The sequence below is a fragment of the Humulus lupulus genome, chromosome 2 (assembly GCF_963169125.1).
Source record: "Humulus lupulus chromosome 2, drHumLupu1.1, whole genome shotgun sequence".
Lineage (NCBI taxonomy): Eukaryota > Viridiplantae > Streptophyta > Magnoliopsida > Rosales > Cannabaceae > Humulus > Humulus lupulus.
In genome coordinates this window covers 12,609,998-12,682,086 of record NC_084794.1, presented here as the reverse complement: position 1 = coordinate 12,682,086, position 72,089 = coordinate 12,609,998, and the positions used below count along the sequence as shown (strand labels likewise).

General features: G+C 38.6%; 2 protein-coding genes, 1 long non-coding RNA gene and 1 pseudogene across 3 annotated transcripts; 2 read left to right on the top strand and 2 right to left on the bottom strand.

Annotated features, from left to right (window-relative positions):
• The first annotated feature begins 40,771 nt into the window (after nt 1-40,771).
• On the top strand, nt 40,772-42,123 carry LOC133817302 (xyloglucan endotransglucosylase protein 1-like). Its single transcript, XM_062249783.1, has 3 exons — nt 40,772-41,114; nt 41,219-41,412; nt 41,516-42,123. The coding sequence occupies exons 1-3, from the start codon at nt 40,836-40,838 to the stop codon at nt 41,928-41,930; spliced, it is 888 nt and encodes a 295-aa protein (XP_062105767.1). The 5' UTR covers nt 40,772-40,835; the 3' UTR covers nt 41,931-42,123.
• A 239-nt stretch (nt 42,124-42,362) lies between these two features.
• Nucleotides 42,363-44,485, top strand: LOC133813919 (xyloglucan endotransglucosylase/hydrolase 2-like; annotated as a pseudogene).
• Nucleotides 44,486-45,268: 783 nt separating this feature from the next.
• On the bottom strand, nt 45,269-47,148 carry LOC133815839 (uncharacterized). The gene is made up of 2 exons (XR_009884858.1): nt 46,731-47,148; nt 45,269-45,553 (listed from the first exon to the last, which is right to left on the bottom strand). It is a non-coding gene; the product is annotated as an uncharacterized LOC133815839 (long non-coding RNA).
• Nucleotides 47,149-49,225: 2,077 nt separating this feature from the next.
• On the bottom strand, nt 49,226-51,046 carry LOC133817301 (uncharacterized). The gene has a single exon (XM_062249782.1). It carries the CDS (start codon nt 50,838-50,840, stop codon nt 49,479-49,481), a length of 1,362 nt encoding a protein of 453 aa, XP_062105766.1. The 5' UTR covers nt 50,841-51,046; the 3' UTR covers nt 49,226-49,478.
• Nucleotides 51,047-72,089: the final 21,043 nt, after the last annotated feature.

The following is a 72,089-nucleotide window of genomic DNA, read 5'->3' as shown; positions in this document are numbered from 1 at the left end:
GGTCTTTATAATGAGCATCTTCTACACCTTTTTGTTTGTGATTGAATCTTCTTGGTGGTGGGACACACTACAACAAAATATGCATTTAATGGCTATATGGGGGAGACATTGTAGACATTTAATGTCTCCCCCTATGAGAGACGTTGTTGAAGGAGCCATCTTAAGTGGCCCTACGATGACTCCCATTAGGAGACTTTGTAGACATTCAACATCTCCCCCTGGGAGTCATCGTAGGGAGAGAAGGGGGAGACTTTGTAGACATTCAACGTCTCCCCCTGGGAGTCATCATTGGTTTTCGTATTTAAAAAAAATAAGAATTAATTAATTAAATAGTTATTTTTAGATTATTTAATTATATATATATTGAAATTAAATTAAATATAGTAATTAAAAAATCTAAATTATATGCAAATTTAAATTGTGATTTTTCATTAATAAAACTGAAATGTGTATATAATATGTTTTAGCTACCTAAAAATACAAAAAAGTAGTATTTGTTGTTATACATAAAAATTAACAAATATTACACTAGCTAGCTAAACATATAGTAAGATAGAAAAATTAAACAATAAAAACCTATTTTTTGGGACAATGACTTACTATCGGTACCATATCGTTCGCCTACTATTGTCGCATTTCATTAATCTGTGCTGGTGTATATGTCATAGTGTTTAGCTGCAAAAAATATAAAGTACAATATATTATGCTGTTGACGTGGTTCTTCGCCAACAGGTAATTAAGAAAATAAGAGGGATTAGTGCTGAATAATGAACCGAAACAGATGAATGATCTTAAAATGGACTGATGACACGAATACATTTTTTAGGTGGTTCAAAGGTTAAAATCATTCTACTCCACCAGCCAATATTATTGCTATATTTCTGGTATTTCTTACAAGGTATTTCGTTATACAATAGAATCCAAGCCTTTGCAATTCCCAGGATCTCCATATTTATAGGAGAGGGCACCTGGGAGTTGGTAAGGGGGGTCATCCCGTGACCTTCTTACCCATCATGTCACTTCTGTGACATTCATGATTAATTCCTAAAACCTGACAAATGAAGTGTGGTCTAATCAATAGGTAAGGAGGATAATTGGCCCACGGCCCAACCCAGTCGTGGGTGCCTGAACACGCACGTTCACGCTGCGTGTCCGAGAATTCAGGGATATATCAGACACGTGATGTCTGATATACGCCCGTTTACATTGCGTGGCTGACCCTTTATAAAGGGTCACGGCTTCCAACTCCAGCCTGTGCCTCGAGCTGGATGCCTTCTTGACCTGCGGTCTTCATATTCCTGACTCGGCCCTTAAATAATCTAGATAAACCTTTGGCTACCTCGAGCTAAAGAGATAGGACCTGACAACAGCAGCTCCGGTCACGTGGTGTCTACGTGGCTGATATAATTATTCCATATCTCAGCTCGCTAATAGCCCGTGGAAAATTAAGGCGTACATTTGCCCCCCAAGCCTCTGCTCGTGGCACACGACATCATCCGGGGCCACAGTGGGGGATTTTAGGCTTATCCATGCACCCTCCATATTCCACCTATTATGCAGGCCCCGAATACGTGGATCATCGTTGGTGACGGTACGTCTTTCGAGAACCGCATTAAATGGCCTAGCCTATACTCAGCCGTCGTTTCGCCTTTCAAGTGGAGAGCCTCGAATCCCACATTAGGGCAATCCAACGACCCTCCTCACATGGACTTTCACGTATATAAAAGGGGTGGCCACCTTACGCATGGGCCACCCGTTTATTTGAAAATTTTCTAAATTTCCCATCTTTTTCTCTCTTCTCACCCTCAAAAAACCCTCTTTTTCTCCCGGTTACCGTTCCCAACATTCCAAAGGATCAGGTGCAAGGGCTCCTTTGAGGTTTTGGTACCAGTTACTCCGTCGAGGCCCCAACCCAGACGACCTCTTCATCCCCCTCATAGCAAAACACTTTGTAAGTTTTCTGACTGTGCATGCTTTAAATTTTCTTTTCACTGTAGCATAGGTGAATAGTTTTCGTAGCTGCATGCAATATTCTGTTGGTTTTTTTGTGGGTATAAAGGGTATAGGTTTTTATTTTAGGGCATCGATTGTAGAAGAAAACCATTTAGGAGCATGGCTCATAGGGTGCGCTTTCTGGGGAAATCTTCTGGGTAGGATTTTTTGGTATGCTTGTTTAAAATATCCAGCATTTTGGGTGCAAAACCGGGTAGCTTAGGGGACACGCCTCACAGGCGGTTTTGCACTTCTTGCCTATTGAAACTTTCCTTCCAAGGCAAACTCTTATCTTGACCCTCCTGACACATGAATTCCGAGTAATCGGGGATCTGTTGGGAGCACAGGCGCATGTTCATAGAACCGCGTGGTCTCACTCTCCACAGGCTGAGATTACCTCAGCCCGTGCAAAGGAAACACTTCTCTTCAGATTCTTTCTTATGTTTAGGTTGCCCTTTCTAAAATTTCTTCTTTTGTTCGCTAGGCAACCATATGGGACCCAAGAAGAATGCCCCTAAAAGGACAGCAGGCAGCTCATCCTCCCAACAATCCAAAGGAAAGGAGGTGGTGACAAACTCCCCGATCCCCACTTTCGGGTCGGCCGTGGAGCGGGAGCTCGAGGTGGCGGCCGATGCCTTCTTCGAGGCTGAGAAGATCGTCTCGAAGATCACTGACCAGGGGAAAGTGAATAAAATATTCCTTTCCCACAATATCAAGCTGGGGAGGGGCGCCCTAATCACCCGACCTCCCCTAGAAGGTGAGCGGAGCTGCGCGCCGCTCGACGAGGAATACGCGGCTTGGAGTGACGAGCACTTCAAGGCTGGGGCCTTCCTCCCACTGGACCAATACTTCGCCGACTTCCTCAACTATGTGAAGTTGGCGCCTTTCCAGCTCCCCCCCAACTCCTACCGTTTGTTGGCGGTGTTGAGATATCTGTTCCTGAAATAGGAAGGGGAGGTCCCCACTCCGGCGGATATCTTATATTTTTCCTGCCTCAAGGCCAGCCCGGAGCAGCGGGGGCGAGGCGACGGGTTCTACTACCTGACCTGCTTTCCAAACTCGGCTGTGGTCATCGAGCTGCCCAGCCACCCCAATGACTTCAAAGACCAGTTCTTTATGTCCAAGGGGTTTCGCAGCTGTGAACTTCATTACTTCAACTATCCTCGTAAGTACATTTTACCCTTAGCTCGTAAGTTAAGTATTGATTAGCTCCCCTTTATCAGTTTCTGACTTAGAATAATTTTGCAGCCATTTTTGCGAGGACAGACAAGTCTGTGATCCTCGGGAGTCAATACGAGACACTGGCGGGTCTGCCCCCCAGTGAAAAGGACTATCGCTAGCTCGTGACAGACGAGACGATGTTGGCATGCAAACTGATCTCTCAAAGCCAGACTTTGGCCCTGAGGAGACCTCGGGGGCTTCCCCCAGCTCGCGAGATGAGGCCCATCCCCGAGGAGGAGGCCGCGGGGGAAGGAGAGGACAAGGACGAGGAGGACGAGGTGCCCTTCATAAGGACGAAGAGGAGGCAGGCGCCGGAGGTCGCCCAAGGAATGGACGAGGAGAGGATCTAGTCCGGAACAGCCGCAGGTCCCTCTGGGCAAGGTAATCCTTACTTGTTCAGGGGCTTAGATAGGGCCACCGCCAATCCTCGGTTAGCTAGGTTTAATCCCAACCAGCCCGTCCAACACCATCAAAATGACCCAGACCTCGACGTAACCCTACTCTAGTGTGTCGACCGGCTCGTGCTGGATTACGAGAGTAGCCGTCCTAGGGGTACTGTAGTTGTAGACAACACCTTAGCCTTTAGGTCAGCCTTCTTTGAGGAGTATGGGACTAATCTTCAATCGTGGCCCTCTCTTCGGGAGGGTACTGTAGCTCCGGGTCTTAGGCAATATGTAGAAGAGTCTAGTCCCAAACCAGATTCGGACCCAGAACCTGTTCCAGCTCGCAAAGTCATTGTCTTAGATTCCCCCGCAGAAGCTCCGGGGCCGATGGTCGTGACCATAGATTCCTCTTCTAGCTCGGGGGTAGGATCCCTTTCAATATATATATATATATACTTGAGTTCCGCTTTCTCCCTCTTATTTTTGTTGTTCTTGTATAAATGCTTACTTGTATACTAATGTTGTCTTTGCTTTACCAGAGGAGATGTCTCAGCCCGGGAACAAAGACCTGCGAGCTATGTTCACCGGAGGGAACTCTTCTACTAGGGCCTCTGGGCCCAAAATGAAGAAGCTCCGGGTGGCGAAGAAAGCCGCTGGGACACCATCCAAGTCCCCTGCAAAGGGGAAAGACCAGACCCCAGCTGCCCAGGCCAAGGTACCTCCACCTCCTGCAGCAGTGGAGAGGATGCCCCCGCCCCCTCCACGAGCTCCCACCTTTGTTTGGGATATGGAGGCGGAGCCCGGGATTTTGGCAACCGCAGTCCCTGAGGTGCGCATTCCGGTGGATCCCCAGGCCTTGGAGAAAATTCCTGATGTCTTTCGGGGGACGGTGTACGAGACGACAACCTACACCGTCGACCACTATTACACCACCACCGAAAGAGACCTACGGGCGATCGAAACAAGGAGCCTGGAGAGCGTGATGGAGTCTTCACTGGGAATGGCTCTAACGGTAAGCTGGCTTTAGATTTTGTACTCTTTGGTTATCATGCCTCACACGTTCTCTCTTTTTTTTTTTTTTCTAAGGCAGTTGCCTCTTTGTTTTGTAGGGTGCCTTGGCTCTTCACCGGAGCATATCCAGGTCCAAGGCTCGGCTCGAGGACATGAGGGGCGAGAATCAAGCTGTTTTGGACACCCAGAAGACTACCTTGGCCGCCCTAAAGACTGCCCAAAAGCAGGAACAGGAGGCCAAGGATGCCTTGGCGGCCGCGTGGGCTGAGCTGGATGCGTCCCGCCCCAAGCTGGAAGAGGCCGAGGCTAACAAGGCCGCCCTAGACGCTGTAATGGACGAACTTGAGGAGGCCAGGGCTGCCCAGGCTGCGCTAAACTCTACAAAAACCGAGGCCGAGGAGGCTAAGGCCGCCTTGGAAAAGGAGAAGGCAGCTTCCAGCTCCGCCATGGAGGACATGCTATACAACTGCTGGGTCTTCAACTCGGACGGCGACTTCTCCTTCCTAGGAGCGGATGTCTGGGAGCCCCTCCAGGAGGGGTTTAAAGTCGTCTTTAGCGGAGGCACCCTCTGAGACCGGGGAGACCTCCATAGCGGCCGAGCAGGAGGGCGAGACGGCGACCTCGACGGAGCAGCCCGGTGGAGCCTAGGGCCTTTCTTTTTCTCTTTCAAACACATATATATATATATATATTTTGTAACTTTTGTATGAGGTTTTTCACCTCGAGACAATTGGCTTTATCAATCTTTACTTTTAATTGGTTTATATCCTTTTGCCTCTATGCACTTCGGTAATATTCTTAGTTTGTTTTTCTTTTTGTTGGTGCTATGATTGATACTCTTATATTTTTCTAGGAAAAACATATTAACCAATCTTGACTCGACTTCTAAGATAAGTCCTGGTTGCTCCCCGGACATTGTCTTGAAAACTTAGTTCGCGTTAATTCTTGATATAATATCTCGTGCTCTTTAAGAAAAAACAACGATCAATCAACTTGAATTAACTTCTAAGTTTTAGGACCTGGTTATGTCCAGGACGTTAGTTTGAAAACTTAGTTCGTGTTAATTCTTGACTAATATCTTGTGCTTTTTAAGAAAAACACCGATTAATCAATTTGAATCAACTTCTAAGTTTTGAGCCAACCTGGTTACATCCAGGATAGGTCTTAGTTCACGTTAATCCTTTATCAATATCTCGTGTTTTTTAAGAAAAACATCGATCAATCGATTTGAATCAACTTCTAAGCCTTTAAGGCGACCTGGTTATATCCAGGCACCATATGCCCCCCAAGTAACTAGGAAAGGGTCTTTCGTGGTTACTTGAGATTACATCCACAAATATACACAATAATAAACAAAGATTTAATTCTCATTGCTTAAAAAACAAAAACAAGGTGGCCTTTAAGCCTTACAAGGGTGCTACTGATAATATTTCTTCAAATGGATGGCGTTCCAAGTTCGTGGGACTGCTTCTCCATTGAGCCGAGCTAATTTGTAAGTTCCTTCCTTTATGACCTCGGTGATTTGATATGGTACTTCCCAGTTTGGTCCCAATACTCCATCTTTGGGATCCTTACCGGCTAAGAAGACTCTCCTGAGGACCAGGTCGCCAATGCTAAAGGTGCATTTTTTGACCTTTGAGTTGAAATAACGAGTGATTTTTTGCTGGTAATGCGCATACTGAAGCTGCGAATCTTCTCGTCTTTCATCAATCAGGTCGAGGGACGCGCAAAGTAGTTCGTGGCTGCAGTCCTGGTCATATGCCTGGACTTTATGCGAAGATACCTTAATCTCAACAGGGAGGACTGCCTCACTCCCAAAAGTTAGGGAGAAAGGAGTATGACATGTAGGAGTCCGATGCGAGGTCCGGTATGCCCACAGAACCTGGGGGAGCTGTTTTGGCCAGACCCCCCTTGGCTTCGTCTAGTCTCTTCTTAAGGCTCGCCTTTAGCGTCTTATTGACAACCTCGACCTGGCCATTTTCCTGGGGATAGGCCACGGATGAGAAGCTTTTCACAATTCCGTACCTTTCACAAAATTTGGTGAAGAGGTCGCTGTCGAACTGAGTCCCATTGTCTGATACGATTTTCTTTAGAAGCCCAAACCGATAGATAATGCTCTTGACCACGAAGTCAAGGAGTTTCTTGGAAGTGATTGTTGCCAAAGGTTCTGCCTCAGCCCTCTTTGTGAAGTAGTCGATAGCCACCACGGCGTAGCGAACCCCGCCCTTTCCAGTAGGGAAGGCACCAACCAAGTCAATTCCCCAGACCGCAAATGGCCATGGGGACGAGATCATCTTCAACTCGACTGGGGGAGCTCGGGCAACTATGGCGAATCGCTGGCACTTGTCACATTTCTTGACATGCGAGATCAAGTCCTTTGATAGAGTGGGCCAGTAATACCCTTGCCTTAAGATTTTGAGAGATAAGCTTTGCCCCCCAGTGTGATCCCCGCAAAAACCCTCGTGCACTTCCTGCAAGATGGCCTTTGCCTCCCCTGGCAGAACACATCGTAAGAGGGGTAGGGAATGCCCACGTTGGTACAGCACCCCATCTACCATCATATACCTTGGAGCCTGGTACAGTACCCGCCGTGTGTCATTACGCCCCTCGGGTAACTTTCCTTCGGTAAGGTACTCGAGGATGGGGGTCATCCAGGTTGGTCTGGCGTCGATCATCTTGACCTCCGCCCCGACCTCTTCTATACTTGGTTTCTCCAGGAACTCTACCGGTACTAACCCCAAAGCCTCCGTCTCCCTGGAGGTAGCGAGCTTGGCGAGGGCATCTACGTTAGCGTTCTGCTCTCGAGGTATCTGCTCGATTGAGCCTCGTTCAAATACGGACAGTTCGATTTTTACCTTGGTCAGGTAAGCAGCCATCTTGGCTCCCTGTGCTTGATATTCACCTAGCACCTGGTTTACCACGAGCTGGGAATCGCTGAAGCACTGAACAGAGCTGGCTTTCAGCTCCTGGGCTACCCTTAGCCCGGCCAACAAAGCTTCGTATTCGGCCTCGTTGTTGGAGGCCTGGAATCCGAATCTCAGCGCCGAGTGGAATCTATGCCCCTCTGGGGATATCAAAATGATTCCAGCCCCGGAGCCGTTCTCATTAGATGAGCCATTTATGAAGATCTTCCATGACGCCTGGGGCGACCCTTCCACAGGATCCTCCCTGAATCCTGTGCACTCTGCCACAAAATCGGCCAGGGCCTGACTCTTTATAGCAGTTCGGGGAGTGTACAAAATTTTGAACTGACTGAGTTCGATAGCCCATTTCAACAGGTGTCCCGATGCTTCAGGTTTTTGCAAAACCTTCCTTAAAGTTTGATTGGTCATGACGTGTATTGAGTGGGACTGAAAATATGGCATGAGCTTTCGGGAGGCCATGATAAGACAGAATGCCAATTTTTCCATCAACGGGTATCGGGATTCGGCCCCGAGAAGTCTCTTGCTGATGTAGTGGACCGATTTCTGAACTCGGTCTTCTTCACGGACCAATACGGCACTAGCTGCATCTTCTGTGACAGCTAGGTAAAGGAAAAGAGGCTCTCCTGCCTTTGGTTTGGACAATACGGGCGGCTCGGCCAAATGTGCCTTCAGGTCGAGGAAAGCACTTTCGCACTCCTCTGTCCATTCGAACCTCTTATTTCCTCGGAGCAGGTTGTAGAATGGCAAGCACTTGTAGGTGGATTTTGAAATAAACCGATTAAGGGCTGCCACCCTTCCTGTTAGGCCTTGAACGTCCTTACGCGACCTGGGTGAGGGAAGCTCGAGCAATGACCTGATCTTATCGAGGTTCGCCTCGATTCCTCTAGTGTTGATAATGAAACCCAGGAATTTTCCAGACACGACCCCGAAAGTGCACTTCTGAGGGTTAAGCCTCATGCTGTATTCTTTTAGTATCTTGAAGCATTCTTCCAGGTTGGAAACATGGTTATCGGCAGTCTTTGACTTGACCAGCATGTCATCAATGTACACTTCCATGTTCTTCCCGATCTGGTTGGCAAACATTCTATTCACTAATCTCTGGTATGTAGCACCGGCGTTTTTCAGTCTGAACGGCATGGCCTTGTAACAATATACGTTAGTTGGGGTCATGAAGCTGGTGTGCTCCTGGTCCGCCGGGTTCATGGCGATCTGATTATAGCCTGAGTACGCGTCCATAAAGGACATGAGCTCGTGCCCCGCCGTGGCGTCCACCAATTGGTCGATCCTTGGCAAGGGAAAACAATCTTTGGGACAGGCTTTATTCAGATCGGAGAAATCGATGCAGGTCCGCCATTTCCCATTGGGCTTCGAGACCAGCACAGGATTGGCGACCCAAACCGGAAACTTGGCTTCATGGATAAAGCCGCATTTCTTGAGCTGGGCTACTTCTTCTTCTAAGGCCTCAGCCCGAGTTGTTCCCAGGCACCTCTGTTTCTGGGATTTTGCAGGAACGCTCTTATCCAAATGAAGGGTGTGCATAATGACACTTGGACTGATTCCCACCATGTCCTCATGTGACCATGCGAACACATCCTGTAGGAAAAACTCATTGCAAGATCTTTATTTATTTTCATGCAATTTACATATTATCAAACAAACATGCAAATTCCTAGAACATGCTCCTATGAAATTGATACAAATACAAAGTAACGTAAAAACTTACATTATGCAGCGGAACTGGAACAACTCCATCCTTCAATCTCTCTAACCCTTGATTCCTTTCTGTAGCAGAGTATTATCAAGAGATTGAACAAGATCAGCAACACAGTCTTCCTCACCAAGTCTTTGATCAACCTAGAACTAGTGTGGGTTGGTTCTCAACACATGAGATAGAGATCTAAAAAAGAAGAAGAGAATGTGGCTAAGAAAGGATTAGAGTGTCTAGGTTTTCACTTACCCAAATCAACTGAGATTGACTTGCTTTTTAAAACCCTAGATATCATATTCCTTATATAGGCAACTTAATGAGATTTATTTAAATTAATTAAAAATAATAAACAAAAATAAAAGCCTTGGGCTGCCATAAATGGACTTGGGCCCAATCTCTTTGTTTTGAATTTAAATCCCAACTGGGCCTGAATTCAAAACCTTTTATTTTTTTAATTAATTAATTAAATCTTTATTCAAATTAACTAATTATAATTTAAAACTTGATTTAATATTATTTATTTATATTGATATCAATTTATTAATATTAATAAATTTACCCAAAAATTCTCTTTTATTCTCTAAATCTCATATCTATGTAAATTTTCCAAAATTGACCTAGTCAAATTTAAAAAATCCTAATTGATAATTAAATCAATTAATTGAGACATTCTAGATGATTTACTCAAAGGTGATGCAGGGACCATGGATCCATGAAATCAAGCTCCAACAAGTTACCGTGAATTTATTTACGAATAATTTCACTACCTTATTAATTCCTCGTGACTCCACTATAGACTCGGAATTGAACTCTTGAATTCATAGAACGTATTTTCAAAACCATAAATACGTTATCCATTGTTATAACCATTACAATTAGTCAATCCTCTATCGATGACTTACTAACGAGCTGGGTGCAAATTACCGTTTTACCCCTCATCAGTATTTTATCCTTAACTCCCACTAAGTTCCTTATAAATGATATTTCCGTGAACTTAATCACAGAAATGAGATCTCAATCATTTAACCTTTTGAACAAAGCAATTAAGGAAATCATCTTTTCACTTCTCATACAGAAGTTATAGATTTCGTATCTATGAATAATACTCCCACTCAATTACACTAATAAATCTCCAAGATGTAAGTATGGGCTAGACCGTAGGGTAAGCTGGTAACGAACAAGTCAAAAGATTTAAATAATATAATTAGCAAAATATTATCACTCAGAATTAAGATCGACTTAACATATGGTCAACGTTGTGACATTGATTAGATTTGATAACAACGATACTTATTTATCAATCAATAATCAATATCGATCCTAGTCCGATGTAACTAAATACATCTGATCTTATCTACTTGGTCGATGCCTTGGCCAAGACATCACACCCTGAATGTGTAAGTAGATCATATCGTAGATTGCCTAATCAGTGAAAATCCAATGCACTGATTTAATCTTAGGACTCGTTCTTTTGAACATATAATTACAACTATAATCCATTGTGACCTAGTCACTATAATTGTAACTATCCATATGTTTGGGATTTTATAAATGTTTGTATTATTTCAATAATCATGTAATAAAACAAGCAAGCAACACGGTTGTCAAACTAAATGATTTCTACTACTTTTATTGATAATATGAAATCGTGCTACATGTCCGACATGGTTTTATAAGGGCATAAAACCCAACAAACTCCCACTTGCCCTTTTAAAAGAAATGGGACATGTTTCTGAAAACCATGCATTCTACATGCTTCACAATTATGTTTTCTGCTTATATCTTTATAAAGGGATATGAAAGATTGCCTTCCAATGCTATCTTCATCACCTTCACTTCACACCTTCGCCACACATCCTCGATAATGTGGTACTTTCTCTCTATATGCTTTGCTCTTTTGTAGCTTCGAGGTTCTTTCAAATTCGCTATTGCCTCATTACTGTCACTAGACAAAATGAGTGGTTTATCCATTTCTGGAATAACACCGAGATCCATATAGAACTTTCTTAGCCAGACTATTTCCTTAGCCTCCATAGACGCAACTATGTACTCAGCCTCCACAGTGGATTCTAAAATGTTCAAGTAGTGTATGATGGTCATGAGACTTCATTCCAACTAAATTCAAAATTTTCATATCTATCAGAGAAGAAATATTTGAAGAATAACCTTCCAGTACTTTCACATTCGACAAAGAATGACATACAATTTGTTTTTCTTCTTTAGACAGGGTATAACACGCAGGTGGTAAATAGGTTCGTCTCTCACCAACCTCTGGTTGTAACTTACTGCGTATACCCATTACTTTTAAATCCAACCGAGCTTTAATTCCATCCTTACTCCAACCAAGAATATTCAGTAATGTACTAATTAAGCTATCCGACACATTTTTCTCAATGTGCATCACATCCAAGTTATGTTGCAAAACCAAATGCTCCCAGTATTCAAGCTAAAAAAAATAGATTTCTTCTTCCAACAACCTGTCGCACCATCTACAACCTCCTTTGTTTTTTCATGTCTAACATTTTTTCTCTTATTTGTATAATTTGTAGCTTACCGAACTTGCATTGGACTTTGTTCAACTTTGTTAACAATTGTCCTCCAACTAAAGGTGGTGGAGCCTTTCCAAATTCAGGTTTACCATTGAAGGCATATGTCCAACTTCGAAATTTATGTTCTTCGGATAAGAACTTTCAGTGTCCCATTTAACAAATCTTTCTAGAATGTTTTAAATATTCAAAATGAGTCCCCTCTTCACAAATGGGACATGTCTTGTACCCTTTCACACTAAATCCTGAAACATTACCTAAGGCTAGAAAATCATTAATAATCTACAACAACACTGCTTTAAGATTAAAATTTTCTTTCTTATAAACAACGTAAGCATTAACCCCCTCATACCACAATGTGCTCAAATCATCAATTAAAGGAGCTAGGTATACATCAATATCATTTCCAGGATGTTTAGGACCAGATATCAACAAGGTCAACATTCTAAATTTCCTCTTCATACACAATCATGGCAGTAGATTATAGTTGACTAGCATTACAAGCCAACAACTATATTTACTACTAAGAGAAGTGTGTGGATTAATTCTGTCAGCAGAAAGACCCAAACAAATATTCCTCGGTTCATTGCCAAATTCAGGCCATTTAACATCTACTATTTTCCATCCTTTACTCTATCTTTGGCATGCAAAATTAAATTTTTAGCATGATCATCATTTCGGTACAACCGAATCAAATGAGGTATCGGTGGTAGATACCATAAAACCTTTGCAGGGACACCTTTTCTAACTGCATCTGAATTCTTTTCTTTTTCCATCTAGACTCATCATATGTCGAACATGCATTTGCATCAACAAATCTCTTTCAATATAAGATGCAATCGTTAGGACAAGCATGTAAATTTTCATATTGCATGCCTAACGAACGGAATGTCTTCTTTGCTTCATAAAATGAAGACGACATTTCATTACCTCCTGGTAATAATTCTCCTAAAAATGTTAACAACTCTGTCATTCCCTTATCACTCCACCCATGTTTGACTTTTAAGTTATACAACCTAAGCAGTGCTGATAATTTAGTGAACCTTGTACAATTAGGGAAAATAGGTTTCTCAGCATCTTCTAAGATTGACTGAAATTTAATTGGATCCACATGTGATTCATATTGTGTATCATCAATCATTTCTGCAATATCCTCAACTTCATAATCCACATCAAAATACTTATTATTCTTAGATGGTCCCTCATCAGTGACTTTCATTCTTTTTCCGTGCAAAAACTATATTTTATAACTTTTGTCTATTCCATTCCTAAATAAGTGATTTTTTATTTTAAAAATTGGCATCCTGACAACGTAACCATACTTAACACAAGGACAAGGAATACTATTAGGAGATTGGGTATTTCTTGCACAAAATTGCAAGAAAAACTCAACTCCATTCCTATATTTCACGGATAACCTCTCCGCTAACATCCTATCTCTATCCATTGTCAAACTTCACACACAAAAAAAAAAAAAAAGCAAAAACATTAACAATTAGGTCCATGGATTACCTAGTTGACAAGTAAATAAATGAAACTATATGTCCAAAAAGAATTTGGCAGCATTTCCCCTATTTCTATCACATTTCCCAAATTTAAAACGTGCATGTATACAACAAATGATATACACAAAAATATTCAACAAATCAATCAAACATGCATAATTCTCATATTACTAAATCTTAAAAAAAAATTGGGCAGCATTTCACCTATTTCTATCACATTTTCCAAAATTTAAATTAACATATATTCATCACATAAACACAACAAACTAATTAATCAATCAAACATGCATAATTATTGTCTTATATTACCGCAACACACAGTCTCAGAAACTATTTCCACTATTTTATAATTCATACATTTCACTAAGTTCAATATCTTAATTATACATTAAGGTTTAAAATATTACCTCTAATATAAAATCCTCCAAAGTTTGATCTCGCCAACAAAGTTGTCAACAAAATACCTATTCAAATATAACAATAAAAAAATAATAAAAAAGTTGACAAAATATAAAGAAAAATATATTAAAGCTATATTCTAACTAAATAAACAATAAAGTGCTTAAAGAAAATAAATAATTTGTTATACGTACTCATTTAAATACTTAAACCCAAAATAAAATATATTTTTTTGAAAAAGTTAACAAATCACATAAAGAAAAATCTATTATAAATAACCTAACTAAATCAATAATAAAATATAACTTAAAGAAAACAAACAATTTAATCTATACATATTTAAACAATTAAACCCAAAATTTAAAAAGCTAACAAAAATTTACTCAAAATATACAAACTAAATAATTAATAAAGTGGAACTTATACAAAATATATACATTAATATATATACTCATTTACATAAGTAAATTCGAAATTAAATTAAAATTTTTAAAAAAAAATTGAAAAAGTTAACAAAAAATAAATAAATTATAATAAAAAAATCTAAAAAAATAAAATATTAAAATGCAAAGTTTAAACCTAAAACAATTACATAATCATTGATATAAAACTACCCAAAAATTAAAACATCTTAAATATAGTCAATTTATAAAAAAAAAAAATATCACAAAAATTAAATTTAAATCATAAAAATTAATAAAATTGCATTTACTTGTGGTAATTGAGCAATGTGGGTTCTTGAAGTTAAAAACCCCAAAAAACTAAGAAAGTTTATGGGTTTTCAAACAATAATCTTCAAAAATACAAAATCTATAAAAAAATTTTTTTTAAATTATGTATAAGATTTATAAACATATATATATATCATTTTTACATTAAAATTGAAAGAAAAGAGAGAGAGAGAGAGAGAGAGAGAGAGAGAGAGAGAGAAAAACTCACCAAAATGAGGGAAAATGTACCGCTGGAATTTCTTCAAAATCGCTCTTCAGTTTTTTCTGAAAGTTAGGTTAATGGCTGGGCTCGGGGACGAAGAGGGGTTATATTGTTAACGGGCCAATTGAGTTAGTGGCCCGCTGACGGTAACGACCCGTTTGCGTCAGTGCCCCACTGACGCAAATGGTCTCGTTAGCAGCGTCACGGTGCACTAACGCAAACGATCTCGTTTAATGTCGTCAGTATACGTACTGACGCAAATGCCCCCACATTTGATTGACACAATTGTCCTTTTTTGTAGTAGTGGAGGTATAGTAAGTTACATTTTAAATAATACATTTCAAAAAGTTAAGGATTCAATGTATAAAATGAAAAAAAAAATGTCAAAACTTTATTAGAAGTGAACAACCCATAATATGACCTTCAAGTGTTTTTTTTTGGTAAGTATTGTTAAATACCTTTATGGATCTTGTGTTGTGCAAAAGTTATGGATTGGATCATCTGTTGTGTTAAATGATAATTCGGACTTTGGGTTTTGCAAAATAGATCAAAATAGTACATTGGACCAAATTTTGGTTGATAAGGACACCGTTGGTTTCCTTTTGCTACACCAAGATACAACTCCAGATCCAAGCTTGAATACATATCCAGTTGTTGATCGATGAGTATCGTGATCTCCAGCATAATCAGCATCACAGTATCCAACTATCTTAACCGCATCACCTTTCTTATAAAAGAGATCGTAGTTAATGGTATCTTTGACATACCTCAACATTCGTCACACTGCTTCCAAATGAGTTTTCTTTGGGTGTTGCATATACCGACTTGCTAGGCCAATTGCATACGAGATGTCTGGTCGAGTCAATGTTAGATAAATTAGACTACCAACTCGCTATCGGTACATTGCTCCATATTGAAAGTCATTCCTTTCACGTGTGCATAACTTGATATTATCTTCCATAGGTGTTGAGATGGGCTTGCACTCGAGCATTCCAAACCTTTGCAATAAATCTCTTGCATACTTTTTTTGATAGAGAAATAAACCTTCCTTAGTTTGATCAACTTCTAATCCAAGGAAGTGTTTCAATTCTCTAAGTTCCTTCATCTAAAAGCAAACTGACAGGTTCTCCTTTGTTTGACATATTTCTGCTTCATCATCGCCAGTGATGATGAGGTCATCAACATATACCACAACAACTGCTATCTTTGCTTCCTTTACTTTAACGAATAAGCTTGAATCTGCATGTGCCATGACAAATCCACTCTCCACTAAGAACTCAACAATCTTGTCATACCATGCTCTTGGAGCTTTCTTCAATCCATATAGTGCAATTTTCAGTTTACAAACATAATTAGAATGAACTTTATCCTCAAATCCTCTTGGTTTTACCATGTATATTTCTCGATCTAGCTCTCCTTGTAGATAGGCGTTCTTCACATCCATCTTCCATAGTCTCCAGTCTTTACATGCTGCAAGCGCCAGTAGGACTCGTACTGTTGCAATCTTGTCAACTAGGCTGAACGCCTCATCATAGTCTAGCCCATACTGTTGAGAGAGTCCTCGATTTACTAATCGAGCTTTATATCTCTCAATCGAGCCATCAGGATGAGTTTTTACCTTGTATACCCATTTCCAGAATATGGGTTTTACTTCCTTTGGCTTTGGCACCAGTTCCCAAGTTTGATTTTTCTCTAGAGTGCTTATCTCTTCTTTCATGGCTTCAATCCACTTGATATTCTAGGATGCCTCTTTGTATGTATTTGGCTCTCTGAATTTTTCTTCATCAGCTACAACAGCATTGGCATACTTGGGATTTGACTTACATGCTATTGCTGATCTCCAAGGTTGTGGGCTTACTGTTTTAGTTTATCACTTGCTTCGTCTGCTGCTCTTTGATGCACTCCTGTTTGCTAGGGACTTTATGTTGCCTCTTCGTTGTCTTCCTCACTTTGTTCTTCTTCATCCATTTTTGGAGTCGAATGTAACTTAACAATTTGCTCCCCCATCCTCTTTTTCAAATTGTCTTCTATTTCTTTTGCAAATCAACTTCGAATTAACCTTATCAAATTTCTAGCTAGAGGCTCACACTTAGCTATCTATCAAGCATCTCAACCTAGTACTACTATGTGCATAAACTTAAAAGACAAAATTCACATAAGTAAGAATTTAGCACTTACAATACAGTGAGTTGAGCTCGTCTCTTGGCGATGAACTTTACATGTTAGGGCTTATCACATACTCTTTAGGACCGTATTTCTCTGATATCACATTATAACGCCCCAATTTCCCTAGACATTACTTATAAAAGTCTGTTTTAAATCGATAAACATTTATGACAGAAAAACTTATTTATTGAAATAAAACTAGGCATGAGATCTCATTATTTAAAATAAAATGCTTAACACTTAACTAAAAATCATAATGACATTAATAAACCATTTCAAGTCCAAAACCAAAACTAAAACGTTACAATCTGAAAATATTTTTAAGACTCTAAAATATCGCCCACAGCTAACATGTAAGATCCATGCCTTGAGCCCGCACCACTCACTGCTTTGTCTTGCCTTTACCTGCACTCAAAGTACCTGTGAGCTAACGCCCAGTAAGAAGAGTTATGTAAGACATAACCCCTCCCCCCCCCCAAACCAGATAACATAAGCATAAATAACAATTTCACAATTAACCAAATGCGATGATCAACTCACATCCATGTTGATCATACATGAAATATAATTTGCACTGCCATGTGCTATACTCACACTTGGAATTTCTACGGGGCATCTCATTACCATGAATTGTACTCACCCATGATAAAACATGCAAGTGTTATGCTCACACAAGCAGCAGTTACATAGAACACGCCTATAATCTATCATTCAAACATGTCAACTATCTATTTGTCCTAGCACATTTCTCATGCTAACAACACTATCATAAAATAGCCAACCACATAACATAAGTGCATAAAATAACAAACCATAACAAGGTTGTATGTTTAAACATACACCATGTGTGGAGATGTCCACTATTCTTACCTCAGTTAATGCGAATCCCATTTTTCTCTCTAGAACCCCTTTGTTGAATTTCCTTGTTGAGGACAAAACCCTAGACACTCAACAGTACAACGGCATATTCAAAAGTCAATCCAACACACAAATCACAATTTCCACACAGAAGCCTACTGTGAAAATTCTACACCAAAATACACAGTGCAAAACAAATTCCACTTTGCATGGCATACTAACTCTATTTATTTTTTTATTAAAACTCATATCATTGACTTGCATACCCACACATAAACATATTTCACATAACGCATGTATTCATGCAAACACTCTTTATGAGAAAATTTACGAAAGTACCCTTATAGCCTAAAATTAGCCATTTATGTCAAATAATTTAAATCAAATAATTATGCATGGAAAAAATTCTATCTTTTCCAAGCAAGCTTGATTTTGACAAAAAAATTTGTGGTACTAAACCACACACGATCTCTCAAAGAAAATTAATAAACGACTCTAAGGAAACTCTCTCAATGACAATCTCAAGAAATATTTTCTGATGTGGAAGATCAGTCAAAGCTGCAACCACAGAGCATACTATGAATTTCAAAATATCTCACAACCTTAGCTCTTGATACCACTTGTTGAACACCACAACACGTGAAAAATGTAATTACTTTATTATTTCAAAAGTAATTATACCAAGACTTGGGTACAATATTTGATCACAATACACTTTAAACACTTACACACTTTATTTTGGAGCACTCACTAATAACTTCTCTCGCACTCTTTTTAGGCAACACTTATATAGTACTCACTTAGACTCACACTTTTGGGACACTTTTTAAATACACTTTGCTACAAACTTGGGCACACTTGCAGGGACCCAATGTCCCTATTTATAGTGCTCTAAAGTCAGTTGCCACAACCGACTTATTTTAGCTAGAATATTCTAGCTTAAACCATTAGGTGTAGCTTTGTAAAACTAGAGGATTCTAATGGGCTTGGGCCCATTCCTAGATTATGTAAGTGAATCTCTAGAAAACTCTAGAGAACTAAAGTCGGTGTTCACTCTTTAACATTCCATTGTATGGAATCCCCAACGCTTTATGTAAGCAAAGCAACTTCTATTAGTACGTATAGTAATGTTGTTGCTTCCTTTGCTGACTCAATATTACATATATTTGACTAACTTTTCTTTTGATTTTCTCATCAGATTCTTGGTGGGTAACATTAATTCCCATAAGATTGTTCAAACATTTGAATCAAAAGACCCCAAAAGCCAACCAATGAGAATTTACTCAAGCTTGTGGGATGCAAAGACGATTGGGGACTAGAGGAAGGCTGGTCAAAACTGACTGGACTCAAAATCATTTTACTGCTTCTTACGGGAACTTCAAGGTCAATGCTCGCATATGCTCGCCATCCTCGTCTTGCAACATCATTTCTATTACTACTAGATTCTTACCGCCGTACAGTAGAAGGCATTGTAGCTATATGTTAGATTTTACTTTTGAAAAAATTTATGAGCAAAATATGTAGAAGAAAAGTATTTTTCTAAAAGTTTACAATATATTTTTTTTATATTTTTTCCTTTTTAATATTTTTATGATTGTTCTAAATTTTATAAAATTATATTATGTTGTCCGTGTTTTTTTATACGACAATGTGATCTTAATGGCCAATGTTGTTTAATCCTCGGGACATGAAACTCAAGAAGTTGAGGGGTCATTTCCTTTTGATAGGAGAGCCTGCTCAGGGGTTTACTTACGAAGCAAATTCTCGAAGATCCCCTAACGGGAAGTAGTCTTGCTGGCGACTCTGTCGACCCGATATGGGTCCTTGAGACATGATCTTCTCATTAAGCCTCAATTGCCCCCAAAGCTGCATGATCGTGGAAATACATGCAATAATCCTCTGGCATTACTAGAATGTACTTTTCCAATAAGGTCATAGACCGAATAACCTCAGAGTGGGCCCCTTAGCAAGCAAATAGTAGGGATGGAAACGAATAGGATATGGGTATGGTATGCCTACCATGACACTACCCAATCAAAAAAGCTCTACACATACTGTAACGTCTCAAATTTGCTTATAATGTTTATTACCTTGATTAGGGTGTCGGGAGGGTATAAATGTATATTATATGTATTTTTTGATTATATGTATATGGTTATGTGAATTATATGAGTGGTATTATGATATGCTTGTTATTTCATGTTTAAGTGTATTAAATATACGTGTGAGCCCATTTCTTATTAAAAGGGCATTTTCGTAATTTTGACCCACTAAGGGTATATTCGTAATTATATATGCTTTATGATTGAGACCACATACTTATGTGGATATATTTGTGTTATTCGGCATGAGGTGATCCTAGTGAGCAATTTAGCAGAAAAGTCACAACGAGGTCAAATACCCGGCTCGGGGTGAGCTTAGGGGTACTTTGGTAATTTGGTACATTACCGGGATTTATTGGCTAATTTGATGAGTATTTGGGTGTAATGGATTTAATTGGGAAATTATGGTGTAATTTGAGATTAATGGGAAATTAGGACAAAATGACTATATTGCCCTTAGGCTCAACTTTGGAGATAAGTTTATGGTAGGGGTATAACGCCCTACTACCCAAGGACCATTACGTTGTGCATTTTAAATAGTGTTGTTGACCCTTGTTTTGGTCAACTGACACGGAGTCAAATGCTTGATGTGATAGAAGGTATTGAAATAGATCTAATGGAAAGAACACTAAACGACATATCATTTATAGTGGTTCGGCCCCACGAATTGGTAATGACCTACATCCACTTAAGCTATTATTGATATTGATTCTCAAAGGAGTGATCAAAGAACTAGGGTTCTCCGAGTTTCACAAGCCTTAGAGGGATGAATAATACAATCGAAAGGTAATAACTATAATTCTCTTGTAAAGCATAAACTCAAATCAGCCAAAAGGTCAAAAGTCCCTCCCTTGAGCTATTTCTTCTCTATTTATAGGCTCAAGGAGGATTACATTAATTAGTTACAGTTATTCTTTCATAAATAATCGGATACTCAGGAATTATGGGAGATAATCTCAGATATGATTACACAATATCTTCTCAAAATATACGGAGTATACGACCAAGCTGGTCGTATATAAAATCCAAATGTTATGCTAGGGGAATCTTCTTGGTCGATGGTCGAACAAAACCTCTGCCAGGTGTCAGCCACGTGTTGAAAATGTCTACCATGTCATCCACGCCTATTTTTTGGATAACATTTTCCCCCCAAGTTTATTTATTGCAACCAGCAATAAGTAAACTTAGGAAAACAACCTTTCATATGCCCCACGAAATCTGTCAGAGCCCTCGTGCGTTTTTTAAAACCGTGACCTAATCACATCTAATCAAGCCTTTCCAGTTTTCAAGAAACCACTCCGACGGCTGTTACACTCCCCCATGCTTCGAAAAAAAGGGAATTCATGATTACTACTTTTTGTCACACCTCGGTTTCTATAAGTAACCCTCTCATTCACCTTTTAACCTTTTACTCGCCATTTCCTGCCAAGAACTCTCAAGAACTCCATCCCAGAGCTCAGAACTTCGAAGGTCTCCCGTCACTTTGCTTAAGGGTTCTTTGTTTGCAAACCCAAAGTCGTCCTGTTTCAGAATCTCCAACCTTCATCCAGGTAAATTTCTTCGTCTTTTAAACTCTTTGAGATGCCATGCATATTACTTTTGAGTTTTGAGACTTTTTGTGTTCTCAAGTAGATGTTTGTGAAGATTTTGCATATACCATTTGATGCCTGATATGGTAGTGTACTTTTGCTCTATATAAGTTAGGAATCAGTTTGATAGTCAGGATCATAGGTTTAGGGCGTAAAATCGACGTAAAAACTCAATTTTTAGGCTAGTTGAAAAACTGGGTTTTTCCCGCCCTTGTGGAGTTGAAAAAGCTTCTTTTCAAAAAACTTTGTACTTTCACTTTTTGATCCGTTTTTCAAACTGCTAGCAAAAAACTTAGTGTTTCGGTTAGAATGTTGCTAGTCAATAGACGCGAGAAACGTTATTCCAACTTTCAACATAAGCTCCTAGACTGTGCATCTTATCTCCTCCTTTGTCTGTTTGCAGTTCATATGCAAGACCCGTGGGGAGGATAAAGACCCATCGATGATGATCTCTTTGTTCAACTGCTTGAAGACGAAGAACAGCCTTCGACCTTGATATTAGATATTCCTTTTTCTCGTGTTAACCTAAACACTTCCCCAGTTTTGACTCAAAACATGGCTCGTACCAAAACCAAAGCTCGAAAAAGAAAATCTCCCAACACTTCTCATCAGCCTACTGCTGATGCTTCCTCGACCAGTGGTCGAGACGAAAATGTCCCCGATCCAAATGTGCAAAGGCATGCCCGCCCTCGACACGCTACTCAGCCGAACGTCGAGTGGCATGTAGTTTCTGAAAGTATGGTGACGATTAGAATGAGTGCCAACTACTTAAACAAATACAATCTGACAGGGGTGACCCTATTCAAACCTAACCCAGACCAAAGGGCCAATCTGCCTGGAGGTGCCTACAGTACCTGGTCGTGGTTTCATGTTGAGGTAGGAGCCATTTTGCCTCTTCATGCATTCTTTCAGGGGGTGGCCAATTATTTTGGAGTTGCCCCCTTCCAAATTACCCCAAACGGATATAGAATGCTCGCTGCACTCTATATCCTGTACAGCCAGAAAAAATGGCCTGTGTCGTTGCCACATGAGGTCAACTACCTGTTCGACCTCAAGTCTAACCCCAACCAAGAAGGCATGGGGTTCTTCCATCTTTGTCATCAGGAAACCGGGCGCACTTTCCTGACTGACACAACCCACATCTCGAACGTGGGGAGGTACCACCAGGAGTACTTCCTTACACCTGACTTAGTCGCGGACAATCTGGCCTTCGCTCGTGGAGGTAAAACTTTCTTATTAGCTTAATTATTCTCTTGGTGTTTTCCTCCGCAAGATCTTAAACTCTTGATGTATTCCAGGCCCCTGGCTGCGACCAAACCCAACTCCGAGAATAGTGTCGAGGGCAGCACTCTTAGCTGGCATGCCAGATGCTGAAAAGAGTGTCAAGGCTTTGGTTACTGAGGCTAACCTTAGGTTGGCCGACCTTTGGGCCCCCCAATCAGAGACGAGGGGACCTTTGACAGGGAGTGTTCGCACCGAATGGGAACCCGAGTAGCAACCTCAGGCGTCTCCTCCGAAGAGGAGACCAACTGGGGTCACAATCAGGGAACCTGCTAGCACTCCTCGAGTAGAGAGGCCCTCGGCTCCCAAAGGAAAAGGAAAGCAGAAGGCCGTCGAGCCTACCAAACTCTCTGACGACTCGTCAGATGATAATGGTATAGTAATTTTGCTTTTAAACAATTTTCCAATTCCCTGTCATCTGTTCGATGGGGATGGCAACTTTAAGAATGCTCCAATCTTAAATTCATATTTCTTCCAAGCAGTAAGTAGTTCAGTAAATAATGTAGCGACCAATAGTTGTAGCGCGGGTACTTTACTTGTAATCTTTTCTCTTTCATTTTTTGGCCCTGTGTGACCATCTTGTCTCACTGCACGCGTTTTTTCATTTTGTGCAGATATGGACTCTGAGGACGTGTTCAAGCATTACAAGGATGCTACCGCCTCTTCTGGCCAGAAGAAGAACAACAAGAGGGCTCGAGGGGAGAGCAGTAAAACTGCCTCGAAGAAGGCCCGAACTGACGACCCTCCGGCTACCGCCCCTTCGACGGAGAACTCACCACCTCCATCGCCACTCGAGCAGCCGGCCTCAGCTCCATTGGTCGGTCAAACTTCTAATCCTGCAACACCCGCCGACCAGCAACCTTCTCCTAAGGCTCCTAGCAGCCATACATTGCGCACTCCGCCCGAAGGCTCCCTGCCCAGTATCGTGGTTAGCTCTGCCAGGGAGAGAATATACAAGCTCTCCAAGCATAAACGCAGTCAGGCCGCTATTACTGAAACTACCTCTATGGAGGCTTATCAAGTTCTCAATAGAGGACTAAACGAGATAGTTAGCGTAAGTCAACTCTTGATGATGTAACATTTATTTTCAATTCCCTGCCTTTACTTTATCTTTTTCTATCTGACTTCAGGGACTACTGACCATAACCGCTGGCTGGCGTCGTGCTGGGGCGTTGGTGTCTCGGGGCAGGAACTTCGATACTAGGCTCGCAAAGGCTAAGAAAGCGCTCGAAGCTAAAAACAACGAACTTACTAAACAGAATGGCGAGTTGCTTGAGGAGAACACAGAGCTGTCTAAGCAGAAAGAAGAACTGCTCGAGCAAAAAGCTACTTTAACTGAGGAGCTGCTGGAAACCCGAAATTCCCTGAAGAAAGCCAACGAAGCCAGGGAAAAATTCAGGGAAAGCGCCACACTCAACTATAAACAAGCTGTACAGCTCGAGCTTAATCTGATCGCAAGCAGGCAGGAGGCGGAGGAACTTGGAAAATGAGTGACAGAGCTTGAGGAAGCTGGAGCTAAGAACTTGGAGAAGTACAAGGAAGCCACTCATCTTTGCTTCTATGAGTTCTGGAAGCACAACCGGGAGGCTAACTTCAACTATCTGTCAGAGCGCTTAAGGAGGGCTTTAATGTTGCAATGTGCCATTCGCCTGGAAGAAGAAGAGAGGGCTGAAGTATCTGCTTCCCCAGAGATTTCCCTGACAGCAGGGATAGATGGTGCAGACACTGAAGCTGGCACAGCCGTCGACGAAGACGTCCCTCAAGACCTTCCATCTCCTTAACCCTTTTTTTTTCTTTTACTATCTCAACTACACGACCCACGGGTCGTGATGTAAAAACAATATTTTTTATTGCTGCAAGGGCAGCTATTTTACTTTCACTTAAACAGTTACATCCGAGCAGTACTGCTTGCGGTGTAAAAGGATTCCTTTGACATTATAATATTTTTGCTTTATTATAACATTTGTTCGCATGACCGAACCTAGCATAGTACTTTGGCTTGATTTAACAAAATATAAATTTTGAAAAATACTCTAAGTACTGTAGTATGCTTTCACTTATTTTGTTCATGTGTTTACATACCTCATGGTATGCTTTGCTTTCTATGTACCTTATATGCCCCCAAGTGATCGAGGAGCTTTAGGTCCTTGGTCACTTGCCTTGACCACAACCTGTACGAACATTACTGCTCGATATAAAATGTAAAACTTATAATACAGCAAAACAACACACGTAATGAACAAATACTTGTAAAAAATTACAAAGTTTGGCAAGAATGACTGGCTGCGCACAGACCCTTATAATTCTCGTATTTAAATGGACTAAATGCTATATTATTTTATAATATAATGTAATATTATATTATTTTATAATATAATGTTTTAGATTAAATAAATGTGACATAGAGTGTCACATATTGTAACATATAAAAGAGAGTTACATTATTTGGATATATGTGAAATATCCAAACATGTAACATATTTGGTGTTACAAATTCATCACAAATTTGTAACTCCTAAATATCACCCATTATTGTGTAGATTTGTTGTTACACAATATTGAGATGAATTTCTTAAAGCCATATGAGAAATGGCTGATAGAGATGTGATTTTAACTCCCATATTATGTGTGGAAGTTACAAAATCAAATGGGAATAAATTGGAACGTTTTGGAAAAAACTTAAAAAATTAGTTGCTGAAACTGACCAAGGGCCGCGGCGCTTGTTTCAAGCGCCGCGGCGCTAGTGGCTGACAGATTCATACTAATTCGGTTTTTATCCAATTTTGAACGTTTCCAACAGCCAAGTAACTCCCAAATCTCTATTTTAATTCCATAAAACACCCAATTAATCATTGGTAACAGCCACGGGGGTTGGTGGAATTTGAAATTCAAAGGGTGTCTCTAAACTCTATAAATAGGAGCCTAATGCTCACTTGTAAGACACACCATTTCTATCCACTAGAGCACTTGGCTAGAAACACCATGAGGCTTGATTATTCCATAAAGCATTTCCAAAATCTGTGAGAGATCCCTTAGTGCTTGAGTTAGGGGGAAATAAGCTTTTGGACAAAGGTTTCAAACCTTGTTCAAGTTGGTGATCCCCAATACTCTTCACTTTGGTTGTGTGAGTGAGAGTTCTTTGTTCATTGTTCTTATTCTTGTTCTTTTATTCTATTGCTTTTCTTTTCTTCTATTATTCATTCTTTTACATGTATCTTTTGTTTTAGAGTTGTAATCTCATCTATATCTTTTCATTATACTACTTCTAGTTTATTTGTATATTTTGTCTTTGAGTTGTATTTTCTATTTCTATCATCTTCTACCTCTTTCTTTATATTTACATGTATCGTTTGTCATAGAGTTGTAACACTTTTTAATCAATCAATATGTATTTGTAATATATTGTCTAGAGTTGTAATATTATATAATCATTTCCATTGAGGCAAAACAATATTTTCATAACATTCAAAAGCTTATCCCTTTTTTGTTTCAATGGAAGGGGAGATAATCAAGATCATGAACCAAGACCTCGTGAGATTGGATAGGTTTGATGGATCCAATTTTACAAGGTGGCAAGACAAGGTGAGGTTTCTTTTAACCACTCTCAAAATCGCCTACATCCTTGAGTCTTCCTTGGCACCTCTAGCCGAGCCATCCGACAAAGACACTCCCGAAGAGGTGGAGAAGAGAAGAAAGAGGGAGGAGGACAATCTTCTTTGTAGGGGTCATATCCTCAACGCCCTATCCGATAGGCTCTATGACCTCTACACCGAGACCAAATCGGCAAAGGAGATATGGGATGCACTTGAGAAAAAGTTTAAGGCGGAAGAGGAAGGTACAATGTTATTGATGACAAAATCAAGTACCTTCTATGTCGTTATGGTTGCGAGTGGTTCAGTCTTGGCCCATTTGGTGAAGTAGTCGACCACCACCACTACATATTTCACCCCACCTTTTCCTGTTGGCAAGGACCCGATTAAATCAATACCCCATACTACGAAGGGCCATGGACTTTGCATTTGCTTTAACTCATTAGGAGGTGCCCGTGGGATCTTGGAAAATCTCTGACACTTATCACATTTTCGCACAAACTCCATCGAGTCTTCATTCATGGTTGGCCAGAAATAACCCTGCCTTAGGATCTTATTTGATAAGCTCTGCCCCCCAGCGTGGTCTCCACAGAAGCCTTCATGTACCTCCTTCATCAGCTCTTTAGCCTATTCTGGTGTAACACACCTGAGCAGTGGCATTGAGTATCCTCTTCGGTAAAGAACACCATCGACCAGTATATACCTAGCAGCTTGTCTCTGAAGGGTCCTAGATTTGTTTCTATCTGCTGGTAGTATACCACTCGTGAGATACTCCAAGTATGGTGCCATCCACATATCTGCTAACCGGACCTCCATATTGGTTTCATCTGCTCGTATGCTTGGCTCGCGCAGCCATTCAACTGGCACTATATTTAAAGTGTCAGCATCCTTTGCACTCGCGAGTTTGGCTAAGGCATCTACGTTTAAATTCTGATCTCGAGGTATTTGCTGGAGGGTATATTTTTCAAATTGCACCAATAGATCTTTGGTTTTGTTCAAATAGGCCACCATTTTCAGACCTCATGCTTGATACTCCTCTAAGACTTGATTCACTACCAGTTGTGAATCACTGTAAATATCCAGCACTTTTATGCTCATGTCTTTGGCCAACCTTAACTCAGTGAGTAGGGCTTCATACTCAGCTTGGTTGTTCGAAGCGGTGAAATCAAACCTAATTACGCAGTGAAATCGATGCCCTTCCGGCGTTATCAATATCACTCCTGCTCCTGCGTGAGATTCATTGGACGATCCGTCTGTGAATAGCTTCCATGAAGGAGCTTCAACTTGAGGCTCAGGCGCACTAGGCTTTTCACCCTGCTCACTGTCTGGGAGTTCAGTGAATTCAGCAATGAAATCAGCCAAGACTTGTCCTTTTATTGCTGCTCGCGGTGAGTATGTGATATCAAACTGCCCGAGTTCGACTGCCCATTTCAACAAACAACCAGCAGCCTCTGGCTTTTGCAAAACTTACCAAAGGGGCTGATCAGTCAAGACTGTGATTGGATGGGCTTGGAAGTAAGGACGTAACTTCCGTGAGGCCAAAATTAGGCAATAGGCTAATCTTTCAATGGGAGGATATCTCAATTCGGCTCTAATTAACCTCTTGCTCACATAATACACCGCCTTTTGTACACCTTCTTCTTCCCTTACTAGCACCGCAATAATAGCATATTCGGTGATCTCCAGGTATATGAACAAAGTTTCCCCATCTATAGGCTTTGATAAGACGGGAGGCTGCGCCATGTGGGCTTTATGGCTTGGAAAGCCTGTTCGCAGTCTTCAGTCCACTCGAACTTCTTGTTGCCCCTAAGTAGATTAAAGAAAGGGACACACTTATCTATTGATTTTGAAATAAATCTACTTAGCACGGCAATTCTTCCAGTCAAACTTTGCACATCTTTGATCTTTACTGGCGATTTCATATCAATCAGGGCCTTGGTCTTTTCGGGATTAGCCTCGATTCTTCTCAAATTAACGATGAACCCCAAGAACTTCTCTGATCCTACTCTGAAGGAACACTTTAGAGGATTTAACTTCATTTGAAATTTATTCAGAACATTGAAACACTCTTGTAAATCCTTCACATGTCCTTCTACCTTTATTTACTTTACCAGCATGTCATCAACATACACTTCCATGTTTACTCCGATTAACTCCTTAAACATGTGGTTAACTAGTCGCTGGTAAGTTGCACCAGCGTTTTTCAGTCTGAAGGGCATTACTTTGTAATAGTATAGCCCTGTATCGGTCCGAAAGCTAGTGTGATCCTCGTCAGGGGGATGCATACTAATCTAATTGTATCCTGAGTATGCATCCATGAAAGAAAGGATCTCATGGCCTGCAGTTGCATCGACCAGCTGGTTGATCCTTGGGAGTGGGAAGCAATCTTTAGGGCAGACTTTATTAAGGTCTGTGAAATCCACACTGGTCCGCCATTTGCCATTCGGCTTGGGCACCAGTACTGGATTAGAGACCCGTGATGGATAAAACACCACCCTGATGAACCCATTCTCCTTTAGTTTTTCAACTTCCTCCTTCAAGGCTTTTGATCTGTCTTTATCGAGCAGCCTTCTTTTCTATTGCACGGGTGGAAAGCTTTTATTGATGTTCAGGACATGGCTGATGACTGCAGGATCTATCCCAGCCATGTCTTTATGTGACCAGGCGAAAACTTCCTGGTTCTTCCTCAAAAATCCACCAGTGCGTATTTTGTTGTTGCTTCTAAATTTTTGCCGACCTTTACAACTCTGGTCGGAAACTCTTCGTCGAGATGGACCTCCTCAAGGTCCTCGACAGGTCTTGCATCTTCTTCAAAATCCCCAAAGAGAGGATCTAAGTCTTTATCCTTACTTTGGGCAACACCTTATTTGGTGACTTCATCACCTGATTAGGCTTGTACATCAATGGCCATTTGTAACTTTTCTGGGGGAGCACTCCTCGACATACCCTTCTTGGCCTTAGTGATTGAGGCATTATAGCACTCCCTTGCTTCCCTCTGGTTTCCCAATACGCATCCTACCCCTGCGTCTGTTGGGAATTTCATGGCCAGGTGCCATATAGAGGTGACGGCACGAAGGTCGACCAGTATGGGTCTTCCAATTACAGCATTATAGGCCGAAGGACAATCAACTACTATGAAAGTAGTGAGTAATGTTCTGGTAGCGGGCATTGTACCTGCTGTTACTGGAAGCCTGATTGACCTTGTTGGAATGAGTCCCTCACCAGAGAAACCATAAATTGTTTGGTTGCAGGGCTCCAAGTCCTTGACGAACAACTTCATTCGTTCCAACGAAGATTTAAACAGGATGATAACTGAACTTCCTATATCGACCAGTACTCTTTTCACCATCATGTTGGCAATCTAAACATTCACGACCAGTGGATCGGAATACAGGAACCGAACATGTTGGGCATCGCAATCAGAGAAGGTTATTTCACCGTCCTCTGTTCGAGCTTTCTTTGATGCCCGATCCTCCACAGTCATCATCTCGATATCCTGGTCGTGGCGTAGGGTCCGAGCATATCGTTCCCTTGCCTTTCCACTGTTTCCCGCAAGGTGCGGGCCTCCGCAGATGGTGAGTAAGGTGCCAGCCACAGGGTCAGGCTGTAAAGGTGGCGAGCGTTGGCGTGTAGGCGCCAGCTCATTGCCACATGGAGCCTCTCGTTGGGAAGCCCCCGCGGCCCGCACGTATCTTCCCAAGTGTCCTTGTCTAATAAGGAACTCGATTTCATCCTTCAGCTGGTTACACTTGTTCGTATCGTGTCTGTAGTCGTTGTGAAAATGACAGAACATGGTGGTATCCCTTTTTGAAATATCCTTTCGAATGGCAGCGGGTCTTTTGTAAGGCACACTGGAACTTGTGGCCTGATACACCTCTGCTCGAGACTCGACAAGGGCAGTGTAGTTGGTGAAGCGTGGCTCATAACGATTGCCCTTAGCGCGCTTGCTCTCGGAAGTAGAGGGTTCGTTATGGGGCCTTTTCCCCCCATTCTTGTCGTTGCCATTCACATTGCCTTTGCCGTTGTCGTTGGGCTTTGACCCATTGGCGGCTTTGGTGGGGTCTTCAGCCCCCTTATCTTTATTTGGGGTCTTTCCCTCGCTGGCAATTACATCCTCGAGCTTGATGTATCGATCAGTTCGATCCAAAAATTCTTAGGTAGTTTTAACCCCATGCTTCGTGAGGCTACTCCAAAGAGGCGTACGACGCCTAACTCCTGCAGTTAGGGCCATCATTTTTCCTTCGTCTCCCACTGTTTTGGCCCCAGCCACAGCTCGCATGAAATGCTGGACGTAGTCTATCAGTGCTTTTCTTTCTTGCTGGCGTATCTCGACCAGCTGGTTGCCTCAGTTGGGTGCACACGACTCGCATTGAATTGTCCGTAAAACTCCTTTACGAACATCTCCCAAGATACAATACTTGCAGGAGGGAACTTAAAGAACCACTCTTGTGCAGCATCAAAAAGTGTTGCAGGGAAGATCCTGCACCGAGCGTCTTCGGACACCTTCTTAATGTCCATTTGTATCTCAAATTTGTTGACATGAGATACCGAGTAACCATACCCGTCAAATTTCGGAAGTGTGGGCATTTTAAACTTACTAGGAGTCTCCGCCACAATAATCTGCCACGATGAGTACTCGATGTGAGACGTTCTTCCCCCGACTAGCTGTTGCACTGCTTGGTTCAAGGCATATATTTGGGCCTGAACGGCTTCAGGAATTGCCGGGGTTTTTGGTGCTAGGGGAATGTACTCATCGTGCCTTTCTCGGCGGTTGTTGAGTACATCCCTTAGATTGTCGCCTCTTCGCCGTTGCTCGCTGGCTCCAAGCTGGCTAAAGACGTTGTTCTGTCTGGGCTGCCCCCCAGCGTTACGTCTTGCTTGTTGGTCTTCTCTAGGTGGTGGGCTCCTTCCTCCACCTCTCTCCTCATTCCTCCGACCAGAATTCCCTCTGCCTTAGTCAGACTCATTGTAGCCATGGCCATCTCTGAACCTCGATTGGCTATGGTAGGACCGACTGTCTCCTCAGGCTAGAACTTCCCGAGCGTTAGGGGGAGGCCTGCGCTGGTCGGTAGGTCCCCGTGCATTATCATGTTGTGGGGGGCCCCTGACTGCAAAGCCTGTCTTTGAGTTCCTTCTGTTGCCAGAAGAACGCTGTCCCCTGCTCGGTGGGTACGGTTCTTCACCCCCCAGGCGTCTAGGGCTGCGGGGGTGCTGCCCAGCCTTATTCTGCCTTGGAAGTGGGGGATTGCCTCGACCAGCCTGGGATGGAGGCTGCGTCTTAGGGTCCCTAGGTGGGACATCATCCTGAGGCATTGGTGGGTGCTCCGGCCTTTGGGGGCTTATTGGCTGGATTGGAGGGCTAGGATTGGGACCCCTTTGAGGTGGCCCATTTAAGGGTTGATCAGGATGCGAGGCAGGTGCAGCCTGATTCCTAGCCAATTGGAGGGTTGCTTCGAGGGCTGCCATGGCTCCCTCTGACGACGATCCATCTCTGCATGTCTTTCACTCAGCTCTTGGTGCTGACGCTCTATTTATTGCTGCTGTCGCAATAGTCTCCGCGGCACTTTCTTGACTGGCCCTCAGATTGGCCAATTCATCTTGCAATACTCCCAGAGTATTTCTCAGCGTTTCAGAGTCCAGTTCCTCCTCATCAAACTCTAAGTGTGTCTCATTCTCAGCCATGTTCGGAGGAGGAGGTTGAGATGGCGCAGCGTCAGCAACCTGCCCAATCTTCCTTGTTGTCTTTTCCATTAGTGCTTTAACAACCTTGAGTTCAACTCTCAATGAGAGCACCAGAATGTTGACCCTTGTTTTATTCAACTGACACGGAGTCAAATGCTTGATGTGATAGAAGTTATTGAAATAGATCTAATGGAAAGAACAGTAAACGACACAATAATTTATAGTGGTTCGAACCCACGAATTGGTAATGACCTACGTCCACTTAAGCTATTATTGATATTGATTCTCAAATGAGTGATCAAAGAACTAGGGTTCTCCAAGTTTCACAAGCCTTAGAGGGATGAATAATATAATCGAAAGGTAATAGCTATAATTCTCTTGTAAAGCATAAACTCAAATCAGCCAAAAGGTCAAAAGTCCCTCCCTTGAGCTATTTCTTCTCTACTTATAGGCTCAAGAAGGATTATATTAATTAGTTATAGATATTATTTCCTAAATAATCGGATACTCAGGAATTATGGGAGATAATCTCGGATATGATTACACAAGATCTTCTCAAAATATACGGAGTATACGACCAAGCTAGTCGTATATAAAATCCAAATGTTATGCCAGGGGAATCTCCCTGGTCGATGGTCGAACAGAACCTCTGCCAGATGTCAGCCACGTGTTAAAAATGTCTGCCACGTCATCCACGCCTATTTTTTGGATAACAAGTGCTAAACTCGCTAACCGAGTTATTTGGCCATAATCGTGTAACTAAGTATGATTAACGGTTTAGGGTTAAAAAATTTGTTCAAAGATATAATGTTTCACTAAAACGTTTACTGTATACACTAGGATCCCAAAATATATTTTAAAGGTTAATTACAATAAAATATGTATAACCAGCCGACCTAAGCGGAAAAATAGGGTTTAACCCTAGATCCTCTTTAAACCCTCGACCGTGGTGGTCGAGCAGCCGCATATGTACACATCGTCACCTAAGCTCTCTAACTCAAGGATGGTCCAGCTTTCTTTTTCCTTTACCTGCACCACATAGCACCCGTGAACCGAGGCCGAAAACTCAATATGCTCGTGAACAGGTAATAACATATCACTGAATCATAATAGGCATGCCTAGCAATAATATCCATATTCATGCATGCAGACAAGTCCAAATAAATGATTATGGGCCTTGCCCCCTGTGTAGATGACTATCAAGTCAATCTGGGAATAGATGGCTAATGTGTCCATCTTTGAATAGGTGACTAATGAGTCACACACTTAGGCTCTACACCCTAATCATATAAGTGACTAATGAGTCACGCACTTGGGCTCCGCACCCTAATCAGATAAGTGACAAATGAGTCACACGCTTAGGCTCTGCACCCTAAGCCATGTGACATTACAGTCACCTGAGCCTTTTGGCCCTGGCTCTAAGTAACTAGCCTTTAGACTAGACAAGCACTTTTAGTTTTTATTGAACTTGGGGTCAGTCAAGCATTTAATGCTTATGTTGATTAGATCTAATCATTTCGGCTATGCGTTCAATACGCTTATGCAGCTCTTGACTCATAGGCCAATTCCATATGACTCATGTCGTTTCTGACTAATGAGTCAGTACCACTCACAAGTAAGCAATGCACCCAGGCATGTATCATATGTCAAGTATCCAAATATAAGGCATTCAGCATGCTTACTCAACATTCACTAGCATAATTATGATCATGCACATTTATAGAGACTCAAGCTCTGATCAATCTCATATTCAACATTCATGCCATGCCCTAATCACATGTATCTTATGTATCACATGCATCATATATTGGGTGCAATTTTCTTACCTTTGGTCCAAGCACAGGTTACCAATAAACAAGCCACAAGCACGATCATGTTTCCAAGCCCCTGGCGATAACCTATTCACAACCATAATATAAAATCTCATCAAAATGAGTAAATAAATACTTTTGGACCAAGTCCTAGTCTATGGGACATCGAATCCTACCAAACCAGGTAGTAAGATCGATCCCGAGCCCTTACGTTTAAGTTCCCATGACTAAAACTCATTTTGGCCACTTCTGCCCTTTTGGGTCGTGGCCCTAAAATCCCAGGCCGCGCATGATCAAGAATAGGGGCTAAACCCCTCTCTGTCTGCGTCATGGGCCACGGCCTGACAAAAAGGGGTAGCGGCCCAAAGTGCCCCCAACAGCCAAAAACCTCATTTTTTTTTTCAAGCCTGGGCCGCGACATAACCACAAACACAGCCATGAAATTCCGTTTTTCTCATTTTAAATCCTTCCAAAAACCTATCCAACATACCCAAATCTCATAAAAAAAAATTCCTAATCATCTCAATGGCCTAAAACACTCAAAACCCAAGTTTCAATTCATCCAAAAACTCCTTAAAATGAAAAATTCAATTTCAAAACTTAAGAAATTCAAGGAAACAGAAACTCAAAAATTCAAAGCTTAAATTACCTCTGATTATGTTGTTTCTCACCAATTCCCCGGGCTAATAAGCTTCTAATCTTTCCTAGAATCACTATGCCTCGATCCTTGCTTGAATCTGAGTCCTAAAACTTGAGTTTCCTTCGAAAATGTGAACGGGTGTCGAAAATGGAACGGGAGGGAGAGAGAGAACATTCTAAACATTCTTTTATAATTCTGACCGGTAACTTCAAGCTTAAGTAACCTTAAGCAAATCCTAAAGCTCGGGGTCCCAAAATCCCCCCCCCCCTCCCCCCGGGGTAAAAAAGTCAAAATTCTCATAATTTCCCCCTGATCTCACTAACTCCCAATTTATCACCAAATATTTATTCACATTACCCAATATCTCGGCAATGTACTAAATACTCAAATTACCCATTGACTCACTCTGAGTCAAGTATGGATCCCGTTGTGACTTTCCCACTGGCTTGCCTCCTAGGATCGTCTAGTGCTGAGTAACCCATGCATAACCAAATAATAATGAAGTACCACACATACCACATATATGCCAAATACACCGATAACATGCCAAATTATGAAAATTACCCAATTAAACAGAATGGGCCCACATGCATATTTAATACACCTAAACATGCATATCAAGTCATATTATAATATAACTCACATAATTATATAATGATACACATAAATATCATATAATCACATAATTCCATAATTTCCATCCTGGCCCCCTAATCAAGGTCCTAAGCCTTATTAGGAAATTGCATCGTTACAAGGGTTATTATGGTCTTTTGACCACATAACTAGAGTAAGGTGACCTAGGCTGAGAGGTTTGGTCATTCACATAACTCTCTTTTTCTCTTCCTTGGGATTTCTCTCAAAGTTAGCTAAGAGCACAAAGCTTTCAAGTGACCCAAGCTTGAAGCTTATTGAGATTTCTTGAGGAATTTTGAACTCTCTAGGGAGATTAGAAGCTAGCAAGGATCAACAAGAGGTGGGGATTCCGAAATTCCATAGATAAGGTAAAATTTATGAACTTTTCCTTGGTGTTCTTGGAGGTTTAAAGAGTTTGGGTTGCGATTTTTAGTTAAGGGTTCTAAAGGGAGTTTTCTATCTATATAATGATAGAAAGTGTTTAGATTATTGGTTTTAAGCTGGTTTTGATCTGAATTGTGGAAGTTCCATTGATGATTTTCGAATTTGGGTAAGAAATGGAGTTTGGAAACTCAAAATGGTGATTTTGGATTGTGTTGTGTTTTTGGATGTTTTGGATGTTGCTTTGATAGTTTATAACACTTGGGTAAACTGTTTTGAGGTCAAAATTTGCGTTTGAGGGGCTGGGAGCTCGTTTGGGCAAGTTTTGGCTTGGAGAAGTTGCAGAAAAACCTAGAAATTTATGGGTTCACGCTATGGCGCCGCAACGCAGGGCCAGGTTTGGGCGAGGCACGAGTTACTGCCTGCCACGACACCAGGGAATTTTTAGGGCCTTATTCTATTTTTAGGGCCTTGGCCCGAGGGCTCAGAGGACGATTCCACCACCTCGTTTGATGAAATTGGAGGTCCCGAGAGCATGGGATTGGTCTCGGAGTATGTTTTTGGAGTTGAAACTTATCGTGAATATCATTTATGGTTGTGACTAGGGTTATCGCGAGGCTTGGAGGAAGGATCATGATCACGGTCATTTCTACTTCTTCACCAAAGGACCAAAGGTAAGAAAACTACACCCTGGTTGTGATTAGGGCTAGAGTCACTGCTAATGAGCATGATTATAATTATGCATGTGTATACCTGAATAGGTATACACAAATGTGTTGTATATGATTACGTGATAATGAATTATATGTTTGATTGCTCCTGATTGGAAAGCTCGACTTATGAGCCGTGGTTGGCACTATGCATGCAAAACGCATGCCGCTATGACTAGGCGACCCTAGGAGTGCAATATGCACTTGTCCGGATTGGATGCCACTTGAATAAATATATATGTGATATGCACTTGTGTGACTCTATGGTCGCATACCTGGATAATGTGTCTGCTTGAGTACAGTTATCACTACAAAGCATGTTGTTTATGTTATGTTGTCTATCTAAATCTATTGATTATGTTTTCTTGCCAAGTATTGGCTCACAGGTGCTATGTGGTGCAGGTTAGGGTAAGGAGAAGTTTGACCTACCATGAGTTGGAGAGCTTTAGGGCCGGCGTGTACATATTCAGTTTGCTCGACCACCATGGTCGAGGTATCACGAAGGAACTAGGGTTGAACCCTATTTTTCCGCTAAGGCAGGCTTATTTTGTAATCTTTTGGGTTGTAAATAACTTTTAAACTTCTATTTTGGGATCCCATGTACATATTCAACCTTTATAATGAAACATATTTACTCCTTTGACCAAAATTTTAATACTTTAACCCTTAATCACTTTAATCACACATTGAAGTACAAAAGAATCGATTAGTGTTGACGCCGTTTTTCGTCAAACAGTGAAAGAAGAGCACATAAACAAGAATTGATAATGGCCAAATACAATAAAACAAATCAAACACACGATTTTTACGTGGTTCAGCAGTTAAATCTGCCTAGTCCACGAGTCTCTGTTATTAATCTCAAGATTATCTCTGAAAATTCTTAAGCATGAATTCTTCAGAGTTTTCTCTCAATGATCAGAATTTCGGTCCCTTTACAATGGTGCATGGCCTCTCTATTTATAGAGAAGGCTGCAGAATACTATCCCACATATTTTGGGTAGTTACTCTTTTTGTGTAAATAAAATAAATGGCTTTAAATGCCTATAATCAGATATAAAAGGAAACGTCCCTGAAGACCAGGAAACGCATAACTGATCAAATAATATCCCACGATTCCAGGGGATTTACATTAATAAATGAGGATTACATCTCATATTTATAATACTTGTAGATATTCAAGATGGTTATCGCGTATCTCTAAGGCTTTAGCTTCCCAGGTTTCCCGTCATCTGTCGAGCTGAAGATATCTCTCGAGTTCACGTGGCTTTCGAGATCGCACGTACATCGAGCTCGAGACCCCTGATCCGAAGTCGTCCCTGAAGATGAGGGTGTTCTCGGAGCTACCTTCCGATATCGCGATCGTTTCGAGGTCACCATATTCGAGGGCATATATCGCACTTTGCAGGCTCGATATACAATTCTGGAGCATACTCTAATCCTTACGAGACCGTTTGTTGCGAATCCAACTTTCGAGGTCACATTTTCCATGGCTCGAAATCTGGGTATAACAATTAGTGAGTCCAGCGTTATTTTAAACACACGTTGTAATGGTCCTGGGTTAGTAGGGTGTTACACATACCCTACCCTATTACCCTATAATTTTTTGTGGGTAGGATAAGAATATTAACCTAACGAATATAGGGTACTAATGGGTAACCCTACCCTAATAAAATTTAGGGTTTATACCTTTTTGGACCCTGTGTTTTTTTCTATTACCTGTTTGGACCCTGTGTTTTGACAAATTACTTTTTGGACCCTATGTTTTGTAAAATGGTTAAAATAGAACCCTAAACCTAATTTAGGTCAATGTTTTCTCAACTAAAATCACAAATAATTTACCAAACTAACAATTCAGAACAAAAATAAAATCATTTTGCTTAAAAACTGTGTTTTTATATTCAATTTTGTCTTCATCAAAATTGAGTTTAGGGTTCTATTTTAACTATTTTACAAAACATAGGGTCCAAAAAGTAATTTGTCAAAACACAGGGTCCAAACAGGTAATAGGAAAAAACACAGAGTCCAAAAAGGTATAAACCCTAAAATTTAAAATAAAAAATATTTAAAAATAAAAATCAATAAAATATACTTATAAAATTAAATGAAATATAGTATGTATTAAGTATTAAGGATAAAAAACACTAATAATAAAGTATACATTATTTGTACTTATAAAATTAAAAAGAATATAGTAAAATGTATTAGAGATTATAAACAGAGGATTAAAGAAATGCAGTAAAGAACACAGATTTTTACGTGGTTCGGGTTATTAATTAACCCTAGTCAACGAATCACTTGTATTAATTAGGATTTGAGAAGCTTGGGGTGTCAAGCTTCTATGGAGTTCAAGTAGCGTTTTAGCAATGCTCTGAATAAAAAAGGTGAGGATCCTTTACAATGTGTGTCATAGCCCAATTTATAGATGGTTGAAGACAATTAACTCCCTTAATAGGAATTTATTACAAACATTCTCCCTGAATCGGGTATTAATGAATAATAAATATACACTCCCTTAGTTAAGGAGCTGGTGGGCTCAAGCGTATTATAGTGGGCCCATTTACGAGGTTACAACCCACAACATTTTGGGGTAGCACGTCCCTGATAGTGTCAGGGGTGGTTGCACGTTTTCCAATGTCAGGCAGCGTTGGAAGACATCTTGCTTGTCGCTTATGTGGACTCAACACCACGACTTGGGTAATAGTGAAATGTCAGACAACTACTTGTGGTCCAGGGTCGCTGCGCTTGACATCTGACACTCTACTCCAGGCCCGAAGGATGGTTCTCACAAACTTGAAGGATGGTTCTCACAAGCACGGTCAACACGTACGGGACAGGCTTTCCTCCTGAGGAGCTCTAGGCGAGCTCACAAGGGCTTCATTATCTCCCATGAAGCTTAATTACTCCTTAATGACTGTCACATGTCACTTGGAGAAAACACGGACAACAATATATTATTTATACTTATAAAATTAATTAGAATATAACATTATGGGGTAGGGTAGGGTTGGGTACATCTATACATGTACTCTACCCTATACTCGCATCAGGTAAATGTTTTCGTACCCTAACTCTACCCTAAACCCTAATTTATCGGGTAATACCCTACCCTGATGGTATCTGTGGGTAAACAGATTTATGGGTGAAATTGTCATCCCTAGCAAATAGAGGCCAAGAGCCTAACTTATGGGAAAATTACCTTAATTCATATACATATATATATATATATTAACTGCATTAGTGGGACATTATTGTAATCAACTCCAATTAATGAGCTTAAACCCCCTCAATCGCTTATAAATAGGGCTAACGTATCACTTGTAAAAATATCACAATTTGAATGCATGCAAAAATGCTGCCTAAATTTTCAAAAAATTTGATCATTGCAAATTCTTCTTCCTCAATACAATTGACTTGTAGACTAAAGCTAATTAATAGCTTAAACCACGTAAAAATCTCGGTGTTATCTTTACTTTATTTAAGTTTTTCTATTAATTTGTAGTTAACGAAAAATCCAGTCAACAAACTGTATTTAAATTTAGTAGTAATATGAAATTAATTTTGAGTTTTTATAACTTTTATAAGCCTAAAATTAAGTAAAAAGAATTAGGCTAAATCCAAATGTTTACACAAGGCCCTCCCAAATAGGTCACTATAATAACCATCATATCTTGCCTTTAGGAAAATATGGAACCAGAGAATGAAGAATAAAGTCTCTTGAATTCTTAATGACTTCACTACCAAAAAGACAAGCTCCGTGTCCGTGTTAAACTTTTAATTACCATCTCTAGACAATAGAGAATTCCATTAATGCACAAAATAATCATAGGAACACGAAAGAGACCCTTGCTTGAAGCCGTCTAAATGGTGTTTGATTACCTGAATATTTATTTTTGAAATTCCGCTATAAAATTAATTTATGCGAAAACAAAATATAATATAAACGGAAGTCAATAATGACCTTTGACTTGAAAAATATGAAGCACCCCGTTATTGCATGACCAATAATTATTGATACACATCCCAAATGTGAAAATGAATGAATTAATACACCAATATAATACTTAAAAATATATATATATCAATAAGTAGGAAAGGCTTGAAAAATTACAATTGGACTTAAGCCAAGGTTTAGAATTTATCACTAACTAACTCACGGTCTCAATAAGCATTAATCCACCAAACGAAACGCGTACCTATTTTCAGTGTCCAGCTCCCACCGCCATAGCCCCTAACAACGTTCATATTCAACTATATATATGTTTTCTTTTGGCTTTTACTATGATGCATGCAATTGCAAGCTATATCTTTGCGCGTGAACCCATAATTATTTTTAATTTCCTTTTTCTTTTTTAAATCAACTTTATTTTTTCTAAAAAACAAATAATGCTTGTATATTATATCTAGTTCATAATTAATGTTCAAATATCACACACACAAAAAACAAATATTCCTCTACCATCTCAGATTCCTACGCTCCTTCCAATCGAGAATCAATCGTTCAAGTTGGTCGTTGCCAGCCAAGCTAATATCATACCATATATTTTTGTTACACCTAACTACTTAAGACTCTTTTCCTTTTGTAATAATATGTACTTATCCCCAGTTGGCACCAGCGGTAAAACCTTTGAACGTTGTTCCATATCTCTATGATCTATATAAAGGCATTTCAGAAACTTAGGCTTCTCATCAATTGATACACAAAGCCTATCCCAACCACAAGTATAGCTATATTATATTTTCTACAAGAATAATACATTATTCCAAAAACAAATGTTGTCTCTTTCGAAGCCTCTTCCTTGTTCTGTGCTCATGGTAATTAGTTGCCTGGTGGTGGGTTTAGCCTCAGCTGGGAACTTTTACCAGGACTTCGATATAACATGGGGTGATCAGCGAGCCCAAATACTCCAAGGAGGCAAGCTTCTTACTCTCTCACTTGACAAGGCTTCAGGCTCTGGTTTCCAGTCCAAGAACGAGTACTTGTTTGGCCGAATCGATATGCAAATCAAGCTTGTGCCTGGGAATTCAGCTGGGACAGTCACTGCATACTATGTAAGATACATTAATTATATCTCTCTTCTCTTGTATAATCTTCTACAATATATAATTATATATAGTTTCTGATTATGAATAATAATATATTCCAAATGATGCAGTTGTCTTCTCAAGGTCCAAACCATGATGAGATTGACTTCGAGTTCTTGGGCAACTTGTCTGGAGACCCCTACACACTCCATACCAATGTGTTCAGCCAAGGAAAAGGGAACAGAGAACAACAGTTCCATCTTTGGTTCGACCCAACAAAGGCTTTCCACACTTACTCCATTGTTTGGAACAAACAACGTATTATGTAAGTGATGATACTAATATTGTTAATATATATATATTCAAACTGCCTGCATGTATGATCTAATTATTAATTAATGAATTATATATTGTGGTTGATTGATCAGCTTTATGGTGGACAACATTCCAATAAGAGTGTTCAACAACTTGGAGTCAACAGCAGGAGTTGCATTCCCCAAAAGCCAGCCAATGAGGATTTACTCAAGCTTGTGGAACGCAGACGATTGGGCCACAAGAGGTGGCCTTGTCAAGACTGACTGGACCAAAGCTCCTTTCACTGCTTCCTACGCTAACTTTAAGGCCAATGCCTGTGTTTGGTCAGCCGGAAAGTCCACCTGCGATGCCAACAACTCCGGTGGCTTTAACGATGCCACGTGGCAGAATCAAGGGCTGGACGCCGCCGGGCGGAACAGGCTGCGGTGGGTGCAGCAGAAGTTCATGGTCTACAACTACTGCACAGACTTGAAACGCTTCCCTAAGGGCCAGCTTCCTGCAGAATGCAACCACTCTCGATTCCTCTGATTAATTATACCATCAACTCAATACCAAAAATTCAATTCAATTCAATTCTATTTGTTTGTTGTTTGTTTTTAAATTGTATCATGCATACATACATACAGTCTAAAATTCTTTTATTTTTTCTTTGTTTATCGTAAAATAAAGTGTACTACTATGAAATTATGAAACTATGAAATAAAATTTTCCTTTTGTCTCTCTCTGTAACTTTAATATTAACTCAAGTAAGGTCCAGTAAGTTGAAGTTTAAATTATATATATAATTTAAAATCGTCAAGGATTCATTGTATGAAAGAAAAATATGTCAAAACTTTAAAAATTAACAAATGAGTACACTACAACCATAATATAATATGACCTTCAAGTTTTTTTTTTCTGGGTAAATATTGTCGTTTTCAATAAATTTGTCGTTTCTTGATAATAATGTCGTTTTAAAGAATGGTGTCGTTTCTAACTATTATTATCGTTTTCCAAATATTGTCGTTTTCAATGAAGGTATCGTTTGGCAAGGATGTTGTCGTTTTCACAAAAAACTGTCGTTTCTTTAGAATTCTGTCGTTTTTTTAGACAATTGTTGTTTATAATAAAAGTTGTCGTTTAACTTTAACAGAGATTTTTTAAAAAAAGAAAACAGAAACAGAGAAAGAGGATAACTTTAAAGCAGTAAGATTCTTATGAAAATCCCCCCTCTCTTTCTCTCTCATCCCAACAATGTCACATAAATCACTACAACCAAAGAAAAGTTAGTCTTGATTACAGCCTTTTTTTTTGGTTCGAAACGTTGAATTTCATTGCAAATCAGGGGACCCAAACATGGTCATCACAAAAAAACTCCCAAAGGGACTGAGTCTCCAGATTACAGCATTAACATTTCCATTGGTCAACTCCTTATATCAATATGTATATATAAATAATAGTGCTCGATGATCCATATAGTAATTTAATTCTTGACTTGTTATTGGTTCATTTCCTAGGATGATTCTTCTCAGTTATCTCCCCCAGTTCAAACCCATCTCCAACTCACAAAGACGTTTACCATTATTGCCAGCTCTTGTAAAAAAGACAGAGACGTTCATCCTCCCACTCCTATACATAAATCCCCAACAACTACATCACCAAAAAGAAAACTCATTCATTCTAATTTTATTCTTAATTCTAACATTATCAGGATCAGGAAACGATGTCGCTTTGTACTTAAGAAACGAGTAATGGTCAGGCTCTGTTTCTTTGTCTGTTTATAACGGTACTCGTCGATGTTAGTGCTGGCAATTTCTACATAGACTTGGACATAATAAGTTGGAGCAATGAGCAAGCTAAGGTACTAAAACGGAGGCCATCTTCTGGCTCTGTCTCTGGACAAGGTTTCCGGTTCTGGTTTCCAATCTAAGAGTGAGTACCTTTTTGGAAGGAACAACATGCAAATCATGCTCGATCGTGCCTGGAAACTCAGCTGGCACCGTCACTACCTGCTACGTATGAAAATGAATAATTGTGACGTTATTCAACTGTTGTTATCAATGCATGTACGTGTAGTTGTCTTCTTCATGTTCTTGGGAAACGTGTCTGGTGATTCATTTATACACTCTTTATCCAAATGTATCATCAGAGAACAGCCATCTCAACTCTGGTTTGACCCAACTAAGGCCGTCCTTCTTCCACAACTATTCCATTGTATGGAACCCCCAAGTCCCAACGCTTTATGTAAGCAAAGCAAGCACTTCTTCTATCAGTACGTATAGTGCTCTGCTGCCTCTGCTGACTCGATATTGCATATATTTGACCAACTTTTCTTTTGCTTTTCTCATCAGATTCTTAGTGGATACATTCCCATAAGATTGTTCAAACAAATTTGAATCAAAAGGCGTTCCGTTCCCCAAAAGCCAACCAATGAAAATCTACTCAAAATTGTGGGATGCGGACGATTGGGCACTAAAGGAGGCTGGTCAAAACTGACTGGACTCAAGCTCCTTTTACTGCTTCTTACAGGAACTTCAACCCCACTGCTTGCATATGGTTACCCATCCTGGGCAGTGAGGTCTTGTTTGTATCTTGAAATTTACTCTTGAAAAAATTTAGGAGGAAAAAGGACAGAAAAATTTAAAGAAAAGTATATATTTCTAAAATTTTACAGTATATTGTTTTAAATTTTTTTTCTTTTTGAACATATTATAATTGTTCTAAATTTTACAGAATTCTAGAAAAAAGAATTCTCAATCTTTTTGTTTAGAGTGGCTAAGTTAAGAGATTGATTTTGCTGGAAGGAATAGAAACAGATGGATGCATAAGAAATTTATGGTTACAATTACTGCACTGACCCCATGAGGTTCCCCCAGAGCTTTCCACCTGAATGCAAGTCAAGGTATTAATGGAGATTTGTACACTGTAATTATGTCATAGTTTCTTGCTCCACTTGATTTTCTTTTTTTGTGTATGAGTTGTTGAAATTCTTTAATTATTTCAATAATAATAATAATAAAGAGTATTCTTAATTCTCTTTTACTCTTGTTATCTTTAGTTACCATTGTGTTCTCATTCAAGTATATAGGTACAACTGCAGATGAAATCTCTGCAGAAGAAAATATTGCCATGGGACTATTTATGCAAAATAAATAACATCAATATATGAAAGCATTTGTCACCAATAAATAAGAACCCCGCTCTCTCTCTCTCTCTCTCTCTCTCTCTCTCTCTCTCTTTCACTCTGGTAATAAATTAAGCAATTGAGTACAAGGTACATAAAAGCTCAGAGTTCAGCATTTATGTTCTATACATAAATAAATGAAGTTGGCTCGAAGGAAGAAGTTTAAGTTTTGGGGTAGGTCCCAAGCTGGGAGAGATTACTAAACAAAACATTTAATGCACTAATCTCTAAACAGATTTGGAAGATCTCAATTCATATTTGCCAGCTCCAACCTATATGCGTACCTGGGTTGCATTCCCAACTCTTATATTTCTCTCTAGAGAACACAAAAATCTCCTGTCATCATGTTTACGGCTCTGACCTCTTTCTCTAGTCCAATCGAACATGGCAACCAGCACTACCATTATAAATATGCCTGACATCCCATTTTCTATATCATTTTTTTAAAAAGAAAAAAAAAAACTCCTTTTTTCGTGTTTTTTCTATGTACCCTTTTCGCAAAAACGACTTTAGGTTCTTGAACTCTGAACCAACAAACACACAGTGGACTTTTCAGGTGGCCACACTGTTTTATAGGCTTCAAAGTTTTTTCACCATGGTTGAAAACCAACCCTCCATCAAAGATTGATGGCGTGTAGAAAGCTTATAAGGAAAATCAGCCATGCACACATCATCACAGAAAAATCAATGTAAGAACTCAAAATGGCAAAACCACAATTGTGATTTCTTTGACATGAATTGGTAGGTACCAAGAGTACTAAATACAGTCAGAAATCAGCCAGTAGAATGACTATAACAATGAGCTAACAAGCACAAATCCAAAAATATGTAAAACTGCGTTTTGTAACATAACTAATATATGTCAATTCAACCCCTCCTATTGACATGCTTGACGGACCAACGGCTTCATTCCCTGCTCTGCATATGCACCTATCGGTTTACATATTCCAATGGTGCTGTTACATAGGGATCACTGCTCTCTCTTAACCTGACACCAGAGATAATAGAAGAATAAGGGGGAAGATTCAGCCCACTGTAAACACCAAAACCATATCACTAATACATAATCTCATATAACAATATTAATCATGCCACACCAATGTTTGGCAATGTTCTTGTTTCCGTTACCTGCTCAGAACTTCCACTCGAAATCCTTTGAAAACAGAACACAATCAAAACAAAAACAAAACCCTGGTGTGTGCAAAGAATATTTTTCTATGTCAAAACATAGAGCTAATTGACAATTCAGTCGGGGAAACAAGAACCCTGAAAAAGGTTTTCAAGCTTGATCACTCAGCTGCTGAGACCGTCACCTCCAAGAACTATCATTATATGCCAAAAAAAAATCAGTCCTATCTAGACTATCCTAGTGAAGTCTAACCACCCATAACCATATTCAAGAGATTGTTCTTCTTAGTGAAATGCCTTGATTAGCTATTGCCTAACCAATATTAACTGAAGTTGCACGGAGTGAACTCATCTATATGCCAATTTCAACATATATCATGCATATTACATCCTTTGTTGTTTTCTCTAACCTTATTTGCACATCAAATTAATAAGTCAGTCAAGTTCTTCCGAGCCAAAGCGTCATTTACATACATTATATAAAAGGGTAGAATAAGAACTTGTTTTGTGAGGCGACTCTAACTTGCATTCTGATACCCCTAAAATTTACTTCTCATTTGGTTAACTAAGTCTTGCATATTTCCGTCAAAGAGATTGAACCACCCTTTCTTTGTTGTACTGAACACTTTAAACAAAAAACCGACCATTCTTTTTTTCTTTTCCTTTTTCTTTTTCTTTTAAAAATTAAAAATCAACAGACAAATCCAAGATTCCACATTTCAAAATTGGTCCACGTTTCGTAGGAAGATCAGCAAAACAACATGCTCATGTCAAACATTAAGCAAGCAACAGATGAACATTTTAACCATTTGTACATAAAATTTGGTTATAGGATTTTATTACTTGGGACAAAACAAAAGAACCCTTTTCTCAACAGGACCCAATGCAGCTTAAACAGAGTTCAGTTAACATACACAAGACAGAAATTTTGAAAGACGATAAATTTATATTCTAAACAACATGAAAAGATTTGATTTTTTTTTTCTTGTTAAGGAAAAACAAACCCCACATCAAAGATGACTGAGAAAAGTAGTTACCTGGTGGAGAAGAAACCATAATCCAAGAAAAGTTGCTTTGAGAAGAAAAAAGAATACGAAGCGCCATGGAAACCAGATTGAAGCTCAGTTGCAAATGCCATCTCAGTAGCCCTAGCTTAGCTTTGAATATTCTCACAATGGACAGGAACCCTCTTCACTCACTCTCTCTAAAACACACACACACACACACTCTGTATCTGTATATGTACATACAGATAGAAAAGAAATGAAGAGAGAGACAGAGGGGGAGGGGGGGAAGAGAGAGAGACTGGCACAACTATGTATTCTTGTGAGTGTCTTTGTCTGCTTTTTGTTGTATATGGCTCCATGATCTCCTGTAGCTGTGGTTGATCTTTGGGTTTAATGAGGGTTTTAAGTTTTTTACACGAATCACGAGAAAACGTGCAGTGATTAAGACCATACCCATTCCTGCTCCCCAACCCAACCCAACCCCACCTCTCCTCCAAAAGTCCAAACTATCTTCCCTCCACAATTCAACTCCATTATTTGTCGTTTTATTTCAGTAAGAAAACGACATGTCGTGTGCTTTTCCTAAACAGCAAATGGGAGGGCTGCACATCGGACGGGTTTTCGGGTTGTCGAGTTCGGGTTTGGTCGGTTTTGGGTGCACGAAAAATAGTACCGAATCTGTCCGATACATTTCTGGATTTGGGGTATTTTTAGAATTCGAGTTTTCGGGTCGGATTTGGACCTTGAATGGGCTTTGACAGCATATTTTACAAAAATGCCATTTTTTGAGTTTCTTTTTAACTTTTTTCATGTATTTTTACCAAAATAAAATAATTTACAGCAACATGCCAACATTCAAAAGCATAATTGTTGAATTATTTTTTGTTAAACAAGTGCTTTGTTTCACACAAAAATTATAAAACAAAAATCTATAAAACATAATATCAAAACATAATTTCGGGTTTCGGGTTTAACCTGAACCCGCACACCATAAGAAGTTTAAACCTGAACCCAAATATGTTCGGATCGGTTCAAGTGCACCCGAAATTTTTGAAATTTTGCCTAAAACCAGGTTTTGCGGACTCGGGTCGATCGGGTTAGTCGAGTTTTCGGGTTTTGCAAATGGTATGGACAAAAAATAGTAGTAATGTTTATTCAAATTATAGCATAAGTTATTTACCTACATCCATTTATTGAATACATCTTTTTTTAATATAATAGAATCACTAATTGTTTATGTTTAGCATCTAAACATAATTTATGCCTTTTATAAAAATAAAAACCAAAAAAATACATTGAGTTATATAGGTTAAAATTACGGGTCTAAATTTATTCGCATATGTATTTCGTTCATGTGATTGTCCATCGCAAATTTATTATCCATAAAATTGACAAAATCTTCGGTAATAATTCTTGAGCCCTAAAAATGGTCTTTGCTCACTCACCTTGGTAGATGCTTGTCACTCCTCGATGGCTCTGATGCTCATCCAATGTCCTAGGAATAGGATCTCCGTCTATCCAAAGGAGCATTTCTCTTTCTCTACATCGAGGTTCAAGAGACCTTAATACCTTAAAAAACCCACTTCGTCTCACCAAGGAGAAGGTGAGTACTTTCATATCATTTCATCTGAAGTGATATAGACCAATGCTAGGATTGGGAGCGTATGTATTATTGTAAGAGGTTTCTTTATAAATATTAAGAAATTCTCCAGGTTCCATCTTCTTAATTCTGGAGACCTCTGTTCCATATAGCCTCTGTGCCGCGAGTAGATTTTTGCTTTTTGTTGGAGATTCAGCTACAATAGAGAAAAGTACTCAAAAACTATACGCGGACCTACTCGCTCTCTTAGAAGTTGTTTTTTATTTTTCGAGGTTGAAATAAAATTTTCAAATTTTAGAAGAAAACCTAAAGTTCCCTTCTTTTATATGCCAGGTTCATTATAAAATTGATCCCATAGCGCTTTTCTTTCCCTATTAACAAATTTTTTTAAACTACATAAAATTGATGAGATTGTTATTAATCATTAAAAATCAATATATATCAAATTAAGTTTATGGTATATTAAATCTTAATCTAAGTACATAAAATAAAATTTATAGGATGATTTCAGATTTTTTTTTTGTTAAATGGACATAATAGAAACCCTAAAATTTTTTATTTTTTTTTTGTTATAGTGTTACCAATTTACGGTTTCATTTTTTTATATATAAAATTAAAGAATAAATTCTCCAAATGTGAGAGGAACCCCAAACTCTTTTTTTTTACCTTTTTTTTTCCTTTTGTCAATATAATAAAGAAAATAAAATAGATTTCATCTGCATCACTCGTTTTCAAGTCACTGTATTAATCAGCTTAAACCAAGTATTACTGGCAAAGAAGAACTCTGCTGGGTACTAATGAAAAATACTTATTACTATTGGAGTTCAAATAGGTCAAAAAGTCCATGTTGACTCTTCCTACCATTCATACATTTTACTGTCTCAACCGTTCAATGTGCCAGTTTATATACAGTTCAAAAGATAACTTTGTAAGAGAATATAGTACTTTTTATTAAGTGTTGTATCTTTCATTGGATGTAGGAAAAGTCTGTGAATAACACATTTGATTAAAACCAACCAAACAGTGTCTTCTTCTATCCTATTCCTATATGGTTCAGATCAGTTCCCGTAACAAAAATGGGTCTATCAATAATATCAATTACTTGTCACAAAAATGCATCTAATCAAATAAAAATCACACAAAACAAAACAAATTTAATGTTTGCAATCAAAACGACATCAAACTAGTCTTTTCCTAAGAGGTCTTAATGTCGTTTTGACATAAGAGGAATTCCATTCTCCTCCATCTTGAGCATAGTAATCCATGGGATAATTCTCTTCTCCTCCATTATCGCAGCAGCTGCCACAAGAGGAAGAGTTCGAGCTTTCTCTCCCTCCACAGCAACCGGAATCATTCTTCTTCTTCTTCTCCCACCAACCGGGAATGGAGCCCAGAGCAATGTCTGCCTCAAACGACGTCAGAAGCGGCTTTGTGAAAGCCTCGCCCCAATCAATGGAGAGCCTTGGACAAGCTATCTGAACCCATGCCTCAACAGAGTCCTCAAACAACCCTATTCTCGCCGGACTAATCTCCGACATGAGCACGACGGTGTAAGAAAACCCTTTCTCTTTCATCTTCTTCTCCAAATGTTCGAGAATTCTTGGGTTCCCTTGCCTTCCCAAGGTCCCCAGAATCATTCCCCAATTCGTCGCCTCCTTCGCTTTGGTGATAGCTTTTCTCCTTGTCTCCCTCATTCCCTTCTGGTCGTACTCCTCCAAGAACAGCTTCCTCATGTACGGATCATACCGGAATGTTCTCACTCCCGGATTCGCGATCATCATCGCCTCCAGATGGAATCTCCCATCGGCCACGAATACGATTACGGTGTCGTTTGCGCTCATTGAAGGTGAGATCTTCGGGGCGGTGCAGCCGAGAACTTCCCCGGCGGATAAGGGTTTCGATTGGGGAATCTGGACAGTGAATCCGCGGCGTTCGAGCTCTGGCTTGGCGGAACGGATGGCAGAGGCGAACTGGATCGTTCCTGCGAGGACGATGCTCGGGGTGGATCGGAGGTTGAGATCGATGGTCTCGATTAAGCAATCGACGTCAATTGTTATGTCGACGAAGACGTAGAGGCACGGCACGGCGGTAACGTGGACGGGAACCAGGCAGCTGTGGCCGTAGTGGATGAGGAGTTCAGCGCCGAGGGCGGAGGCAGCTAAGTCGTCGACACAGCAAGCACCGTAGGTCACGTCGCCGAGGACTAAGCAGTGCGAAGCGCCGCCGAAGGTGGAGATGATGTCGGAGAGAACGAGCGAGTACATTAGAAGTCCTTCGGGGAGCTGGAGCGCCACGCGTGAGGCGTTAGTGGAGCGGACGCGCCACACGGACTTGTGGACCTCGAAATTGTAGTTGGAGGGTAAGAGAGCGATGGCGGCATTGAGGGCTGGATCGTTGAGGATGGAATCCGGGATTTGGCTCTTGACGAATCGTTTGGGAACCCTCTTCTGGCTACCTCCGCCATTGATGTTCTCAGAAGGTTTCTGGGGAAGAAGGGAAAGCTCTGGGTGTGATTTGCTATCTTGGTGGGCGTCTTCCATGAGTATTCCACCCTAGTCGGAGAAGATGAATAAGACTTTAAGAATTTAGGTTGGAATTTGGGGTTTTGATCAAATTCGGCGGTTTGCGGCGGACGGCGTCACTCGAAAGATTTCTCTCAACAAAGTAAAGCCTTACCCGGCTACTGTTTGTGGGCTTTACTTTTGGCCCATAGACTCTTAAATCCCTTTTGTTACATTATTTACGATATTTTGGTATTTTTTTACAAAAATACTAAGATTATGTGTATTTTCAAATTATGGTCGGGTCTCGTAATTTTAATGATTTTTATAGAGGAAATTACACTGAAATAGGATTTTTTTCTTAAACTTTGAAAAATGTGGCAGTTACATATTGCATAACCTTAATATTTAAGATGAAAGAAGATATTTGAAGAAGAAAATTCCATAAACTTTGTTGCACAAAATGAGAAATCAACATATTATATTATATATCCAAGAGCGACAAAATACCACTGGCAGAATGCAGTAAAAGACATACAATATAACAAATATACTAAAATAAATTAACAATCTAAGTTACATAAAAAAAGCATGACTGAACTTATGTAAAAGATGCTAAATAATTTTAGAAAAGAAATTAGAAGATGAGAAACAAAATAATTAATGAGATATGGAAATGAAGCATAAGAAGAATCAATATCACTATTGAGAATAAGAAGTACAAAAACTACACTTTAACCTCACCAATATTTCTAAAATAATTTACTCATTTTTGTCACCTAAAACAAGAAAAATTAAACTAGAAATAAGAGAAGAAACAAAATACAATAAAGTGTCTTTTCCCCACTCTACAATATGATATTTTTACACTAGTTTTGGTTCACTATTTATAGAGAAACTTTTGCTCCAAAGTGGGTATTTTCGTGCATTAGAAAGTGGGGAAAATGGCTTCAAAATCTGATGCAAAAATGGGACAAGTGGGACACGTGTTGGCCTTGGATTGGCTTTGGAAAAGGATGTAGGTGGGGTGGGGGACACGGTCAGAACATGGCAGGCTGAGTGGCGAGGTGGCAGGCAGCTGGTCGGGCACGTGGGGAGCAGCTGCAGGCGGGCAAGCTGGCGCGGGACGCGTGGCAGCAGCTGATTGGCTCGGCAGGAGGCGTGGCAGGCGCGCGTCAGGTGGCAGGAAGCTCATCAGACGAGTTGGCTTGGCTCCGTGGCTCGGCTTGGATACGGCTGGGCTGTTGAAAGTTTGGGCCTGGGGTCATTTGGGCCATTCCATCTTCAAAAATGTCATTTTCTTCATTATTTCTTCAATTTTAATTCTTTCTTTCTTCCTTGTGTCAAAATACATTTTATTTTATTTTTTAAATTAAACACAAATTAGATTAAAATTAATATTTTTAAATATAAAATATATGACAATAAATCCATGAAAATATTAATTAAAACTTAATTAATTTTACACTTTAAAACTAATAAAATGATATTTTTGAGCACTGATCACAACCCCCAACCAGTTTATTGCTAGTCTCTAGCAATTCAAGCGAAATAATAAATGTCAACATGATATATTTCTGGTCAAAAATTATAAAAGAACTTAAGTATTAACACAAAATGTCAGTAACAAGTCAACAAGAGTTGTCAATATTACTTTGAATAAATCTAGAGTTATAAGTGTGTGCACCAAACTTGTACCTTCTTACTGCAAACCATAGCACATAAAGCCTTTGAAATTATGCCAAGTAAAAGTCTCAACTCCATTAACATCTCATGTAATTGAAAATATTTAAAGTTTAAGGGTTTCACTCATGGAGTTGGAAAAGAAGAGAGCACTCATCAAATGGGTATATATTTAGGACAAACTCTTAAATAATTATTGAAACGAAGATAGGAAATAAACTATTTGGACAACCACCATAAAGAGTACCACAAAACCAGTTTTTCGGGATTTTAAGTTAAATAAACAATCTTTACATTTATTCTAAGAGCCATAAAATAAAACATGAAATTAATAAACACACATTTTTTTTCGTGGACACAAGAGACAACATAATAAAAAATGATAGAAATATTGCTCTTGTGTCTTTCTCTTTTTTTTTTCTTCTTTTTTTCTTTTCTCTTTTCTTCTTCTTTTTTTTTTTCATTTTTTCTTCTTCTTTTTTTTTCATTTTTTTTTATGAACAACATAATAAAAGGCTCTCTAATAAGATTTGTCTATAGAAAATATTATCCCTAAAACATCATCCATTCATACCACAATACCTTGTCCAAATAATTATAACCATTTATAAGAATCAATAAAAAATTAAAAGTTGTTTTCTCAAGTCTCACTTCTCACACAAAAGAATGAATTACTTAAACATGGCAAATTTCTAAGCAAATATGTGCTAACAACCATCTTACCACAACATTTGGCATGTGCATTAGGTAACTCTAGAGAAACTCTTAGTAATACAGAGAACAAAAATTGACTCAAAAGTAACATTTTGAAAAAATAAATAAGTAAATTTCAAAAATTTGACCATGAAAATATTAGTATGACAAAAATCAACATGAACGTGCATGAATATGCTCACCACCCCCAACCAAAATTAGACAATGTCCTCATTGTTTAAAAATATATGCATGGAAAGCGTGAAATGAGAACATATAGAGAGTGAGCTAATGCAAAATGATATGATATTGATTCTTAGAAAAAGAAAACTAAATAACAAGACAAACTATCATAATAAAATAAAAAGGAAAAATAAAACAAATAACAAAAATAAAACATACCAGAAATAAAGAAAGCAAGAAAAGATAGAACCTGATTAGCCTTGGTAAACCGGAGAAAAGTCTCCTCAGGTAGGTTCACCAACTCAATATTCTTGACTATCCAGTATCAAAAATGAATTTTCTTTTATCCTGTGTCTCAAAAATGGAAGCATTAGTAACATTCTCAGGATAAAGAAAATGTTAGTTTTCAGTATCGTGGAGGAAATAGTGTAATTGATTCTTTGAGAAAAGTTTGTGAATTTCCTCCACAAGAAGGTTTATCACATCAGTATGATAACACTTGTTTTCATTCGAAGTTGTTGGAAGAATTTCAGCATGAGAAATATTTTCACTCCGAATAGTAATGGCATCATCCTCATCAAATTTGTAGGAAATAGGATTAGAGATTGGTGCCATTGTTTCTTCATCTGATTGGAATTGACTTGTAACGACCCAAATTCACTAATAAGGCTTAAGGGCCTTGATTAGTGTGCCAGGAGAGCATTACTGGAATAATTGTGATTTAATGAGTAATTTTATGTTTAATGATGCTTGTATGATAATTGGTTATATTACGTGGTAATATGATATGTGTTATATGCGAGAACCACATTATGATGTGGATAAATCTACAGTCGGCGACTCGAGGCGATCCTAGGGCTATATAGCGGGAAAAGTCACAACGGGGTATTATAATTGACTTTGGGCAAGTCAGGGGTATTTTAGGTATCAGGTAGTGATTTAGACTATCGGGTGATGAAAATAAATAATTGGAGATATATTTGAGGTTAGGATGTCTAGGCGGGAATATTGGGGGATTTTACCATTTTGGCCTCGGGGACGGTTCCGGTACCCCGAGCCTTAGGATTAACTTAATGGATAAGTTAGACTTAAGGAAGCCTTTAGAAGAAAAACACAAACCGACCTTAACGTAGCTTTATCTCTCTCTCTCTCTCTCTCTCTCTCTCTCTCTCTCTCTCTCTCTCTCTCTCTCTCTCTCTCTCTCTCACGCTTAAGGAGGAAAAACCAAAGGAAGGAAAAAACACAGAAAATCAAAGGGGAAACAAGCTGGATTCTGTGATTTGAGGTGAGGAACTGAAGGTCTAGCTCAGGGATTTATCAAGCACTAGAACAGGATTAAGGTAAGCATTTAACTCTGTTTTCTGTGGTTGAATTATGAGTTTTAGCTAGGTTTTAGTTAAGTGCTGAAACATGTTTAGTTGTGATGTTCTAAGGCAGAATTAAGAAGGGAACTTGGGGACCTAGCTTGGCCACAGCTTGGTGAAGTGATTCTACAGCAAAGGTGAGTTCTAACTCCAAGTTTACAGGTTCTAGATTGTGTTTCAGTGACTGGTTTGGGTGTTTGTAGCATTTGGATTTCAGAAGTTGAAAGGAAGAGATTGAAGTGTGTTGGGCTGTGTTGTCTTGGGAATTATGTTGTTTAGATCATGTTAAAGAAGTTGGGAATTAATTGGTTTTGGTTTGGGGGCTTTGGGATAGCTTTAGGTGAGGTTTGGAGATTGAAAATGGTGGTTTTTTCTGGGTTCGAAGGGTCGGGCTGCGGCATGGTTCTTGGTGAGCCGCGGCCCTCCAAGGGTGTTGCATGCTGAGGAAGAAGGGCGGGCCGCGGCATGGTCCAAGCAATGCCGCGGCCCTTACCTGTCCTTGTGCCTTGGATGACTCTGTTTGGGGGCCATGCCGCGGCATGGGTGGCCTATGCTGCGACGCTTAAGGGATTCTGGGATTTTGAGATTTTAGGCTTGGGAATTTAACCTAGGGTGCTCGGGGTTGAGTCTTTTACTATATTTGGTGAAATTCAATGTTTCGAGTACTAGAACTTGGCTTGGAAGCTCATTTAAGGTTGTTAATGGTGTCTTTCTTTATGGTTGTGACTAGGTGTTAAGCTAGGGCTCGAGGATCGGATCACGCTCAAGGAGTATCGCCCGTAACTAACTCATTTGAAAGCTAAAGGTAAGAAAACTGCACCCGGTTGATTATATGTAACGGGACTAAGAGCTCCCTATTGTAAAAGCTTGAAAGGATGGTATTAAGCCATGCAAGCCATTTAGTGAACCAACGGCCTAAGGGTGCCAAGGGTCTCACTAGCGCACAGGGCGCGGCTCGGCCACTGGTAGCAGAGAACAGCTTATTATGCACTGAGCTTGGTTTAAGCGGGCCAGAGTCAGTGGGTTAAACAGAGGGCGCGGCCTAAGTCGTCGGCCCTGATTATTATGTGATATGAGCAGTATATGTGATAGAATGTATCTTGTATTGGATTGTATATGCTGATTATCTATTGTGGACTATCTAATGAGTATACGTGTTTATTGAGCTATTTGTCTGTTATTATTGTTTGAGTAATCTGTGATGTTTTCTTGCTGGGCCCTGGCTCACGGGTGCTACGTGGTGCAGGTAAAGGCAAGGGCAAGTTAGATCAGCCCTGACTGGAGAGCTCAGCGAGCGAAATGTACATAGCCAGGTGCTCGGCCGCCACGGTTGAGGTCTAGGCAAGGACATGGAACCTAAAGACTGTCTGTTTTGCCTTAGTATGGCTAGTGGATATTCACATACTTTTGGGAGTCTGTAACTTATTTTAACTTTGTGTTTATGGGATCCCTTGTTTACTACAGTTTAAATATATGAAATGAGTCTTTTGAGACCAAAACATTTTTAACCATAGATCTTGCATGTTTAGAGACACGTTTTCAAATTAATGACTTGATTAGCGAGTCCTGCACCTTTACAAGTACACAGTGTAACGGTCTTGGCTATCCAGGGCGTTACATGACTGAAATAATGTGAATTAACTTTGTTGGTCAATTCTGAAAATTGAGTTCGAATTTCTCTAAGTTCCTCCATCATGTGTTTAGTAATGTTTCTTATGTGATCAGTAAAGTTTATTTGTTCCTCCATAAATGTGTATAATGCTTTTTCTAAGAAATTTGTATTAGTCCAGACATTATGTGGAGGTTCATGGTAAGAGTTAGAAAAATCGTACTGAACATTCCTGCTAGATGGTGCCAATTCCCAACAAATAGGTGCACGGTAGTTGTACTTAGACTTCCAACTTGAAGCAACAGGGTTTTTCCAGCTAAGATTACTATTCTTGTAGTAAGAATAGTATTGAAAAGCTTCCTCCCTTTCTCTAAGAGTTGAGTAATCTTGAGCAAAATGGTCGACTCTTTCACAGTCAAAATATGGTTCATCATACTCTACCCTTATGACCTCGTTACTTTCTCGACCAAACTTAGCTTTCAAGTTTTCGAATTCTCTAGTCAAGAATTCTACTTCAGATTTAAGGTACTCTCTTTCGCTAAGTTGGTGGGCACCTCTAAAATTTCTAGTACCCTCAATAGCACTAGATTTTGGATTGTTTTGAAGTGAAGAAAGATATATTGAATAATAGTACTCAAAACGTCGATGATCTTCTCATTCATTTGCTTTTTTTTTTTGTAAGTATTATAAGCGCAAATGTGTAATAATGTAATAAGTATACACCAAAATGTTCCCAGGCCAATTGGAAAGGCTGCCAAGGTACCACTTTAGGCCCAAGAGCTTTTCTAGAACTCCCCGAGGTTCTTAAAAAGATTGGAGGGTAACGCTAACATAGACCTTATTTAAGAACCAATTTTTCTAAGACAGAACAAGTTTGGTTTTTACTAATTTCCAAAATTACACAAATGTTCTCAATACTTTGTTTGATTTTTTTTTATTATTTTTTAAAATTTTATGCTTTTTTTTCGGAAAAAAAACCTAAATCTAGAAAACATAATTCTAAACTTAAAAATAAAATTAAAAAAAAAGAAATGAATAAATAAATAAATAACTACTAAGGAAAAATAAAATAAAAGAGAAATTAAAAATTATACTACATTTTTTTAATAGAAAAAAAATAATTTACTATGCAAACCTTTAATTGTAGAATTACCTCCCCGGCAACGGCGCCAAAAATTGATATCGCCCAATAAACTCTTAAGCGGTCGCAGTAGTAATCGGGCTATGTCGTATCCACAGAGAGGAAAACACAACTAAAGATTATATTAGTAAATAAAAGATAAAAATAAAGTAGAATTGAAGATATGGATTTTGTGGAATTAAAATGATAGATTAGAGAAAATGATCAGATAAAGAGCATGGCAAGGTAGAGATGCAGTGCTGTAAAACCTATTCTAATATTGATATTAATTCAAAACACAGTTGCAATTCTACACCATTAATTGCAACTGGAAGATGTATATGTTAAAAGCACAAATTAAATAATCTAGATTAAATTGAATCTAACTCCTAATTTCATAGCATATCATATTATATATCCAAGAGCGACAAAATACCACTGGCAGAATGCAGTAAAAGACATACAATATAATAAATATACTAAAATAAATTAACAATCTAAGTTACATAAGAAAAGCATGACTGAACTTATGTAAAAGATGCTAAATAATTTTAGAAAAGAAATTAGAAGATGAGAAACAAAATAATTAATAAGATATGGAAATGAAGCATAAGAAGAATCAATATCACTATTGAGAATAAGAAGTACAAAAACTACACACTAACCTCACCAATATTTATAAAATAATTTACTCATTTTTGTCACCTAAAACAAGCAAAATTAAACTAGAAATAAGAGAAGAAACAAAATACAATAAAGTGTCTTTTTCCCACTCTACAATCTGATATTTTTACACTAGTTTTGGTTCTCTATTTATAGAGAAACTTTTGCTCCAAAGTGGGTATTTTCGTGCATTAGAAAGTAGGGAAAATGGCTTCAAAATCTGATGCAAAAATGGGACAAGTGGGACACGTGTTGTAATGCCCCGGATTCCCTATTATGGTTAATGGCTGGGTTAGTAGGCTGGGAGGGCCATAACTGTTTAATTATGCCATTAAATGTGTTTACGCGTGTTTATGAGAATTATATTATAACATGATGTTAAATGCATGCATGTGAGTCCACATTTGTTTACAGGGGTGTTTTGGTAATTTGGCCCGTTGAGGGTATGATTGAATATTTGTTTGCGTGTTAATGACATATTGTGAGACCACATTATAATGTGGATTGGTTCGAGTATTTCGACATGAGACGATCTTTAAACGGGATTTATCGGTTTGGTCATAACAGGTTTGAGCTCGGGGCTCGGGGTGAGTCTCGGGGTGATATTAATGATTATAGCGTTACCGGGGATTTTAGGGTAACAGGATATGAATTATTGGTGTTTGAGGATATTGAGATTAGCAGGAATTGGGAAGCGTTAATTATGATTAACGGGTTAAGCGAAAAGTACCAATTTTACCCCTAGAATAGCTTGTGAAGCTTTAGATGACACAAGGGAAATTTGGTCATTTTAGGGGTGGATATATGTGACTTAAGTGGCTGTAGAAGGTGGTAGATTTAAACAGAACAAAACAGAGACACTTCCTTATCCCGTACACAACTTCCTCCATTATCTCCTTTGAGGTTTTGAGCTCTAGGTGTGGATTCAACCAAGGGAAACTTAAAGGCTAGGTCGGTGCACTTGATTTAGCTTGTGTGGGAGGTTCAAAACAGGTTTCAAGGTGAGTTTTGGTCATTTATCACAGGTGGTGCTCTGTTTTACTTTTGGTTTTCAGTCCATGATTTTAATGTGGGAAGTGAGAATCAAAGGGAGTTTTAGTGTTGGTTTGATTGAGATTTGATGAGAGTGAGCTAAGGGTGTTATTTGGGGGTTTAATTATATGTTTGGAGGAGGTTTAGAGATGGTTTGAGGGGTGGGTTTGAGAGGAAGGAGCACAAGGGAAAAACTGGTTCGTGTATGGTCGGTTGCTGGTCTGGGCTGAGCGCCATGGCCCTTGGCGTCTGGCAGAGGGAGAGCCCTCTCTGTTTGAGGGCGCGCTGCGGCGCAGCAGGGGAGGGCCGCGACCCTTAAGGCCAATTTTGCCAAAATGTGGGTTTTAACTTGGGGATTCAAACCTTAGGCCTCGGGGTTGGACCTAGTACCCGGTTGGGTAGTATTTGATGTCTCGGGGGATGGGATTTGGTTTGAGAACCCTCAGTTATCATTTTTTATTGATGAATCCTATATTTTGGTTATGACCAGGTGACCATCAAGGAATTTAAAGGTTGATCGTTCTCAGGGGTCGTTCATATAATAATTCTCACTCGAACCAGAGGTAAGAAAACAGTGTATGAATACAGTTGCACCCTTCGTAGGTATATGACATGCATGGTTTGATATTGGAGCATGTTGGTTGGTATATGTGGACGTGGATTGTATATTAAATGCTGATGTACGTTGATTACCTGTTTAAGACACTGACTAGTCAGGGACCGACTCTAAAGTCAAGAATCATGCATTGAATGGCTCTATGGCATTACTGCTAGACCGATCCTAGGGTCGAAGAACTTATAAGCGCTGGTATGGTCTACGACCAGATGACTATAGCCAAGGTATATGACCCCGGTGACCGTTGTCACATGGCTAGGGGACGTTGTCCATAGTTTCGACTCTAGAGTCGTGAGGAAGGTTATGTTGGTGACCAATCACCATGCACCTGTCCTGAACAAACTTATGAAAGAATCACTTATCAGTTAAGCCCTGGTGACCCTATCCTCACATGGCTTGAGGGAGCGATGCTCATTATTGTGACTTTTGGCTATTGTCACCTATTTGTTTGGACTGATAGTCCTGAATGGTTATTATGATCGTTGTTGATATTATATCATGCTTTATTGTGTTTTCTTGCTGGGCCTTGGCTCATGGGTGCTTTGTGGTGCAGGTAAAGGGAAAGAGAAGCTCACCCAACCCTGAGTGGAGAGCTTGGGCGATGTTGTGTACATACAGGGCCGCTTGACCGCCACGGTCAAGGAGTTCTTAGAGGGACTAGGGGTTTACCCTATTTTTGCCGCTTAGGCCGGCGGGGACTGTAAATTTGAAACAGTAGTGACTCTTTTGTATTACAAACTACTTGTAAACACTTTGAAAGGCTCATGAGCAGTTTATTTACTTAATGAAATACATCATTTCCTTTTTACTGGTTTTCCACCTTAACCTAATAATAACACTTAGATCACGTTTTTAACCAAATGACTTGGGTAGCGGGTCAAATTTCCGGTTCATTGTTCACCGTAACTGTTCTAGGGTAACCAGGGTGTTACACGTGTTGGCCTTGGATTGGCTTTGGAAAAGGATGTAGGTGGGGTGGGGGACACGGTCAGAACATGGCAGGCTGAGTGGCGAGGTGGCAGGCGGCTGGTCGGGCACATGGGGAGCAGCTGCAAGCGGGCAAGCTGGCGCGGGACGCGTGGCAGGCGCGCGTCAGGTGGCAAGCAGCTCGTCAGACGACTTGGCTTGGCTCCGTGGCTCGGCTTGGACACGGCTGGGTTGCTGAAAGTTTGGGCCTGGGGTCATTTGGGCCATTCCATCTTCAAAAATGTCATTTTCTTCATTATTTCTTCAATTTTAATTCTTTTTTTCTTCTTTGTGTCAAAATACATTTTATTTTCTGAAAATTAAACACAAATTAAATTAAAATTAATATTTTTAAATATAAAATATATGATAATAAATCCATGAAAATATTAATTAAAACTTAATTAATTTTACACTTTAAAACTAATAAAATGATATTTTTGAGCACTAATCAGGCTGCTTCTTGGAATGACGACTAGCCCTACAAACCAACACGAGTCTTTCCAGCGTGCTTTGTCCTCGCTCGCACGCTTCCTGGAAAAACTTCCCAGGAGGTCACCCATCTTGAAATTACTCCAAGTCAAGCACGCTTAACTTTGGAGTTCTCAAGTAATGGGCTACCGAAAAGAAGATGCATCTTGTTGACATAGGTAGTACCCATCAATCCATTTAAGTCATCTTCAACTGTGTAATTCCATACCTACACAGTCTTAGAATCATCACACTTGACCTTCCCCATGCGGTGTGGGATTGCACAGCCTTTTACCCGGTCTTTCCCCCTGCGGATCATAGGATTCTTACTATCATAGTAGGATGGTCAGAATGTCGACAGTAACGACGGCGAAATTCAACGATCGGGTCAAGTCCGGTTGGGTCAAATTAGGTTGACTGATTCAACTTGCCTGACATGATCGCTTGGAGAGAGTAGTACTTCGTTTCAGTAAGAGAGTAAAGAAAAATAAAATGGTTATCAGATGTCCCATTCTCAACCCTTGAGGGTCTTATTTATTGTCCTTCTGTTCGTTCCGTTCTCCTCCTTCCTATGTGCCCATCTGACCCGTTCTTAGTGGTTCTTCTCCGATCTTTATGGGAAAAAGAATGTATGCTTTGACTGCTTCAATGTCCCTAGCTGACTGAATGCATCCGGACTCGGGTCTGGGTACCAGCTGGCCCGTTGGATGGTTTATCCAATATGTGTGAGTCCATTTGCATTGGTTTGGGCCTTGTGAATTAGTCTGGCTGACTGGGCTTTAATTTATAGACAAATTTTGTCCACTATAGTAGTTAGTTTTGATATTATTTTTATAATTTGTATTATTTTTAATCATTCATATTTTATAAAATATTTTTTTTACATAATTCTTTAAAGAAAAAAATATAAGACCTTCATCATCATATTTTTTATTCATATTTCTTCTTTTTTTTATCTTCTTTAATCAATATTTTTTCGGCAGTAACTAGTTACCACTATCAAAACAATATTGATTTTTTTTTGTGATAGTAATCTTGTGTCACTGTCAATTTTTTTTTAGTGATGTGTGATAACTGACTATAACAATAAAAATTAGTTTTATTTTTTAAGTGGTGTTGTAGTAACTAGTTACAACTATAAAAATAATTTTGATTTTTTAAGTAATGTACTATTATCAAAATATCAACTGAATTTGTAACTAGTTACTTAGTGAGATTTGGAAAAAAAAACTGATATGAAACAAATAAATTAAATTGGTCGTGAAGGTAACTGGTTACAAATAGGTCTGAAAAACAAAATAGATATGAAAAAAAAGAATTAGTTGCGATGGTAACTAGTTAATTAGCTAGAACTAGAAACAAATAGGATCACAAACAAAAAAGCTAAACTGGTCATAATCGCAACTGGTTACAAATTCAGATTTAAACAAAAAAAGAACAAATCGCTAGGATACCTGGTTACTTAGTCAGGTGTGATAACAAAATCAGATCTAAACAAACAAATCTTAATTAATTGTTATTGTAACTAGTTACAACTAGATCTAAAAAAAAAACATATATGAATAAAAAGAATTAGACGTCGTTGTACATGATTACTTAAACAGATTTGAAAAAAAAAACAGAAATCATAATAGAACGTGACTGTAGCCAGTTACATTAGGTTTAGAAGAAAATAAATTAAATATGAAGTGCGAAATCATATTTGAAATGGCAAAACCAAATGTGAAACAGGAGAACAACAACAAAGAGAATAAAATAAAACTAGATCTGAAGAAGTCACTAAAGAAGAAGAAGAAGAAGAACAAAGAGAATAAAAATAAAACTAGATTTGAAGAAGAAGAAAGAAGAACCAAAGGGGCGGAGATACGTCGCCGTCAGGGGCGGGGGCGGAGGTAGCATCGCTGGCGGAGGGCTGAGATGAGATAATCAAATGGGGGAGGAGAGAGGAAGAAAGGAGAAAATAGAGAGATATCGTGAGGGAGAAGAAGGAGAAAGTGGGAAAGAGTTTTGTGTATTTATGATTAGGGTAATTTATTTTTTATATTTTATAGATATACATTAAAATAAATAAAGATCCTGTATTAGCTAATCCAACAACTGGCCTCAGAGTCTTTGGTAATCTTTATTTTCATGCATGAACATGTTTAAAATTGGATTATTTGATATGTTTGAATAATTAGACGGTTTTCATGTTTTCATGAAGCATATTGATTTTATGTGAATTTTAGCAATTTTTATGTTATTTTGTTGTATTTTCTATGCTATTAATTTTTATATATGCTTTATTTTGTGTAAAACATGTTAAAAATTAATTAGAAAATAGTTTTGGTTTGAAAAATTGCTCAAAAAAGTTTTTGGAAATTTTTTTTTGCACTGGCTCCCAAGCGCGCGTGCGCCACCAGCAGCCCAGCCACGCGGGTGAACAATACTCGAAACGAATACTGTTCATCCATTTTTTTTTAGAATTTAAAATAAAAATTTAATTGTGAAAATACATTATTTATTATCAAAACCAAAAATATCTTTTTTGTTTTGTTTTATAACTTAATTATTTTAAAATAAAGATATTTTTGTTAGTTGGGATTTAAATAATTAGATATTTTCTACAAAGATTCAAATTCAAATTTCAAAATAGACTAACAACTTAATTTTAAATATTTTAATATATTAAAATATTAGAATTATGATATCAGATATTTTATATATTTTCATTTAAATTCTTGATTTTTTTTAAATCTTTATTTGAAAATATAAATATCTTTTTATTCTATAATTTTTAATATTTAAATTTTTTGAAATTTGAATATTGTTAGTTAGATATTTTTATAGATATTTGAATTTGTTTAACTATTTTGAGATATTTTAAGATTGTTATAACTATTTATATATATATTTAAAATAGTTAAAATATTAGTAAATAGTTGCAACAAAACAAGATATTTTGGAAAATAGTTAAGATATTGATTTTAAATTTTAAAATTTGTTAAATTTTGAAAAATATCATTTTTTTCAGCCAATTAATAAAATATTTTTTAAATAAATAGGATTTAAATTAACTTTGGTTAATTGTTGATAAATCCTATTTAAATTGAATTAATATTTTTTTTCAAATTAACCTAAAACCAAGTTGATGGTTGATAAATGAATTTTAAATTAACTATTGTTAATTGTTGATAAATTTCATTTAAATTGACTTATTTAAAAAAAAAATTAATTAATTTGAATTTTTTTTATAAATTCTAGATAATTAATTGTGGTATTTTTGCAAATGAAATAAATTGTGGTATTTTTGCATAAATTCATAGAATTGCTCATATAGTAACATGATTAGGCCCATCCAATTATAACATGTCTGTTTGCACTATATGTGGTATTTTTGCAATTGGGCTTAGATGCATATAGTGGCCCATATGTTTGTTAGATATATGGTATTTTGCCAAATAAAATATTCATAAAATGATAGGTTTTATTTGGGCCCATTAGAAAATGTAAAGTTTAAATTCCTCTCTCGTGGGTGATTCCACTTGTGAAGGCCAATTTGCTTTGCATGACTATAATTGGCCTAGTCAATTAATAACAATTAATAAAACGAATGTTTAAATTCTTGTCTTTTGGACCTTGTATGGAAGATAGGGGGCCTTTGTAGTGGAAACGACATACTGGACCCAGCCCTCCTCCATACAAGCTCAATTGTTAAGACTCATTTACCTGAGTTGGACTTAATTGTATAGGTTCATTATATTAGTTAAACCTAAATATTGATTAGCAACAAATTAATTCTAAATTAATTGAATTTGTTTCAATGTGACACTTTAGAATTAATAAGAAATTATAGGACTTTGGTTTTAAAAAAATTTAATATGTTTAATTTTTTTTGGGAAAATCATAGTCATTAATTTTCTAAAAATAAATAATAAAAATACTATTTTAATTTTATAATGAGCTTATTTTAAGGATTTTATTCGATCTCCACCGTTGGTTTAACATAGTCAATAGCTTAATGGGGCCTCGAGGCGCTTTGATTCGTCCCCCTACGGAAGGTGTTCATTAGTTATGATAACTCTACAAAATAGAGTTATTTTACCACTTCTTATGTGCTAATTGTTGCTTAATTCTTGAGTTTTTAATTGATTTATTAAGTTTTTAAGTAATTTTGAATTTGGTAGTCTTATCATGATTTTATATACTTTTGTGTGTTTTTATAAGTATTTTGTTGTAAAATGTTATAGTTAATTATTTGAATTATTATTGTTAAGTTAGTGGTAAAAAATGTTGTATTATTGAACTTAAATGTAAAATATAAATTAAGTTATAATTAATATTTTCAAAGAATTAAATTGATTTATTTTATAGTTGAAAATATTGTATTATGATTTATTTTATATTTATTTTGTAGGGAATGTATGCTCTTAAAAAGCAAGAAAAATGAAGGAACTATGGCAATTTTCAAGAAAGAAAGGAAGAAAATGACAATTTTGAGAACAAATGCTCCACAAGCCCAGAAGCCTCAGGCCCAAATGCCCATTTCGGCCCAGCCGTATACTCCTCTCCGCCTGCCCCATTCCATGCTCAGCTCTCCTCAACACTCATTCAGCCAATGCCTGGTTATGCCCAGCATTTGCCACCTGTCCACGCCAGCCTTTCTCCCAGCCGAAGCTCCCCCATGCAGGTCTCCTTTAGCACCAAGTTCATCAATCAGCTGCCTCCCAACTCCATTCAGCCTGGCTCTTCAGCAAAGCAAGCCCATTCCAGCCCATCGTGGGCCTGCACCAACCACACGGCCCAACCCCATGCCAGCCTAGACCAAGCTGCCAACATAGCCACAAAAAAACATGTTTTTATTCCCAATATTTTTCACTCAAATATCAATTCACTCTTCCTTATTTTTCTTACCTAAATAAACATTCCTAATTCATTTTTTTACCCTAGCTTTTCACTAATCTTTTACCCATCCAAACATTTCATCTTTCCAATACTCTTACACTTACTCTATTTATCCTACCACTTCCCAACACAATTAAATTAATCAATTTATTTATTTTAATTTGATTAATTTAATCTCCATATTTTGCCTATAAATAGAGTCTTGTAAGACCATTTGGGGAGCTCTTCTTCATCTTTTCAACATCTTCTACACATATTTTTCTCTCTTCTTTTCACTATTTTCTCTCTACCATTTTCATCTTTTGAAGAGCATGTCAAGTATGTTATTTTGTAATTTTTATCTAGTTATGAGCTTCTAATCTTTTTCAAAGGTTATTAAGATGATGATGAAGCAAAATGTAACTAGATAGTATTTTTTGTTGTAAGTTGATTTCCCATTTGTGCAACATTGTTTATGGATTTTTCTATCAAAGATATGCATTTTTCATCTATCATTGATTGTTAAAGCATATTACACTTAGTACTTCATTATGCAAAAATATGATATTCTTTGATTAAATGTTTTTCATTGAATTGTTCACATCTAATTCTTAGAGCATAAGTATTATATTTTGCCTAAACATAATCTCTTTGATTTTTTGTAGTTTCATTAGGTTGTAACACAACTAATGCTTAGAAATTATATCTTATATAAGTGAAGAAAAATCCTACATTTTTTAAAGTAACTTGTGCTTGAATAGAAAATGTATTTTGAAAAAAATATAGTGTGATTTATTTCAACTATATCTAAATTTGGGATTCAATATACTTATAAATACTATTGAACTTGCATTTTGTGGATTCTAATATCTTAATAATCTTATTTTACACATTTCATTTGAAAACCATTTTTCTATTTAATCTTACATCTTTTTATTACTTGTCTTTTATTTTTCTAAAACAAAATCTCATCAAATATTTGGAACTAAGTTAGAATACTCTTGCTTTGTTTGAAATAGTTTCTTTTGATGTTAGTCAACTCCCATGGGTTCGACCTCGTACTTACATGAACATTATATTCTGAAACGATTCGTGCACTTGTGAGTTTAAATATTAAAACACCCTCTTTCGGGATCAACAAGTTATTTTGACAATGTTAGATTTCGAAAGATAGATAATTATAGGTCAAATTCTACTAGACTCACCCCTACGGTGACTACTAGAACTAAATCTATGATTATTGAAACCATGGGTCTAGCTCATAAAATAAGAGATTTTGTTTTCTTATTTTGATCGAATAGTAGGTTGTTAATAGTGGTGTCCATTATTAAATGAGTTTACAACTCTATTTAACTAGTGATATTTTTTACTCTCGCCAACCGGGACAAGGGTATCATAGATTAGTTAAAAACCTAAAGAAATAGAGATATGATTGTTTTTGGTATTTTTTCTCATATCTTACATATTTTTGGTATACGTTGTGCTATTTCTTGAAATTTGTGTGAATAGAAGTTTTATTGAGCAAATGTGATTGATTTATATTTTATTGGTAATTTGTAGTTTTGAGTTATGGTTGTGTCTACTCCCATCATTTCTCAACTTCCGATGGAGAAACTCACTAGAGAAAACTTCCTTAAATGGAAGCAAAACATCAACATTGTGTTGATAGGTGACAACTCCAAGTTCGTCATGACTGAGGAATCCCTGGAAGTTCCAGCTGAAGGAGCTACCAAGTCTGTGAGGGACAAGTATGAGCGTTGGTAGGCGGCTAAATACAAGGCGCGGTACTACATGTTGACTAGTATGGTCGACACTCTCAAGACAAAAATGGAGAATGTCGAGACAGCCTACGAAATCATGGATCAACTCCAAGACATGTTTGGTGCCAAGTCAGCGAATACTTGTTTTGAGGCCACCAAGAAATATGCCAATGCTCGAATGGCACCTTCTCAACATGTTCGTGATCACCTGATCAAGATGACAAACTACTTTTAGGAAGCTGAACTGCACGGAGCCATAATAGATGAGGAAACTCAAGTTGGCTTAATCCTCAACAGTCTTTCTCCAGCTTTCCTTCCATTCACCACCAACTATGTGTTGAATAAACTCAACTATGGTCTGACGCAGCTCATGAATGAGCTTCAGACTTTTGAGTCTATCATGGGTGGACCTAGTAAGGGAGGAGAAAAGAAGACAACTACTACTACTGCTGCTGATCCAACTAAGGCTGAAGCTAACCAAGCTTCGTCTTCAAAAGCTGGAAACAAGAGGAAAGGTGGGCAAAACAACAACCCCAAGCCTGCAAAGGCGAGTGCACAACCAAGTGCACAGACGCCTAAGGGGAAAAACAAGAAAAATAAGAAAGGTAAAGGTAAATGTTTTCACTGCAAAGAGAATGGGAATTGGAAACAAGATTGCCCCAAGTTTCTAGCAGATAAAAACAAAAGGTAATGATTATAGTTCATTTATCTTGGAAACATGTGTTTTAGAGAATGATAACTCTATTTGGATTATTGATTCTGGATCTACTAACCATGTTTGTAACTCTTTACAGCTTCTTGAATCATGGGAGGAAGTGAACGAAGGCGGCTTAAAGCTTAGAGTTGGAAACGAAGCGTTCGTTGCGGTCCAAGCTAGAGAAAGAGCTCGTCTGAAGTTCAGAAATAAATTTTTAATTTTAAAAGATGTATTTTTTATTCCAGATTTTAGTAGAAATTTAATTTCAGACGATTTGTTATGACTTTCACAAGTTTTAATAAATCTATTTCTTTCAATGGATCACAATTGTGTATTGCATGTTTGGAAAATGGGCTTTATATTCTGCGACCTAACGACACTCTCGCTCTTAACAATGATTTATTCAAAGTAGCTAAACCTAGGACCAATAAACGTCAAAAGACCGATAACAATAATATGACGTATTTATGGCACTTGAGACTAGGTCACATTGGCTATGATAGGATTCAAAGACTTACAAAGGACGGGCCTTTGAGGGAACTCACCTTAGGTGAATTACCTGTCTGTGAATCTTGTCTAGAAGACAAACTGACCAAGCGTCCATTCTCTGCAAAGGGTGATAGGGCCAAAGAACCACTTGGTCTTGTGCATTCAGATGTTTGTGGACCTTTGAATGTACAAGCCAGGGGTGGTTTTTAGTATTTCATCACTTTCATTGACGATTACTCTAGATACTCACGTCTTTACCTAATGCATAGGAAATCAGAAACATTTTCAAAATTTCAGGAATTCCTAGCAATGGCTCAGAACTAATTAGGTAAAACGTTAAAGATCTTACGATCTGATAGGGGTGGAGAATATTTGGATATGCAGTTCCAAGATCATTTAACTGAACTTGGGATTTTATCACAACTTACTTCCCCAGGTACTCAGCAACAAAATGGTGTAGCAGAACGCCGAAACAGAACTTTATTGGAAATAGTTAGATGCATGCTTCGTTACTCAACTCTACCAACTTCATTCTGGGGAAATGCAATTGAAACCGCGAATGACATTCTCAATGTCGTGCCGTCAAAATCAATCCCCAAAACACCTTTAGAACGCTGGAATGGTCGTGAACCTAGTTTACGCCATTATAGAATCTGGGGGTGTCCCGCTCACCTTTAGAACTGCGAACTGAAGTTTGCATGTTTGTTGGCTATCCTAAAGGTACTCGGGGTGGACTTTTCTATAGTCATTCAGAAAAGAAAGTGTTTACTTCTGCAAATACTACTTTTCTGGAAAATGACTATGTCCAGAACTTTAAACCTCGCAACAAAGTAGTTTTCTGGAATTCATCTTTCAAAGAAGCAGTCTCCCTAGACTCCTGAAGAGGAAGATGCAATGAGAAAAGTTCCTTACGCGTCTGCAGTTGGAAGTCTGATGTATGCCATGTTGTGTACTAGACCAGATATCTGCTATGCAGTGGGAGTAGTGAGCAGGTATCAGTCAAACCCAGGACCGGAACATTGGATAGCAGTTAAGCATATCCTGAAGTATTTGAGACGGACTAGGGATTATATGTTAGTCTACAAGGGTGGTGTACTGAACCCTATAGGCTACACCGATTCAGATTTTCAGACTGATGTCAATGACAGGAAGTCTACTTCTGGAATGGTGTTTACTCTTGGGGGTGGAGCTGTGATTTGGAGAAGCGTAAAGCAGTTTGCAATCTCAGATTCCACCATGGAGGCTGAGTACATAGCCGCGTCAGAAGCAGCTAAGGAAATAGTCTGGCTAAAGAAGTTCTATTCGGATCTTGGTGTTATTCCAGAAATGGATAAACCGCTTGTGTTGTTTTGTGACCTCGAAGTCACAAGAGCAGTAAGCATATAGAAAGGAACTATCACATTATTCGAGAATATGTGGCCAGGGGAGATGTGAAGGTTATGAAGATTGCAACTGAAGACAATCTTGCGGATCCGTTTACAAAGACACTACCAGAAGCTACATTTGATAAACATATCAAGGAAATGGGATTAGTAGAATTAAGGCATTAGTTTCAATTAATGCAAGTGGGAGTTTGTTGGGGTTTTATGCCCTAATTAAAACCCAAATTCTTTGTAATCTCATTTTATTATCAATAAAAGAATAGAAATCATTTTTTGACTTGGTTAATCACTTTGCTCACATGTTTTATTTTCATGATTATTTGTTTAATATAAACTTCTATTAAATCCCGAGCATATAGCTAATCTTATTCATAGTGACGTAATCACAGTGGAATATAAATATGATTATATGTTCAAAATAAGTTAGTCCTAAGATTAGTCAGTGCACATGATTTACACTGACTTGCCAATCTACGATATGATCTACTTACGCATTACAATGTTATGTTCTTTCCAGAACATTAGCAAAGTAGATAAGATCGGATGTATTTGTTACATCAGACATGACCAATATTGACAGTTGATAAGATAAGTAAACATACCGTTATTATCTATTCTAGTCATATCATATAGTTGACCATAGGTCAATTCAATCTCAATTCTGAGTGGTTAGTATTCTAACTGATTGTATTATTTTAGTTCTTTGACTTGTTCGTTACCAGCTTACCCTACGGACTAGCCCATACTTACATCTTGGGAACTCGGTAGTATAATTGAGTGAGAGTGTTAATCTTAGATATGAACATCTATAGCTTCTGATGAAGAAGTGAAACGATGGTTTCCTTTTAGTTTGGTTCAAGGTGTTAAATGATAGAGATCTCATTTCAGTAATTAAATTAGTTTACTGAAATATCATTTACAAGGAACTAAGTGTTTTAAGGATAAAATACAATGAGGGGTAAAATGATATTTTAGTCCTATCTCATTGTAGACAGTCTATAGAGGATTGAGTGACAATTATGGTTGTAACAACGGATAATTAATAGTGTATCTATATTTGTTATAGAGCGTTCTATGAATTCAAGAGTGCAATTCCGAGTCTATAGTGGAGTCACGAGGAATTAATAAGTTAGTAAATTTATTTGTTAGATTTATGATAACTTATTGGAGCTTGATTTCATAGGCCCATGGTCCCTGATATCGCCCAATAACTCGTAAGCGATCGCAGTAGTAATCGGGCTATGTCGTATCCACAGAGAGGCAAACACAACTAAAGATTAGATTAGTAAATAAAAGATAAAAATAAAGTATAATTGAAAAGATGGATTTTGTGAAATTAAAATGATAGATTAGAGAAAATGATCAGATAAAGAGCATGGCAAGGTAGAGATGTAGTGCTGTAAAACCTATTCTAATATTGATATTAATTCAAAACACAGTTGCAATTCTACACCATTAATTGCAACTAGAAGATGTATATGTTAACAACAGAAATTAAATAATCTAGATTAAATTGAATCTAACTCCAAATTTCATAGCATATCATATTATATATCCAAGAGCGACAAAATACCACTGGCAGATTGCAGTAAAAGACATACAATATAACAAATATACTAAAATAAATTAACAATCTAAGTTACATAAGAAAAGCATGACTAAACTTATATAAAAGATGCTAAATAATTTTAGAAAAG

Coding starts and splice junctions, on each gene's coding strand:
- LOC133817302 (XM_062249783.1), top strand. CDS start 40,836: ATGTTGTCTCTTTCGAAGCCTCTTCCTTGTTCTGTGCTCATGGTAATT. Junction 41,115..41,218: donor GGACAGTCACTGCATACTAT/GTAAGATACATT, acceptor CAAATGATGCAG/TTGTCTTCTCAAGGTCCAAA. Junction 41,413..41,515: donor TGGAACAAACAACGTATTAT/GTAAGTGATGAT, acceptor TTGATTGATCAG/CTTTATGGTGGACAACATTC.
- LOC133817301 (XM_062249782.1), bottom strand. CDS start 50,840: ATGGAAGACGCCCACCAAGATAGCAAATCACACCCAGAGCTTTCCCTT.